The sequence below is a fragment of the Amblyomma mixtum genome, chromosome 3, assembly GCF_055824585.1.
Source record: "Amblyomma mixtum isolate Tamu chromosome 3, ASM5582458v1, whole genome shotgun sequence".
In the NCBI taxonomy this organism is placed as follows: Eukaryota; Metazoa; Arthropoda; class Arachnida; order Ixodida; family Ixodidae; genus Amblyomma; species Amblyomma mixtum.
The window spans coordinates 135,331,925-135,395,523 of record NC_143014.1 but is presented as its reverse complement, the minus strand read 5'-3'; the positions used below and the strand labels follow the sequence as shown (position 1 = coordinate 135,395,523).

At 44.5% G+C, this 63,599-nt stretch overlaps 2 protein-coding genes across 3 annotated transcripts; one reads left to right on the top strand and one right to left on the bottom strand.

The window, feature by feature from the left end:
* Positions 1-3,057: 3,057 nt before the first annotated feature.
* On the bottom strand, positions 3,058-42,769 carry p115 (General vesicular transport factor p115). Of its 2 annotated transcripts, XM_089581252.1 has the most exons (20): positions 42,624-42,769; positions 42,024-42,110; positions 41,798-41,936; positions 41,299-41,402; positions 39,607-39,765; positions 34,954-35,074; positions 33,832-34,193; positions 27,073-27,161; positions 25,738-25,892; positions 23,846-24,051; positions 22,796-22,906; positions 21,200-21,321; positions 14,930-15,111; positions 13,521-13,639; positions 10,681-10,819; positions 10,456-10,568; positions 7,689-7,877; positions 6,754-6,885; positions 5,802-5,816; positions 3,058-3,420 (listed from the first exon to the last, which is right to left on the bottom strand). In XM_089581252.1, exons 1-20 carry the CDS (start codon positions 42,699-42,701, stop codon positions 3,325-3,327), a joined length of 2,718 nt encoding a protein of 905 aa, XP_089437378.1. In that variant the 5' UTR covers positions 42,702-42,769; the 3' UTR covers positions 3,058-3,324. The 2 variants fall into 2 exon arrangements, with proteins under 2 accessions (XP_089437378.1, XP_089437379.1); XM_089581253.1 differs by lacking the exon at positions 5,802-5,816 and having other exon boundaries at positions 42,624-42,750.
* A 190-nt stretch (positions 42,770-42,959) lies between these two features.
* LOC149352028 (palmitoyl-protein thioesterase 1-like) lies at positions 42,960-44,315 on the top strand. The gene has a single exon (XM_089581254.1). The coding sequence runs from the start codon at positions 43,120-43,122 to the stop codon at positions 44,068-44,070; it is 951 nt and encodes a 316-aa protein (XP_089437380.1). The 5' UTR covers positions 42,960-43,119; the 3' UTR covers positions 44,071-44,315.
* The last annotated feature ends 19,284 nt before the right edge of the window (positions 44,316-63,599 follow it).

The window sequence follows — 63,599 nt, the reverse complement described above, 5'->3', positions numbered from 1 at the left end:
TTTGCTGATTTTTTGCTGGCAACTGTACTGCACGTGTTTTAAGTGGTTGAAAGTTCATTAAAAAAATAATGTGGGAAGGGGATGGCAAAGGGTGCCAGAGAGAAAAATTATGGGGGTGTCTAATTATCATTATGAGATGACCATGTGTTGGCATTGGGTCTCCTTGCTTTGAATGCTTTTCTTCATATTTTCTTATGTACTCTGCCATGTATTTCTTTGCTCATTAAAGGAACTTTGCTGAGTCATTCGTGGTCATTATTAATCTGTCAATTTGTCTTTTTTTTTGTTCTTCCTGTGGCAGCCAGCTTCCAGCCTCTCTCTTACAAGTTGAGCAGGGGAATTCCCTCTCCACTTTGCCACCTGTCAACTGTGGCAGGTAGCAAGTGTACGCAACACTACGATGGCGAACACTTTTTTTCTTTGCTAATGCATTAAAATAAAAGGGAGGTGGCAGCATCGTGGTTGTAGCGAAGAAGCCTAAGGAGGGAGGTTGACCATTGAGGTCATGATTTAGCAGTCAGTTTCTCGTCTCTCTGCCTGCAAAAGCTGGCTAGCGTAGAAGGTGTTACATTTTTGTTCATTAAATCAAGAAATGCTAAATGAGGCTACAGCTCGTACTGTTTCCCATGGCAGCCCTGCTCCCACCATTTTGAGCTGCAGGTGCAAATCGGCCCTCTCCCCAAAAGCTGGCTGCACCGTTGCATCACAGAAGAGCAGCTGTTAGGAAGTATTATTTTTACTTGTTTGATCTTTGATGTCAACATCATCTTAGGAGCCGGCTACTCCTCCTAGCACCAAAAAAAGAAAAGTATTGCATGACGATTGTTCCGAACGAAACAAATAAGTCAGTCCAGTTTAGTCCCATGGAGTCTTTCTGCGGAAATGAATTCTCCACATATTAAATCTTCTAACAAAAAAAAAACTGAATTCAAGACAAATTTGAAATGCTTCAAACTGTCTTATAATTTTTGTCACAGACAGTAGCCATTTTATTGTCCTAGGTGTTCAGCGCATCAGTGAGCGTGGGTATGCCCATCTCGAGACTCTGCAGGAACATGTCGCAGCGTCGGCTCGGCATATTGCTAAAAAGCTCCGTATGAAAGTGGTGCCAAACGTAGTCTGTGCATAACTTCACAGAACAGCTGGCATTGATAACTGAAATTAAGCATTAGGGCCCATGCAATGCAATGTTGATTTTCACACAAGGCTTCTTCGTCGATCGTGGTAGACATCTTGCGCATTGTGTTGTGCAAGCAGCACTGTGCAAGAGGAATGACACGTTTTATTTCCCTGATGGCCTGCATATGCCAGAGCATTACTGGAGTTTTTCCTGGGATGCTGCAAATCTGGATACATTTAAAAATAAATTTTCCGGATTTATTACTTCTTTTTGCTTTTGTGTATTGCTTTCTGTACCCCTTGTACCAGTGAACTGTTTCTCATGTTCGAGGCTTTTCATTTTTCATTCTCTGCAGAAATGCCTGTGAACTGCTTAAAACTGCTCATCTCAAAAGGCAAAAGGACTCTCAAAAGGACTTTCCTTAAAAAACTTGTGACACACAAGCAACGTAATCAAACATTCTTGCAGGAGTACTATAAATCACCCCTCCCAACTACTGCTACCCTTCCTCCCAAGGTTAATGAATAAAGAACAGCACAATGTCACTATAAGGAATTATGCCACGTCACCCACCCCTAATGGAGGGGTGGAGGAAGTGCAAGTTACATTCAATGGTCAGATGCTTATTGTATGCAGAGGCCATTATGATTTTGGAGCAATTCTTTGACATTTCCGACTGTGCGCAAAGCATAGCACTTGATGAAACAGCAGAAAACCTTCGTTGTCGCTTGGTATTCATCACAAATGCTGTGATGCAAACGGCTTTGGGCAATTTTTCGGGGGCCATTTGATAATTCATTTTTCTTGTCCCTTCAAAGCAGAGTTGAGATTTTTTACTGTACTGTATTTTAACACAGCTTAATCTCAATGTTACAAACCATGATCGATCCAAATTATAGTAAGTGAATACTAGAAAAGTCACACATTGTTCATCCCAGTGTTCGTTTTGCTGTGGTATATTGGCTGCTGTGGGCATGTCGGGGCATTCATATACAGAATAAACATATGGTTAAGGGATTGTGAAATTGCCTGCAATGCACAGTCGGCAGCAAAAGTCAAACGGGATATTTACAAACTGCTACATCTCACCTTACTTCCTTTATCGCTACCACCCTACCCTGACCCTCCCACTCTGCTCAACAAGTCGGGCAGCCAAGGCCACCCTTGTACATTACTCATGGGAATGCCCCCAACCCAAGGCAGGTCCCCCCTTACCGAACCCATCCCTCTCCTCATGGGAGGCCACTATGTGAGCTGCTCAACCAGCTGGCCAAACATGGCTGGTGGAGAGTGTGCTCGTGAGGCCCAAGCCCACGGACTTTTGGAGAAGTAGGAGCCCACCCTTGAGGACCTATTTCTTCTTAAAATGCTTGTTCCTCCTGCTCATCCTAGTGTTCGCTTTGTTGTGGTATTCTGGCTGGAGTGAGCATGACAGGGCATTCATACAGGTAGTAATGTATGCATAAGGGATTGTGGAATTATGTGCAATGCACAGTCGGCAGCAAAAGTCGAAGGTATATGCGTATGCTTGGGGTCAAAATATTTATAACACTGCCTCGCAGCCTGTTCACTTGGTATTATCAGATGGAACATGCAAGTGCCCTCATACCTGGAGTTCTTTCAGCCAACTGACTTTGCTTGCGTGACATCAGTGGAATGTTTTTCCGCACACCCACATCCTGCAACGTTGTGTTGACTGCGCTTTTTTAGATGTGAACATCTAGTGTGCTCAGCGTACACTGGTATGACATGGGATGTTCACAACTCAAACTGAAGCCCCTTTTCAAGGGCTCTAGAGGTAAGAGATCACTGTTGCAACGAATTCATTAAAATCATCATGCTAACTTGGCTGAAATGCATAGGTACAATACTAACAGAAGACAGTAAAATCTGGCTTTTTAAGCAAGCAGAACTATGGCAAGATCAGAGACCACACCAACATGTACAAATATTGCTTTATTAATCAAGGAGACCTTGTTGCTCGCAGCTCAGGGCCACCACCGCAAGCTTTCAACACAGCAAGTCAGTCTCATGCAATGTGAAAAAGCTGGATATAATGTGCATCTCATTCATTGCAGCCGCCCAACCTTTCACCATACCTCGCTGAACAAGAAATAAACAACACAGGGTGTAAATAGAGAACTTCTGTACAAGCAGCAGCTGTCTACAGTCTATACGACGCCCAGAGCCCCTTGATGCAGTAATCACACTTCCTCATTTGGCTCGCCAACCACGACAAGGTCTTCTGTCTCGCCAAGGTCACTGCCCAAATCGTCGTCACTTTCACCAAGATCAGGAACCTGCAGAGGTTGCACGTAAAACAGTGCAAGTGCAAAAGTGCTCCTAAGAGTGCTGCTCTACGCTCAGGCCCAGGAAGTTCCAATACACCTTGCCAAGACACCTCCCTTATCACCATGGTGCTTGGATGATAACAGGTAGGATTGAAAGGATCATGCAGAAATAATGTTGGCACATCAAGAAGGCAAGTGGCACCAGCATAACATTAAATTTTAGGTGGCCATGGTACATGCGACAAACACCATAAGTGCACTTGATACTGCGAATGTAGCTCACTAATAGTGCCATTACCACTTTTTGCTCAAAATGCACTCCTCAGGTGCTACAACCTGGATTCAATATAAGAACATGAACACCTGTTTCACTTCACTCCAACACTTATGCCGATAACCACAGCACATAATTTACATTACCACATTAAGTCTTTTCTACTACATAATGCCTACATTTAGTTCCCTCAGTACACAGGACTGTGGCAAAAAAAAAAAAAAAAAGAAGTGCTGCAGCACCATATATCCTACACTAAGAGTGAAATGATGATGAGTTGCTCATCTAATATGTGCACTGCAACTTGGGAAAGTTCACGACAGCTTGCAATATGCCTGCTTAGCTATCAGAAAGTGCTGTAATGGAAAGGGGACAACTAATATTAAGTATTAAGAGAAATGCTGGCTCAGTGATGCAACAATCAGAAAATGCCAACGCAAATCTTGTACCTGCTGCAGCAACCCCATGCACGTGATGTCAATAACAATAATAATAAAAAAAACATTAAACCATCTCTCAGCCATTAAAGCAGTGAGACTGGCAGCAAACAAAATGAAGCAGTTTTGTCATCAGGTTCCGCTTCAGGAATAAAAATTAAATGACCTGCATCGAATCGAATCAATGTAAATAAACACCTAGAGCAGCAAAGCAGGTCTGCTTCAAGCTCAATGCATTTCTTACACCTCAGTGGCCTGTGCGTATTCTTTAGCATATTGCAAAACACAGTTTCACAAAACACAAATTTCACAGTTTGAACAATATGCAACTGTAGAGAGCCAGTTTCTGGAATGCCACACCACTGCTCTTATTTGCGCTTTGTCTACAAGGGCAAAAAGATCTGCAAATCCAGTGTGGAAGGCAGTAAAGATTGTTCCATCAACTCCCTCCCTCTGTTATAAGTTCTCTCGAGCATGGCAGTACACTGGGATGCACATCATTTACCATACCATCACCACGAGTGCTGCCTTTCCCTCGAAGTAGCTTTTAACCAGCAACAGTGATAGCCAGCAGGCACAACCAACTTGTGAAAGTGCACATGAAGATTAAAAACCTTTCAATGTAGCTAGCTGTAAATTGAAAGACTACTATTCTTTCGACACATGCACAAAGATTAATAAGAAACCACTGTTCAACTGCCACAAAGAAGCGGCACCAACAATTAACTTAAAAGATTATACAGTATTGTGAACCTTAATCGTGAAGGTTTTTAAAAATTCTCCCGCCTCAACAGTTGGCTTATTTGCAGTGGAACTACATAACGCTTGGGTATTATGGCAACTTTTGTCCTTTACTAAGTTTGACAACGGTACTTACCTGGTTCAGCTGTGCATGATGCAAACCATTAATCGTCTGCGCGGCTACTGACGAACTAAAAGCTGCCGGCATCAGTTTGCCACCAAAGGGCGGCAGTGGTGCCATCAAAGAATCCGCGCACCTTGCAACGCTCGCTTTGACGCTGTTCATGTCATGGCGCTTTCCTTTGCAGACAACAGTGTGTGCCACGTACCAACGCCCTTTAGCATAAAGTAAGCGCTGGCGGCTTTCAGTTTGTTGATTTCTGTGCAGACGATTATGGGTTTGCACCATGTGCAGCTGAACCAGGCAATTACCACTGTCAAACTTGCTATGAGACAAAAGCTATCGCAATACCCAAGCTCTGTGCGCAGTTTCACTGCAAACGAGCCAGCGGTTGAGGTGGGAAAAATTTTCAAATTCTTCACGATAGAGATGTACAATACTGTAAAATAAGTGAAAAACCTCACATTGCAGCTCTCTGATGAAAACGGAGGGGCAGGCACACCACCTAAACTCTACGTCGTGACACATAATACAAATAAAAATGCAAAAAAAACATTCTCAGCATATGCACGAATATTAACGCTGCTTTGCTGACTAACCTGAACCATCAGATAACTGTGCCAGTGCTGGCACAAAGTGTTGTTCCAGACACAAGAGGCTAATTAAGCTGCACCAGACCATTTATATTGTTTGAACGTGAAGATGTGCTCTCGCTGCCTAAGAAAGGAAAAACAACAAGCTTGCTGTACCGCATGCCTTTTGTCATCATGCCTTCCCTTCACCACTGTGATCCCCATGTTAAAGGCACAACACTCACCACATCTGGCTCTGCCTGAAAGTTTCAAGAGGCAGAAGACATTTAGTCATTCAAAACTGAGACAGGAAACATTATACAGAAGAACACAGTGGGAAATTTCCTGGTTCGGTAGCAAAAAAGAATGAATGCACGAGAGAAAAGAGATTAAAAAAAGCATTCCATGCTGATTAAAAAAGCATTCTTTACATTCCATGCTGTTAGCGCTACTATAGAATAAGCCCTAAGAACCAATATATTCTACAAAATGACACCAGAAAATCGACTAAAAAAAAAACTAGAGAGATGACTCTATACTAGGGCCTTCTACCAGTAGCAAAAATGTCAACAATTCCCTAAATAAAAAAGAAATACTTTAATGAGGATTCTTACACTCTCTACTACTGGACTACTAGCTAACTCTACTGGACTATTTAAGCAATCCAGGCAAGTCGATGTCAAACTGCTTCTCAAAGAGCACTGACCATAATATGCCACTTTATGCAGAATGGTTGCACCCTAATAGGCCAGTTATTCATGCAGAGGAATTTTTTTAAGTCTGGCTGCCAAATATGCAAGTCTCTGCAGGCCCAATAATCCTGTGTCTACTAAGAAACTTAAACCTTTCAGCACACCATGCAAAAAAAATCCCCATAACCTGCAGGTCTTGTAACCAAGAAACGGTAATTATGCCAAGTGGAATAACCCCTAAGCTAATTCTTCTCAAAGCCCCACAACAGTCAGCGACGTCCTGTGTCCCTCTCTGTCTGCGTTCTTCAGCTGGTTTTTTTCTTTAGAGCCAGGGTAAACATCAATCAGAACAGAAAGGTATCCAAACAGGCAGAAGCGCAAGCAGGTGTTAAGTCTTATATAAAATGAAGGCAAAAGCACATGCAAAGCAGAGATTTTGGAATGAAGTTTATGAGTCAATTTCCATGGCACTATGCAAAGCCTATATTGGAAGAGTATGGTGTACCTCCACACCAAGTTCCTTGAACTTGGCCTTAAGCTTGGAGATTCTTGTGTCTTGCTCTGTAAGCATTACCAGAAGATCCTCTTGCTCTTTACGCAGTGTCTGCAGCTCTTCCTCGGATGCCTCCTTCTCTTTCTAGAAAGGCACAAATGCATACACTCATCAGTCGCTGCTGAATGCCCAGAATACTTGGGTGGAAGTTTGCCAGCGTCAGCCTACCTCTCGTGAAAAATTCCCGAAATAACCACTACGTCACTACATCTGATGTTGGCAACATACTGGATTACCACAAGCTTTTAAAAGTCTGCACTGTAAGATGAAAACTAAGGCAAGATAGGGGACACATTTGCTGTCTTCCAATACCCTCAACCCACTATGATTGCACTTGATATAAGCAAGTGTGTTCTTTTGACTAAGGTGCTTGTACCGCTTGAACACTGTTGTGGTCTACAGTGCACTAGTACCAATGAAACAAAAGAAATAAGAACTACCTACAAAAAAAAAAAAAAAAGCTTCTATGCCAAGAAAAAAAAAAGTAACTTATACAGGCCAATACACTCCCCATAAAACTGCACAAAGGTGGGACATTGTACCCTTCGCTGTCAGGAGTTGTTTTTACGGATAGAGCAGAATTTGTACAATTTGTTTGCAGTCGCCCGTGAGTCAAAGAACGACAGTATGCCACACAGCTGAGCTGTGCTGCAGTGTTCTGTGTCAGCGCACCAAAGAGGGATGGTGCCAAATGAAGCACGCACTGAGTAGTGCAGCAAGCATGGCAGCTACCAGCTCCGATCAGCAGACCCCAAAGCAATGCCAGGAAAAACAACCAAACAGTATTCAAAAAGCTATTCTTTGCCTGGCTGTTATGATGTCTCTGTATCACAATGTGCAAGCAACTAGTGGTCTGGTTGACTAAGCCAAGGTGTCAAATAGCTCACCTTAAGAGCGGCGTTAACCTGGCTTAATGAAGACACCTCTGCTTCAAGGGCCGAGATCCTTTCCTTCGCAGAGTCAAGCTCAGCTTTCAGCGCCGGGTCAACCGCAGGGGCAGCAACCACTTCGGCAGATGGCGCACTGGCAGCCTCTGCAGCGAACGCCTGGCTTATCTTCTCAGCCTTCAGAGTTTCCTGTATTGGGAGAAAGTAGGCACACTGAGAGAACACCCAAGAAACAGAGCCTTCCTGGTTGTGCAGTGTTGGAAATAATCTGGAAAGCTATGAATATCAGCACATTTGTGGTGAATGCCAGGAACAATAGAAAAATGATACTAGAAAGAAAATATGAACACAAGTCAGATATGTGTCCACTTCGTCATGTGACACTGACTGAAAAATTACCAGCAATTCTGTTCAAGGGCTGTTACCGAGTAATTTTGAGGCTGCAATCAAACAGAATGAAATGCCAGCATATGAAGACAGTGATACACAGTAGAACTTCATAAAGTGATTAGTGAGAACAAACTGAAGTTGGCCTACATCAACAGATTATGGCATTCTAATAACAAGGATGACACTTTCACTGAAAACAGCGATTTTATAAGCAAAAAAAGGCCACAAAATGAAATATGATGTCTCCATCACTGGCAGGTCCCAGGGGCTAGGATACAAAAATGAATTTTTTCCAAGTTTAGAAATCGGACGGAGTTGTCCTCAGAGTCCCTTAAAGATTTAAAGTGCAGAGACCACACCTCTATAGCAGTGCACAAAAGATCTGCAGTCAACAAAAATGGCACAGAAGAAGGAATGAAAGAGATGAGACAAAGGACACTGCACAGCTGCAGTTTCAAAAGGTGCCCAATGACACATACAAATCACGTATGACCAACACACCAGAAAACAATGTCACCCATCAATTATATCAATGGAAAACATGGCATATCCCTCCAACAAGACCTCGGAATGATCAACATCTTAAGCACTTCACTGTGCTCATTGCACATGACCTATTTTTCCTTCTTTTCTTAATGTTGATTTTGTTATTTGGTCCCTTTCTGATTATCATAAATGTTTACACTTTATTTAATCCTCGTGTCTAACCATGCACAACTGTGTACGTACGCATACATGTAATGCATTTACTCATGTAATTTGCATATCCCCTTTTGAAGCCTTAATGTAAAAAAATGAAGAGTGTGCAAATTACACTAACAAATATGGTATGTGTGCGTGCACACATGTGTGATAATCATTTTACTGTTACCTATAGCCAGCAGCGGCAAAATGTTAACATGACTTACAGCACTTCTTTACTCATAAAAACACCATTCTAACATTTTGCCACCACTGGACACGGCAAAGATTAAATAATTATTTTAATGCTTTACAATTTGCATCTGGAATGATTACTTGTGTAAAAAATGAGCTGACGCTGAGGCAGCGATCGAATATCAAGCGTTGACACACCTAACATAGGTCACCAGTTCGAATCCCTGCCGCGAGCTAGACTCTAACTTAAGTTTATGCTGCACGAAACGCTGAATTGTATGACACTATCCAGAACATTCTGTGGCAAACGGTTGGCCCACAAATTTTACACGAACGTTGGGACTAAGTGGCCCGACTTTGATGCCTGCCAGAAAGAAATATATATACCGGATTGACATAGTTTAGTTTCAAGTTGGGGTGTTGGGCATCACGCTGCCGCCTGTTATTATTTTATTCCATTATGTAACCACCTCTGTTACCATGGCAACCCCTGGGGTACAATGTAATTGCTATGGAAGGCCGCCATCCTAGATTCTATCCATGGAACCAGCATAACGAAGGCTCGAAGCGCGACCAATAGAGCTAACGCTCTAAAAAGAAAATAATGACTGTCACAAATTAAAACAGAGGGAGGCAACGTGGAGGGATGGTGAGATCCAGCATGCACCACTGTTATGCACAGTTGGCTTCCTAGTCATTATCTTCAGGGTCATCACTTTTGCTTAAACTTAAAGAAAAAAAAAAATGCTTCCCAATTAATGAACAAAATGTCTTTGTCACTCTCTACAAGGGGCTTTCTTCTGCAGGTAGATATGCGCATGCTGCCAACGTTCAACACCACTCTGCAAGATGCTGGCGCCATAAAACATGGCCCTCAAGTATGGGTGCGCGAATATCAAACATTTTTAGTAAAAAGTTTTGCAGCAAAACTTCTGTTTGAAATTTTTTACATGCCTGTAAAACAATTTCTGTTCGTGTTTTCCATTGCAAATTAGACTAGCTAACTGTTTTTCTTCAGGCCAGCATAAACTATTTAGAAGGAGAAATAAAATTTCCAAACAAAAAAGGCGAGTGGCACCCAAAAGGGTAAAGCAAGGCCTAGCATCAACATGTGCATGCTTTCTGTGAAGGAAAGAACTAGTGAATGCAACCTGAAAACATGACACTGGCCGCAAGTTGAGATGAGCAGAGAATTTTATAATTCCTGAAAGTTTAAAAAGCTTAAATATTTCAAACAGTAGAAGTGTGCTGCGAATCAAGCAAGAAATAACATTTACAAACCATTATAAACTTTTAACATTTGCACGCCCTTATGCTCAAGTTCAACACTGGCTAGCAGACTAAGCCTTTGTTCCCACCCCTTGTTCAATTTTTGTGCTGCTGTGAATGTTACACAAGGCTTAATGTGTCCATTAAATAACTGCGTTAGATGAGCTAGGCTTGTCCAAAGTGCTTAAGGAGATATGGTTACAGGAACAATGAGAAGAAAGAGAAGATGTACCATTTCCTGCAGCACTTGTTCATGCTGCTTCCTGAGGTCTTCAAGTTCCCTCTTGGTCTGGTCCAGCTCGGGGCTGGGGCTCTTGCTGTCTCCTTGCCCACCACCGGCTGCCACTACGCACAGCATTACAAGAAGAAGCTTAGTTGCTTGGGATAGCTGCGTCTCCGCACCACTTCAACTTCACATTCAACTTGAAGTGGCATGGCCCCTTTAGTCCATCCTTACCCCTCTGTGCCTTGAAAAGGGCATTCTGATCCTTGAGCTGCTGCATAGTTTCCATCATCTCCTTGAGCTCACGAGTGCTCTCCTGATGCTCTCGCCGCAGCGTCTCTAGCTCAGAGGTCATAGACTTAATCCTCTCATCCTGCAGACAATGAGAAGCGCACATAATACAATGCATATGGTGCTTTTCCACTCACAGAAGGCACAATCACTACCAAATAAAGATGTTACAACATTACTGCCAACAACTTTGAATGCAATTATACAAGACGAAACCAGGTCATGAAAAACCCAAGAGCAAGTGACTTGAGGCAGGCCCAACTAAGCTATGGCAGCAAAAGAAAAGTAGGCTGCAGACACATCATGGCAGTGCCAAGATATGCCTAGCACGCTGAAACTGCACATCTGAACTACCTTGCAAACAGAAAACGCAGGCTATTTTGCACAAAAAATAACAGTCAGACACAGTCCTGCCTCCAGCATGTTTTGAACTGATTGATCAAAAATACAAATGGAGTGCGCTGTAAAAAATGGGATGATGACCACAAAGGAAGGACAGGCGCTCTACTTTCCTTTTCCTTCGTCTTCCATCACAATGCACTTTCCAATATGAACCAGAAACCCACCCAACTTTTAGTAGTATTGGCTACTTCACAAGGTCAAAGAGATTAGCAGAGCTTCCAAAATGGCACTAATACGATTGTGCACAAATACCCACAAACATCTGGCCAGCACATAGTGCAGCTGTTTCTTTCCAATATGTAGGTATGTATATAGAACAGGTGTTTCAGGGAAGCCCGCCACTTATTTCTAAATATAGGTTTTTTGAAGCTAGAAGATGGTTTGTGCGGCATCGCAATACCAGTGAAGGCAACATCACGAAACAGGTGGAACTAAATTTAGTAAAAATGATTACCCCTGGCACTGTAGCTCAACACATTTTGGCCATTTCTCACAAATATGGAAATCATGCGCCACCGGCGCAAGCGCGCAGCAACACCTACTAGTGAATGCCTCATGGTACACGTGCCACGTGACCTCTGCCTTGCCTTGGGTGGAGCAGAGCAGTGGTGAGCCTCGCAGTACAAGCGGGACAGAGGTGGTCACGTGTCATGTGCACCATGAAGTGCTGCATTTTGATAGGCATTACTTTGCGGGCATTGCCAGAACACAATTTTCAAATTCGCAAGAAATGCTGAAAATCTATTCAGGCACGGCACTGAGGGTGACTGCGTTTTCGTAAGCCTAAAAACTGATATGGTTATCACTAATGGCTAGTTACAAATCTCTAATTGCAACCACACACATCTCTGTAACGGTTAAAAGTTCTATACATATTAAAATCTAGTAAGATAGGCAAATAGTTATGATTTACCCATTGTCTGAAGTCTGCCAACGCTGGTATTCCTATGCCACAGCAGCCATTTTTTCGGCTCAAAAACCTATTTTTAAAAACTAGTGGCAGGCTTCCGATAAACCCCTGGTACTATTTCATTCAAGGCCAGTGCCTATATTTATGTTCATGATGAAATTTGTAGGCACAAGCTTCACAAGCACAGAGAAAACGAGGAAACAGGACATACCTCCAACTAGCCCAGCTTTCTATCCTGTTGAACTATATTTACGTATTTACTAGCAAGCATTAGTGAAGGCACTGCAGGAAGACAAATGACAAATGATAGCAAAGCTATGGCTGGAACAGAAAAACTAAGTACTAGAGTGGTTTGGTTTATGGTTTGGTTTATGGGGTTTAACGTCCCAAAGCAACTAAGGCTACGAGAGACGCCGTAGTGGAGGGCTCCGGAAATTTCGACCACCTGGGGTTCTTTAATGTGCACTGACATCGCACAGTACACAGGCCTCTAGAATTTCTCCTCCAAAGAAATTCAACCGCCGCGGCCGGGATCGAACCCGCGTCTTTCGGGTCAGCAGCCGAGCACCATAACCGCTGAGCCACCGCGGCGGCCTAAGTACTAGAGTGCACAGCCTCAAGAGTAGAGGCTGTGAATAAGTAGGCATACAAAATAACCTGAAAAAAAAAAAAAAAGGAAGGATGTTAAAACACAGAACAGGAAACAGAAGAACCAGAGGAGACGGGATGTTCAAGTACTGGAACATTACATCAGGTGCCTCGCTCACACCTATAACTCCCTCTGGCAGAGAACAAACACAAGCATACAGGAAAACAGATACTACAGTGGAAGCAATTGAAGGTCTGCTTTCCCTTTCTATGCAGAGCTACACCTAAATGCCTAATGCCGCTTGCCATTTTGCCCCATTTTTAGGCAGCAAGGCCGAATTACCTAACACAGTTGCTCGGGCTGCCATCCTGGCTGTTAATGTGTGCTGAAACCTGTTCTGCTCGCGACACTTTCCCTCAGAAGCTGCCCAGCAATCTTTCAGTGGCATTCGCTCACTCCCGAGCAAGAACCCCTCCTTTCCCAGACAACTCACAAAATCAGTGCACACCTTTGCTTGTGTCACATCACTCTGCCCCCTTCAACAATTTAAGATGTCCACACCCGAGTGTCATGTTTAGCTAGGCAAAGCAAGTCCTAGTCTAACAACCCTGCTGAAGGTTTGTGACTAGTGTTGTTGTGAAAGCCTCCACCCTCAGACTGTGGCAAATACAGAGTTGCACAGAGATTACGTATCAAGACTTGGTGAAAAAAATTTTGTTTAACCGACCCTACACCTGATTTGTCTTGTAAATGAGTAGATATTATCACTCCAACTGAGCTTCACATTGCAGAGTGAGCACAAACTATGCATCTCTTAGGACCTTGAACAGACTGTGGGCTTCCCACAAATGAAACCTGGTACATAACGATGCCCTGGCTTACCTGGTCCCTTATAACACCCTTGTACTGTAACAGCAATGAATGCTGTTCTGCTGTCATGTTGGACTCGGGCCCATTCTGCAAATCTTTTGGCCGCGGTTGCACTGCCTTTATTATTGTGCCTGAAACAGAAAGCCGGAGGGTTCTTTGAAGTTTCACTAGACAAACTGGCATGCCACGTGAGTCCCGTGGAGATTCAGGTTTAAGCTTGTAATAATGCAGCCACAGCTATTCAGCTGCGCTCGAGGCATAGCTGGACTACTGTTATCATGACATCACAGCACATGATGCTAGATGCCAAGTACCCTCATTAGATGGCTCCCTGTACCTGCGTCTATTTGCCTAGGTTATGAGACGCTAAACTGCAATATATTTCTCAAACCTGACTGCATGCTAAAATGTGTGCACTGAAGTCAGTCGCTCAAAGTTCGACACATCACAACATGCAAAATCAGAATGTGCCAACGATCATACAAAATCTTCAATCTGACCAACTAGAACTTGTAGACATTCACTAAGAAAGCACTGCACATGTGAACCTTTCTGCACTATTCCCACAGGGCTCACTAAAGTATAATGACAGCATAATTATGCCATCAAATTAATACGTGAGGAGTCAATGCATAAAAAGATTTGAAATCAGTAATGCCAGCACATCATGATATTAGGTGCTATGAGCCTTTGAACATTATCATTCTACGTAGTAATGAAATCCTTTAAAAGATCTTAATGTGCACACACAGGAATAAATGTACCGCGCTTTCCAAAATAGCCAGACTGCATGGTTTGCTTGACAGCTGTGTAGTGGAGCACTTATGACACGCCTCAAGCTCTATATCTCTAAGGTAAGAAGAACTTTTGTTCTCACCTTTCAAGATCTTTTGGTCTTTAAGGGTGTCATAAGGGCTTGCTCCAATGTATGGCTAAGATGCAAACCATATGGCCGGGTTACTTTTGGAAAATTTGGTGCCATATGGCAAAATGGCATAATCACCAAACATTCTACAATGCCATCTGCTTCTTCAGGAAAGCAAACTGCACTACCTTGCACCAAAATCCCCTCGCATACATTATTAAAGGATTTTTTTGTGTGCATTTGAGGTATGCCACACAATTACAAACAAATTACAAGTCTGAATGCAAAGTGCACCAATAGACGGCAATCAACTGGAATGTTAAAGTCTGCTTTGATGTTTCACTGTACGTTACTGGAAAGTGTCATGCAGATAGCAATGGAGTGGTAGCTTTAACAACAGAAGAAATGTTACTGCCCATATGTATATTTTACATGACTGTGAAAAGAGAAACTTTCATATAAGCCAGGCAAAATTTGAAATGACAAAAAGTATTATGATGCAGCTTTTCCTCGCGCAGAGATTTGACTCATCCAATCACTCAGCCAGGATTATTACCTTCAAGGGACTTGAACAGGCGGCAGAATTCGTAGTCAAAAAACACTTCTGAGGGGTGCTTGTACTTTAGCTGTGGCTTTTGCGCTGCTTGACTATAGCACTCCTGCTTGGGGATTGTGACCAGCTTGTCCACAAATGTGTCCAGGCCCACACGCTTCATCAGCAGCTGGCAGAGGGACTCTCTGTGGGTCAGAAAAAAAATGGAAAGAAGCCAGCCTTGGTAAGCTCCCCTCAGTGATCGCTGGGCAGCTAGGATCATGCCAACATTGGCATAATCAACGGCTGTGCCAAGAACCCACCCCCAACTAGAATCGCCACTTTTGCATTCTACCTCGCTTGAAATTCAGCAACCATGGCTATGTTCTTTTGCTATTGCTAGACCACCAGCAAAATAGGACACTTTTAATATATTATAAAACTAGGTTGAATTCCAATGCGTTTCAAGCATATGTGCCACATTTCGCAAAAATAATCATGATACCACAAGTATGCATACATTATGCACGACATTTAACGTAAGTGCAATATGATTATAAATGAAGGGTTGGAGAAAGCGGAACAAGATACACAAGACAGTAAGCCACCAATATTTGAACAGAACAAAAGTTATTGCTCTTGAACTGCCGCCTTGCTTTCTTGACCCAAGGTTCATACTTTGCCTTTCTGCTCTTTCTGGTCATAACTATTTCATGAATTTTTGACATCATGAAGAAACCCATAGCCATGTACAAATGCTGAGTGAGTTATTTGCGCCACACCCCTGCATTTACTGCTCCTTTAACAATTTTTACTCTGTATTGAGGCACTCGAAGCATTCGTCTGGGCACTCTGGACAGTTTTCAACATATTCTGCAGTAAAACATCACCTCTCTTCTTCCATGTTTAAACTGACTAACACTTTACATAAATTTCCTCTTCCCGTGACGGAGAAACATCACTGTCCTTCTTACCAGCATCATATCTGATGATGATTCTGCATATTTATGGTGCAAGGGCAGCTTTGGCGAAAGAGCACTATAGCGCAAGGTGTTTTTTTTCGCACAGGGTGGGGCCAAAGACCCATTTTCCCAAGCCTTTCACTCAGATAAGCCGAGCACCAGGCCAGGGAAAAGCTTGTACCCACTGTATCACCGGTGGGTACCCGACAGCACTGGGAATCGAACCCTGCAGCTCCCACATGTGAGGCAGACATAACCACTAGCCACCGCTGCAGTACAAACACCATATTTACTGCGTCTGAATGTGCGTAAGCCAATACCATAAAATGCAAAAGTCACAAACAGCCCCATGGTTGGCTGTGGCACTGAAGTTTAAAAGCAGACTTAATGTTTCTCTCCAGGAGAAAAAAAAAACTGCAAAAAAAAAAATCTGTGCTGGAAGAGCCCTCTAGAGCTAGTGCTACATCTCCAGCACAATTACCTTGCCATCAATCTTCAGCCCCAGTTATCATGAAATAACCACATTAATCTTACTCTAGCCTCTGCTAATCGAACCTTTGGACTTCGTAAACATAATTTAAAACAGGCTCCAATACATGTAAAAAAAACTAGCATATAGACCTTTACACGACCCTTGGGAAAACTGGTTTTCTGGGCTGTGTGGAAAATGTAGGGGAGTTTAATCCTCAACTCTTTCCTGTACTATGAGCACAGCCCACTGCCCAATAAGGTGGTGCCCATGGACTTCTTGTTGAAAAGGTCTATACAACGGTAACCGACCCAAACTAGAATACACATCTGCCATTTGGGATCCCGAACAAGCTACCAACAGTAACATTGAAGTCGTGCAAATAAGTTCTGTGCGTTTCATTTTTTCAGATTATTCACGTTACACCAGCGTCAACTCATTAAAGAAAACCTTGGGGGGGAGGGGGGGGGGTGCAGGAGGGGGAGACACTTCAGCTTTGTCTTGAAGGATAGGATGCAATAGTGTTAATTGGTCCCTCATGTGCTTAGGATCCTCACAGTACTCACACAAAAATTTGCTTCTCATCACACAACACTTTTTTATGCCACACAATCATCTGCTTCGGCAGTAGAGATCCCTCCTGCTCAAGTGCTGCTCTGTCGCCTAGATTCTGCCTACTCTTCCCAAGTAAACTCTTGGGACAAATCATTAATTTCACAGTGGCATTTTTGCTCACAACGCTGCCGCCGAAGCTGACACTGATGCCACTAGATTTTCTGCACAGCGGGAGCCTTAACACTGTCGCGTTAATAAAGCTGAGTCAGACAACTTAGCACTTTGCCGAAAAATTTCCCACTTATCACTTTTCCATAAACTTTATCACAATCCTTCCCTACATGATGAATTCTTTTCAAATGGCGTCTGCCATCTTTCCACACCGTGATCATCCATACAAAGTTAAATGCATAAACTGCCAGCCACCCCATTAAGCATGTTCCTTCTTACTGCACACAGCAACTGCATGGAACGCCTTGCCACAGAATCTGACCCAACCAAGTTTTATGAACTTATTTGCACACGTCATCAATTAATATTTTTTTTTTTTCCTAGTTGTACTTTTGAGCACTTTTTCCAGCGTTGTCTTTTGCTCTTTGCTTTTTATTGTGCCAAAATGCTGACTTTTTTTAGACTTACTTTGTTGATTACCTATATTTCACGAAAAGCCATAAGATCAGAAGAATTGGCGGGCACTGTCCGACATTTCACCAAAAGGGGTGTTTGACGATGTTAGGTGGGGCACAACTAAAAACCCCAGCAGAACGAATCTGACAGTCACAGTGTAAACCACCATATCTATTTACTTAATTCATACCTAAAATGCCTGGAAGGAATTATTATGAGGAAGCAACATAGGTTACACCAGCTATCCAGTAAGTACTCAAAGAAGATCCCAAGCATCCAACATCCGTAACCACAACAAGCATTATTTAAGAAACAAGAGCTCACTCCTAGATAACCACTGCCATCACTCGGGTGAAGTCTACAAAAGGACAAAAAGATTCTTCCAGTGATCTCCCATTACTCGAATTTCCACCCTAATTTTTATGATCTCGTCACTGGACACAATTCTCAGCAGCGCTCCTCCTTGTAAATAACTTTTTAAATTTGCATTTTCAAAGTGTTTTCTGCTAGCAATGTAAATTAATCATGAATTTTACAATTCTAAATTCTTTTAAACAGTACTGACTAATGATCCATTTATTTTTAAAAGTTAAATTAACGTTAAAAATTCCCAGCAGTACAAACCCAGTTAAAACAACAGTGAAATTGGAAGAGTCACATCACTAGTGTGTCCAAAACAAAAAACTATCAACGATGGATTTTTTTGTCAATTTTAGTACATCTGGGATACAAGCAGATGCTAATATGGAAGGTGCACGAGTAATTACAGAGCACGTGCTTCTTCCACACGTACCAAAACCTCAGTATATACGCATGTTGGCATTCCAGCTGACTGAAAATACACTTGATGTAGCTGGGTATCTAACCCACAACCTCGTGCTTAGCAGCAGGATGCCATAACAACTGAGTCACTACGACAAGTGCACCCTAATGCAAAGGTAAGCATGCTGAGTACGTAGCTATTCTGTGCCCTCGCTAGTGCCACTTATTTCTAAGAGCTTCTATGTGGTCTGATTGATGTGCAGGAGTAAGGTTAACATATACGGAACAGGAAGACGTGCACATTAAAATAATGCAAACATGCCAAACACAAGAGTTGTATGCGGGTAACGAATAACCATGTATCAGCTTTCTTAAGGTTTGGTTTGGTTTATGGGGTTTAACGTCCCAAAGCGACTAAGGCTATGAGAGACGCCGTAGTGGAGGGCTCCGGAAATTTCGACCACCTGGGGTTCTTTAACGTGCACTGACATCGCACAGTACACGGGCCTCTAGAATTTCTCCTCCAAAGAAATTCTAGCCGCCGCGGCCGGGATCGAACCCGCGTCTTTCGGGTCAGCAGCCGAGCACCATAACCGCTGAGCCACCGCGGCGGCCTTTCTTAAGATTTGCAGCAAAACATTTAAAGGTCCACATTAAAAGACAGCCCAAAGAATTTATCACTTGTATCGTAGCATATTTTTGAATGCCCTTCTACATTCCAACTAAGCAGACGAGAACAACTGAAGTCACTTGCAGTAATACACATTAACCCTTTCCGGTCATCTGTCACGTGTTGCCCGACAGCGTAAAAGTACCCGTCCGGTCAGTTGTCGGGCATGGCCTGACACAAAGTTTTGCGTACTATTTCTGTAGGTAAATTCGCGCGCCATCTGGTTGGATTTGTTGTAGCCTGCAAATTGGCTATTTGGCTTTTCTCTCAAGGGATAACAGCACCATGGCACTGGAAACATATTTTTGATCACATGGTTTTGAGGCCCTGAATTGGCGCTAAAAACTCGCAGCATTCCGGCAGGCATTTTACAGAAAGTTGTCTAATGACTTGAAGGCAGACTTGAAGGCCGCAGCAGCAAGGATTACGCTGTCTTCAGTGACAGAACGACAAACGAGGGCAGAAAGCAAACTATATTCTTTTGCAAGACATGTGAGAGGAAGCCTGGCCTCCACCCAGGAGAGTGCTTCGAGAGGTTCCACACTTCAAAGAAGTTCCGCTGAACCTCTAGTGCAACTGAAGCAAAATGCTTTCAATAAATTTTTATAACCAAATCATGTCGTGGCACTCCCTTTCTTTGGGAGGGGCTAGAAGGCCCAAAAGAATGCTGACCAGTGCAGTAGTCTGTGGGGAAACTACACCTGACCGGAAACTGTTAATTACCAGGCCACGTCCAGTTCAGCCCTACCAGGACAAACAAGCAAAAACAGGTGAATGATGTCACCAAAAAATGACTGCAGTATTAAACTTGTAACATCCCAAGTGAACAAAGTACATCTGTAGTGAAAATTTTGGCAGTGCCAGTTGCAATGGGTGTCGCAATTATGGAGGGCAGTCACATGCCATTGTCAGCAAATCAAGAAGGCTGGGTAAGCTGATGCAGATTCATTCCAATGTTTCTCTTTTGCATATTTATTTTCATTTATTTATCCTCAGGCAGGTAGTGACCGCTGATCCGGATCATGAGAGGGAAATAACTAGAAGAATAAGAATGGGGTGGAGCACATATGGCAGGTTCTCTCAGATCATGAATGGTAGCTTACCAATATCCCTGAAGAGAAAAGTATACAACAGCTGTATCCTACCGGTACTCACCTATGGGGCAGAAACGTGGAGGCTAACAAAGAGGGTTCAGCTTAAGTTAAGAACAACGCAGCGAGCTATGGAAAGGAAAATGATAGGTGTAACGTTAAGAGATCGGAAGAGGGCGGAGTGGATGAGGGAACAAACGCGGGTTAATGACATCTTAGTTGAAATCAAGAGGAAGAAATGGGCTTGGGCAGGGCATGTAATGCGAAGGCAGGATAACCGCTGGTCCTTAAGGGTAGCGGAGTGGATTCCAAGAGAAAGCAAACGTAGCAGGGGACGGCAGAAAGTTAGGTGGGTGGATGAGATTAAGAAGTTTGCAGGGATACAGTGGCAGCAACTGACAAAGGACAGGGTTAATTGGAGAGACATGGGAGAGGCCTTTGCCCTGCAGTGGGTGTAGTCAGGCTGGTGATGATGATGATGATGATTTATCCTCATTTGCTTACCATGTAGAACTCTTACTGTATACAGTAGACTCTTGGTAGTACGCTGATGGTTGAAATTTCCTGGCTGGAGTGCATTGTGTACAATGTGCAGAATTTCAGATGTACTATGTGCTCTCGCATGCCATTCGAGATGACATGAAAGCAGTCGCTGCTACCTCACCCATGAGCACTAAGCACTTCTCTCACATCACTAACGCCGCAATCACCACTCACACAGCACGCATCACAAGCATCACTCATTTTTGGACGATACAAGCTTCAGATGGTAGGAACATTTTTTGTGCCCCATTAGATTTGTCTAATTGAGATTCTACTCTATATGTCTTTCCTGACGTGCAATAAAAACTTCAGCTGAGAGTCAATGCTTGTCTGTGTGTGTCCCCTTCAGTGTCCAGTTTTCTTTTCTTTGCACTGCTGTTTATAACGAATAAGTACCCAATTATTTGTTACCAAGTTAGCTCTGACATTCTGCCACCAGTGAGCCATCATTTAAGTTTCCTAGTATAGCTATCATTTATCTTTGCACGGCTCATAAACATGGGACCAAGTTCCCCTCGCACCACCACAATGATGAGACCTGCAATTAACAGTTTAACTGTTAATGCTAGCCCTGTGGTAATGAATGAACAATTAAACTGTTAATAAAATGCTCACCTAGTGAAGCTAGGAACAGAATCATCGTTGAACTCTATGCAGATTCCTAGAAGAAATGCACACAGGCCTTGAACTAAATCTTCATGCTCATCACCTTCTGCAAGGCCAACTTGGGAAGTAAGCTGTAAACAAGGTAAGGACAACAAACAACCTAGTTCCCCCTCCCTTATGCTTGGTTTCTTTTTTTCAATCACTCTACTTTTATGCTCCGTGTGCAGCTTATCGCTGCTGAAACATTTTCATATGTTAAATTTACCAGTAATTTGCACACTCAATTTAACTATGCTTATACATTTTATGTATAGGGCCCTTCATTTTCGCGTTTTATTTTTTCTAAAATTCAAGGGGGGGGGGGGGGGGGGGGTAAAAATCGAGCAATATTTTTAAAGCTCAAATTCGGGTGAAAATTTCCGTGGTTTGGGTTTTTTGGGTCATTTTATGCAGCACAAAACAGTTTACTATAACAGTTCAGTTTTCTACTAGACATAAAATGCCCATATTTTTGCTCATTATTACATAAACAACATGGAGATCACGAACTCTGCAAAAATTTTTTTTTATCAATTAAGATTTTTGTCTCTAATCTACAAATATTTCATCCGAACGTTACCAGTCTCCTACAACGCACTCTCGTGTCTGAGCAAGACCACAACCTGCCTTTATTTGTACAGAATCATTCAACATCAATCATAGTGATGATTTTAAATGTGGAAGGTCCTTGGATCAGGGTTTTGCTAGCGTGGGTAGCATTTCATACAGTGACTTCAATAAGATTCCTTGTCAGAAGCCATATTTTGGCCTTTTCGAACTTTTCCTCAAATTCAGCCGCCACATGAAAATGAGCGCTAAAAGAGGTTTAAGATCCCTAGCTGACCAAAGACACCCCACTATATTAAGCACTAGACATCAACAAATTTTTCTTGTGACGTCTTCAAATTTGTGAACTCATTTTTGGGGACAAATTGGTTTAAATCCGATTTTCTAAGATGTATGTTCGGGGTGCAAGAATCCAGTAAAATTGGGTTTTACCCGAAAACAAAGGGCCCTAGTTAAACAGAGGCAGATGTGGGCCTCAAATCAAGTGCAGTGGCGCTCCAGGTCATTTCAGCACTAACTGAGAACATGCACATTTCCTCTAATGCTAATGCAGTAATTTTACACTGACCAGCTCAATCATGTTACGTTCAAATGTCTGTCAGATATAATCTGCGTGTATAAAGGCAAGAATGTTAGCAACTTAACGCACACCTAACGGCTCCTCTAAGCCCTCACCGTTAAGTATGCCTCAGAAAATCAGCTAGAAGCATTTTTCAAGAAGGTCACGAGCTACAGGAACCGGCCAACAAGCAGGGAGAGGTTAAAAAGCTCCCTTGTTCTCTTACTAACAAAAATTCACCATACACAAAAGTTTTGCATTCTTAACAATGCCTTCTTTTTACTTTCATAAAGCTTTCAAAAAGCCTTTTTGGCAAGTAAGGGCTTTGTGGTGCCACTACGCCCTATACAGAGTCAATTTAGTGAGCATATGATGGATCTTGTGACAACTGTATATTCTGTACCTACTACAGACAAAAAAAAAAAAAAAGAAAAGGATACATAAGGGATGTTTGTTGGGATGTTGAGGAAGCTTGTCACAGCCAGGGTACAGTTTGCCAGCCAAGTGCTCATAAGCATGAGCAGGCCTAACCGGGTTTGCAGTTTCCCACCCTGCACATGCCACAGAAAGAAAGAAGCATTAACGGAGGAAGCCTAAAACACTGCCATTCCAGTTTACTTCATTCCAAAAAAAAACATAATTTTACTACTGCAGCAGCTGTGCAGGTAGCTTTTCCTACCTTTCTGAGCATCTGGGAAAGACAGAAAGAAACAAAACTTAGGTCAGGAGAAAAGTGTGGTTAGGCTAGCTTTTACTACAGCACACACCAAAAGAGATTTCCCGGCCCAAAAATGTTTGCCCCCTCAAAAAGCAAATCATGAAACCAACACAAATGCCATTGATATCAAACTAATAGCAACAGAACTGAAACTGTGCAAAAAAAAAAATATTGCTTTACATACAACGGCTTCTGGAAAGCATCTGTAAATGCATTACTAAATGCAGCAGTTGAAAGAAATCGTGTGTCACGATACAAGTAATTAATGGACATTACAAAGTGGATTTTGCTGATATCATAACTTTTTCTTGTTGGTATCCTCAAAAAAAGTGCAATAATCAGATAATAATCCTTCTCACAAAAATAATTCTCTTTTAAGTATTCATTTTTTACCAAGAACAGTTACCGCCTGGGACAAACTTGCAAATAATGAAGTATTTCAGCCATCCCATCTCATTCGTAAATTTTTAAGGTGGGTGGCAGTTTGGTTTTTCTTTGCGTTCACTGTGCCCATTTAATACTTCTAAGCAGTCTTGCCTAGTATTTTTCTGCACTTGTGTCATGTCACCTCTTATTGTGCTTGTTGCTTTTTACCCTGATTGCATGTTGCTGCAACTTTAGTCTTCATTTTCTCCCCCTTTCTGCATTATATTTTTTGGTTGCATTCTCACCAAACTAAAATCCCTTCATGGGATTGCACTATAAATTAAAAAAAAAAATCCCCTGGATAATTTCTTTTCTTTTTCCCCCTCTGCTCAGGCCCACTTCTTACCTGCTGCAGGATGCCAGTACACTGCCGCATGAGGGAGACAGGTGGATTGCCCACACTTGTGGCAAGCTGCACACGCAGCAGCTGCTCCTTCTGTGTTGGGTTGTCAACGAGTGCGTGTGACAGGGCCACGGCCGCAAACCAATTGCTGAGTGGGTCAGTGCTGAACAGACCCCCACACAACAGCTGGCCAGCTGTCACACTTGTCACTGGCAAAGGAGAGGAAGCAGAGGCATGCAGCAGGGCGCCATTAGAGAGCACCAGGGATCTCCCCAAGGTGGGCGGCAGTGGTTTTGCCACCCACGAGTCTGCCTGGCCGCTCATGTATACTGTCACTGCCCATCACCTGCCCACCACTGGATTAGATCATGGCTGGACAAGATAAGGAAGAGCCAAACTTGGCAATGCACAATGCACAGTATTGTCTAGCTCAGAACACTCCCCCCCCTCCCCTTGCTGGCAGAAATTGCTATGACATAAACATGGGGCATACAAGAGAGCATTTAAGTGGGACTTCGTTACCACTCGCACTGATGACACGCCTCTGCCTGCGGTGTGGGCAGGAGAAAACTTTTTCTTTGCATCGTTCTTCTTTTGAGCTGGCATTTAGGTGCGATTTCCCTCGTGACAATGAGAAAGCAGCAGACACCGACCCAGCTGCTTGCATTTCCTAAGCGCTCTCCACAAAATCGAGACTATACACTGCAAGAGACAGCGAGCGGGAACCGCTGCACGAGCTGCTATGGCGTGAGTTGGCTCTGAGGCTTTCATTTCTTTCATCCACTCTTCTCTAGTCCCCAGCAGATTAAGGTGTATTCCAATCCACAACACGGAGGAGCTCCCCGAATCCACAAAGGAGCTAGATGTTTAGGGAGTGTGGGAGCCATAACGTTGCGGTACAGTAAAAAATCCAAGTTCTGAATCCAAATCGTCCATTGAAACACGTGGTTTGGTTTCAAGCAGCAAGAAAACTTGCTCCAGATCACCGACTGAATTAAGATAAGTTTCCCAATTCTGACAGACGAGAACCGCGTTGGATTAAAGCAGTCGCCACTAACAGCCCAGGATCACACATTTTTCATAGCTCTGCTCCCTCTCTGCCACTGCCACATTAATTTTCACATCAGTAAGGCACCTAGAGCTCATGACCAAGCTTACACAAAGCACTGGAGAGCACACTAGCTGAGACTTACACATATCTACTGCCAAACAGCCAAAGCAGCAGGCAGACTAGGGTGGAATTAAGAGTTAAGCATAAAAAGAACTTTTACTGCCAAAGATCACATGACCGTTTTTAATGCAAACACTGGAATGCCCTGAAAACGGAGCACTTTCTTTCAAGCTACACACACACACACACACACACACACACATACTCCAACACTGTTTGCATATTTTAAATGCTCTTGACATAAAGGATAATGCAAGAAAGGTCAACTGTTTTCTAATAACAGCACTCAAACACTATAATTAATATGCAGAGAAAGAGCTCCTGACATCTGTAAATAAGCTGTGCTCTCAGTCACAACAGAGCACAATTTTTATAAAACAACCAATTAAATACTATACCAGTAAAAAGATAATTGACTCAAACAAGAACTTCAGCCCTAAATCTAATTTTTTCCAACTTACTAATTCATGACTACAATATCTGGTAAAAACTGTGTACCTATTTACCACTGATCTTAAAGATACCTCAGCCTTTTCTACACAAGGTTACACTATTATTTACAAACAGATGCTTGATAAGCTTGCAACAGCCCTAAAAATGCTTGTGGACGACTACTGCTAAGATGCCCTTCAACTTCAGCATTTAAGCCTGCTCAATGGAAATATATACTAACCAGATCATAAAGTGAAACTCTGAGCTTCTATATGTGAGGCCATCAACTTACTGTCTGCGCATGTTGGTAGAAGAGTTTGAATGATCTGTGCTTGGCCGAGCTCGTTCTTGTAAAGAAAACACTGGAAACAGTAGAGGACGGCACATCGCAGGACAAACGGCTGCTTTTCATTCACCATAGACATTAGCAGGACGACAATGGCAGGCCTGTGTTAAAAAACAAAAGATACAAATGCTGGATGAAAGGCTTGAGGAGTAAGCTTAGCACATATACTTGTGAGCACACTCATAAAGACATTTACAAAGCTGACAAACCTCTCCTAATGCAGAGAATTTAGAAGCAAACTGTCACTTCGAGTCAACACATCTCATGAGTTGCCTCTAAAACTGCTGCTCTGTTAGCATGAGCATCAAACAGAGAGCTTCTGCTTTAATCCTTACAAGCACCTCCTGACAAATATGCAATCGGTTCTGCATATTCTGTTACTTCGTCTTTGATCCCAGCCACGGCAGTTGCATTTTGATGGAGGCAAAATTATTATCCGAAGCCCTCCACTACGGCATCCCTCACAGCCCGAGTCGCTCTGGCATGTTAAACCTCATAAACCAACCATCTGTTACTTATGCATGTCAGTTACAGTCGCCAGTCCTCATGAAAGAGATAAGATGAGCAACTGCTAGCAACTGGTGCAACTGACACCTTAGAGCAGCTAAAGCCACAAAAAATTCAGTTGCTGAACATTTTTGACAACAATGACAAAAGTGAGTACATAGAAGCATTTTAGTCATCATAACCAATATCCTCAGAAAAAAAAAAAAATGAATTAGGGTTGCCTAAACCTCAGTTCCTCAACATGAGCGAACACACATCTTCACAACTTCCTGTTTTTCTAGCTTTCTTCCATTTAACCTAACCTTGAAATTCTGGAAAAACCACATAAGACAACTGAAGTGACTGGCGCAAATCAAAGAAGGGCCAACAGTGATATGGCCCTTCAATCCTCTGAACACACTGGGATAAATTAAAATAGAAACATGTAAGCCTTCACCAAGTGCAGCACAGTGGTAAAAAGCATGCCCGTTAGTCTAACAGGGCTTGGAAACAGGCAACCACATGTGATGAACAATAGTAAGCAGACTTGCCAAACAAAATTGTGTAATAGCAATCCACAAGCTTAAAACTGTTAGAACTTCCACTGTTCAACTACAAATAAATAAGTAGTAATAAGTAGTAATAAAACTATTACTCCTCTTCCCAATGTTCATTACATCAAAAACAACCAGCCAAAAACCTTCCCTTTTGCTGCTAACAAACCTTCATCTGACATTTATGCAGCACAGCACGTATCAATTTCTAAATTAAATTTGAAAAGTAAAAATGACATACCGAGGAGGGTTGGAAGGTGCATTCACAGAAGCAAAATACTCCTGGTTACTGTGATGGCCTCTTATGACCTCTGCCACTGTGTTTATTGTCTGAAAAACAAAATTTTTCCACCATAAATATTAGTCTAAAGAGAAGTAAGAAATAAAATTCTTTGCAGAAAGGAAGCCCTCAGCCTTTAACAGAACACAGAAAATTAACGGAAATGAACATTAACAAATATATATACTTTGGTCTGAGAATAGCATTCCTAGTTGGAAAAAAAAACTACAAAATTACATGTACACTGGGTGTCCCACAAAAAAACTTAGTACCTACAGAATAGTTTCTTGCACTAGTTAGTATCTATATGAGAGGAGTCCAGACCTCATAATAACTGAAGAATTCACCCAACTGAGCAACTTCGCAAAACCCCTATCTCGTGACGTCATACATTTTTTTTGTTGCTTCTGTCTTTGCCTAGAAGCTTCTAAGCAGCCATATAAATTAATGAAAAATATTCATATCAGAACAGCAAAACAAAGAAAAAAAACTAGAAAACAAATGAATGCTTTTAGGGAACTTACTTCTACCAAATCACCTCACTAGACTCTTCATAAAGTCAATTCTTCTAGTATTCCATTAAGTCAGGAGGCCTCAATCTTTTTTAATTTTAGGGCACCCAGCAGCTTTCAAAAGGTGCTAGGAAACCTCTGTGTTTTTGCTTACGCCCCTTCCTACCCAAAATGCACATGAAGAAAGTACAGACACACAGCTCCTCAAAAAAAGGCCCAGTCTAATTAAAGACTGGCTGTATGTGAAACAGACCGCTGTAAGCAATTAAAATATGATTAGTCCCAAAATAAGTGGGTAAAAGAAAAATGGGGTTTGAAGCATGCATGAAATAACCTGTTTTGGCCCAGCGATTCCAAATGGAATCACGAACTTCAAAGAAGAGCAGACTTTACACAACTCAAACTGCTTTTACGGCAAATCCAGCATTTAGCTATCTATCTACATATATTAGCAACCTTTTGGCTCACAGGCAAATGCTGCTGCATAGGAAGGGAGTGTAAGAACTGCTTACGCTCTGCTGCTGTTACCGATGAATACCGCTACCTTCCTTAGCCATGTTCAAGAAAAGAAACTGTGTTTGTTTCTCCCTGATCATATGGAGGTGGATTAGTAGGCCTCACATTATTCATTCAAAATAAATTCTTTCATAAAAACTCATTTACGAGGACTAGAAGGGTTCGCAAACATCAATTATTCCAAATGGAATCACTGGGAGGTGGAGGCCCTGAAGTGGAGGCCCTGAAGTGGAATGTACCCCGCGGCCATGTTTGAGTAACTGTGACCACTTGTGCTGCCTAAACATCGCCTTTTCTGATATACAAAGAAACGCTCGTTCCTCCAAAGAAGGTGACCTACATTCAGAACACGCGACTTTTAGGGCGTAAAGGAAAAAGTAGAAAGAAAGAAGTGATCATCGCAAGAACCCTACAAAAGTAAGTAAACCAAGAAAGCGGTGAACCCGCAAGCGATTTCGGCCATCACATAAATCTGAGAACTCCAAGACAAGGAAAAAATTGGCTGTGGCTTAGCTAAGGTTAAGCCTGAACCTTGAAGCCTGAAGCCTGAGCTTAACCTTAGCTAAGCCAGGATATCTCGAAGCGAAAAGCTGCGGCAAGGCGGAGGACGAGCCGCGTGTGTAGTGAATACGGTGCTGTCTTACAAGGTGGCTTTAGAGACATGTACTGTGGCGTGCATTCCTCTCTGGTGTAGACCAAGATATGAGAGACAGGCATTTGCTTTCCTTGAAAGCAATTTTCATTTCATTTCATTTTCCTTAAGGCCCTTACGGCACGGTACGGGTATCCATTGATATGAGAGAGGCAGGAGTCGTTTCCTTTCCTTAAAACAAATTCTCTTTTCATTTTCCTTTCCTTATGGCGCGGTTCGGGTGTCCACCGAGATATGAGAGGTTCCTCACGCACTGCTTGTCTTTTCTTTATTTTTTTATTTGTGCGGCGTGTGACGTCACTCCTTTCGGGTGTACACCAAGATATGAGAGACAGGCATTTCCTTTCCTTAAAACCAACTTTCATTTCATTTCATTTTCCTTAAGGCCCTTACGGCGCGGTTCAAGGTATCCACCGAGATATGAGAGAGGCAGTAGTCGTTTCCGTTCCTTAAAACCAATTTTCTTTTCATTTTCCTTCCCTTACGGCACGGTTCAGGTGTCCACCGTGACGTCACGCAGTTCGTGCATGCGCACTTGTGGCTTTTTCTGACGATGGGGCCCACGCTAGCCTCGGTGCTGACTAGCCTAGTGAAGCTTTTCGCTTCAAAACCGAGTAGTTGTGCATTGACACGGCCAGCTGAAAGCCTCCAACAAACCCACCAGAAAAAAAAAAAAAAACTTCACTACACAGCATGGTAACTAAATAAATAAAAAAAAAGAACACAGAACAACGTGAATCCCCACAACAAGAAGCATCACCTTTGCCACAATAATACTTTAAAAATTCTACAGAAAACAAAAAAATATGTGGTCGCCCCTGCCTCATACACACCGTCTGCCAGCACAACCAGTGCTTGGACAAGACCATGCACTGGCACCATGCACCACCGTGCACCATGACAAAAAGCAGAGGTGCAGGATGTGTATCGTGTCATACTTGCATCATCGACGTGAGAAGTGCAGCATATATATCTTTACATGTGCTAGCACTGGCACTGTTTCAACTGAACTCGTTCGATTACGCAGTTCACACCCACCAAGTCCCAATGATTCCATTTGGAATCACAGAAAAAAATGAATAAAGAACAGACTGTGCCCGGATTTTCTTATTTTTGTGAGCTTTCCTCTTCCTAAACAAGCAAATTATTGTGTGTCAATTTTTTTATTGCAAAGGGTCTCAATTTTGGCCTGAAATCGACAACTTTTTCACTATCACGTTTTGAATCTGCCGCCAAAAATTCAAGTCAGCACTCCTGGACAAGCTGCGCCACCTAGTTTGCTTTTATAACACTAACTCTTTGGTTTCAGTTTTCTTTTTTTCTAATGTGAAGTAATGTGAAAAACAAAACTTTGACTGGATGTAGTGCGTCGGTCGGCAATCATGGGATCCGTTGTGCCACGCACTCCTCAAAGACAAAAGGCTACACTGAACACTTTTGTAGGGTCTTATGCTGTCTTTTTTTTCTTTTTTCTTCGCCACTGGTGGTGAGTTAGACAACCATGCAAAAAAGTCGAATTTCAGTTTCAATTAAAAGGCCATCTCAGAGGCTTGGGCCATCAGTGCATGCTCGCACCTGTTTCGCTTTACTGTTCACACTGTATTTAATGCAGTGTACTTGATTTGTAAATGATGAAGTGGTTTTATTTGGTGTTAGAGGGTCTTCACAATACAGTGCCAAGATATTTTGCCAAATGCACCAGCACAGTTTTGATTATGATGAAGTCAAGGAACGCCACGCCCCCTTTTCACTCATAGAACCCATCCGCTACCCACAGAAAAAAAAAAAAATGGAGAAAAGAAGGAACTGCAAGCTCTGCTATAAAAAAACAAGAACAGAACTTTGAACAAGTGTAATGTGCAGCACATTCCAGATCCGTCTCCACTTCATGTCCTCAAGCAACTGGTCTCCCTAGTGGCACAGCTGTCATTATCAAAAAGTGTGGTGCATTATGTATGCAGCTGAAAATCACAAGAATGGTAGCTACGAACAAGTGCAAAGTTTTGTATATTTCAATTCTCTTGTAAAGAACTACTGGCTCAGTGCAGCGGCTTATTTATATTTTGCTTGTATTCTTTTTTTTTTGTTGCCAGCATATTTCACCAATAAATTCTGGAAAAGTTTTGCACACAACTTTGGCGGTTTTTTTTCGTTCAAAAGTGCAACCAGTAAGCTACAGTGTAATGTATTACAATGCGCAGTGCATTTAGCACTTCCTGAAGAAATACTTTTTATGTTAAAACACTCAAAATTGCTCATTTTTTCGCGGTAGCGAGAGTGTTCAAGTGCTTTGGGAACCAAAAAAGCTTTCCAAGGATACAAAAGGGTTCCGCAGAATCCAGTTTGAGAACCAACGACTTATGTAATGACAATTTATGTAACCAATGCGACTCCTTCATACAGTGGTGCAGATCACATACCATTCTTTTCAAAAGTATTCAGGCCACTAGGTTTGCAGCTGGGCTATGTAGCAGAAGTATAGTTGCATTCCTGGCACTTCAACACTCTGAAGGGCTAAGGAGAAATGCTTGCCTCACCCTACAGATATATATGAAGCCCTGGAGATGCTACATGAGCTGCACTAAAGGTCACAGATGTAAACCCCATGTCCTTGGAACTTGTGAAAAGGCCAGCACATACATACAGACCAACACCGATATGTGAAGCAAGCTAGATGCGGTGGTGCTACTGTCGCCGGCTGGGACGACTGAGATAAAACTGGGGGTGAAAAGTAGGCATAGCACCCATAAAAATACATGGAAGCAAAAGTTTTCAAAACGGTTTTCTGATTTCACAGTGCACCTACGATGTTGTCCCTTCATGAAAAAATACCAAGTTCATCCTAGAACAAATTCTGAAAGTATGAAGCGTCATTTCAAAGGAGATATATTTTTTAAAACAGCATCAAGTGTGCATGGGGGTGATTCCCAGCTGAGGGGAACAGAACGGGAGCAAAGAACATGTAAACACATGTAAGGAAAGCTTTCAGAAATATTTTTTTCGTTTCACCCATGCAGGTGACTGTTTCTTATGCTTTGAAGAAGAACGTGACAGAGTATGCTAAGTCATTTTGAAGCTATCTCTTTAAACCACCATGACATATGTGTGTTGTGAAGCCATACATAGCCCCAAAAGGCACTCTATCCACTGAGTGTTCCCCGAATTGCGCAAACTTTTCGTGTAGTCCAACATGCTTCCGCGTGCATTACATTTATTCACTAATACAGACATTCAAACTAGACAGCCTAGTCAGCATTATGTGAAAAAGCAGTTCTCAAACGCCATGAAAAGCGTACGAGATAGAACCATGCACTGTTGCAGATTGCGCTGCAGACGATACCCCTGGCCGCTTCTGACTCGGGCGTCCGCCAGCGCCACTTATGTGTGCAATCACGGTGTAATTCGTCTGCTACAGTGTGCAGTTCGTTTATCGCGCTGTTTGGGAGAGTCTTCAATGTAAACCCTGCTATCGTATGAACGCCAGTATTTGTGAGGGAATGTAGCGTGTGCGGCAGAAATGTCAGACTACACGACAAGCTTGCAGGATTTCGGGAAACACTCAGTGGATAGAGCGCTTTTTGGTGGTGTGTCCAGCTTCTCAACGCACATTGATCACAGCATTTTAAAAAATGATAGAGTTTTAATGCCATTAAGCCAAGTATGAAGTTCAAAAGCACTTGGTTTCGAATTCGCTTGACTCTTGCCAAGAAAATGCCTTACAGTGTCCTACAAGGCAATTTCTTTTAAACTTTTGTATCGCGTGACCTTCCCCTAGCCACACCTTATCCAAGTCATTTGATCTCAAAGGTCAAGGGTCAAAGGCCACAGCTCAAAGGTCGAGACTTCAGAGACCCATCAGCTTTTTCAGGATTGCTAGTGAAGTAGTTTGTTTGTTTGTTTATTGCCGTTTAACGTCCCAAAGCGAGTGAGGCTATGAGAGACGCCGTAGTGAAGGGCTCCGGAAATTTCGACCACCTGGGGTTCTTTAACGTGCACTGACATCGCACAGCACACGGGCCTCTAGAATTTCGCCTTCAAGAAATTCAGCCGCCGCAGCCGGGATCGAACCCGCGTCTTTCGGGTCAGCAGCCGAGCGCTGTAACCACTGAGCCACCGCGGCGAGGTGCTAGTGAAGTAGTGCTTTCGCACTAAGAGATTGATCCGAAATGACGAAGCGTACTTTGTCACATTATTCTTCAAAGCACTTGCCAACTTTTAACGAATGACCGCCTCCATGGGTACTCCGTCAAATGGAAATATAATTTGGTAAGTTTTGCTTACATGTGTTTCAATGGGTCGGGCAACCACCTCAAGCGACTCCCATATGCGCACATTTTGCGGCGTTTTAAAAATACATTGCCTTCGAAATGACGTTTCATACTTTCAGAATTCGTTCTAGGATGAACTTTGTTCTTCTCATTAAGGGATGACATCATAGGTGCACTGTGAAATCAGAAAACTGCTTTTAAAACTTTTACTTCAATGTATTCATATGGGCTCTAAGCCTACTTTTCACCCCCCAGATGAGCCCGCTGCTGCGAACACCCCCTTTGTTTGTAAACACGGTGTTGGTCTATAGAGAAACAACAGCACACAGGACAAGAAATTGATTGCGCACAGTACCGCGGTAACAAACCGTGGTCATCAGCCTCTCGTCACACTTCTTGCACTGTTATTTCCATTTGCAAGATGTGCCAACTTACCCAAGTCTCTGCCTAGAATCCAATACATATGCACAGCTCCAGGGACATGTTTACGTACGCACAACCCACAGATACAAGTACAACAAGCTAAAACAGAATCATGAAAACCATGGTTCACGTGACATGCCTGCATGATTTCAGTGTCCCAGGATATTTTGTGCCAGCAAAGTAACACCTTTGAAAGTAATGTCTCGGCGAATTCAAATGTTTTCAGCTTTAAATACCCAGATGCATGGCACACACACAACCACAATATGTGTCTGTACACAGACACAATGCTTCCAGTGAAAGACACCAGGGCTAAAAGTGCAGGAAGGAGAGAGATGCATGCGCTGACCTCTGTGAGAATATCAGCAGGGACACCAACGGCCATAAGGATGTTGCAGAGTTGCTCAAGCAGGCCGGACTGGTTCATGGCTTTCTGGCAGGATGAGGTGACATTGAGTGGGGCAGTGGGTGACACAAGCGAGCGCACGACCTGAAGCATGTGGAAGATGTTGGACACCTTCTGGGCCGACCAGCCACCCCCACTCTGCTGGGCATCTGAGGAGCCCTCCTGCTGCTGCTGCTGGGTGTGGTGGTAGTTGAAAAAGGGGCTCAGCCGTTGGATGTAGCTGCCCTCCTTGAAGAAGTTCTGGTTTGAGTTGTTGTTCTTGAGCAGGTGCAGAAGAACCACAAGGCAGTCCTCCACTACCACACCTGAGCAGTCACCACAGCACCCAATAGTATCAATACCTTCCAATGCCAGATTAAAAAATGTGGGTTGCACTGGCAAGCATCTAGTAACACCTAACTTCTTCTGGCAAACAACATAAAGCATATGTAAGGTTGAGTGAAATATAAATCTGCATGTCAGCACCACCCAGCTAAAATAATGGGCCTTCCTCTCAAAGCTCCCAGTTTCAAGAGTTTGCTGTAGCCAAATTTGTTTTTCAAATTTAATGTCCTTCTTTCTGCATTTAAGAGACCAGGAACTCAACAAAAGAAGACCACCAAGGCTAAGACTAACGCTGCTACCTGCTGAAATATGATCCACCCGCAAATAAACAGTGTATGTTTCCCCTTAGCCACCCACTCCTCCCTCACTTCTCTCAAAAAGGACACATGTCGACTCTCTTCCGCAAATAAAAGTACCGACTATGCCACCAAGAGGAATTATTCCACTTCCTAAAAATGCAGCAGAAGAAACAATTGTTTACTGTCCGTGTAGGTATTACTGCTATGAAAAACGTACACTCAGAGTGGAACAAAATGCCAAGCTTGCTGATGCCTCGAAGTGCAGTCTAAAGGACACAGCCCTCTTAGCATGTGACTGCTTATATTTCCTCTAGTGCTTGTATGTATTAAGGTTGGTTACTCTCAAATCACAGCAAAAACTGTTAATTTGTTATGTTAGTAGCCAGCCCATTTTGCATATAGCAAATATCAGATGCTCACAAAGTAAATCTGGTTATCTCACCTCCATCACTGCAGCCTTCATCAATGATAATGTCTAGGAGACGATCAAAGGCATTCTCAAATGCAACAATCTTCTGAATATTGGCATTAGCTTTTGTCAGATGAGAAAGCAAAAGCAGAGCCTGGAAGAGAGAAAAAAAAATAGGTAGTAGTATTGGAAAGCATTCACAGCTCCCAAAACAATTTATCTGCTGCATGTAAATTTTAGCAGAAGATATTGGAACAACACAAGTTTCGGTAAAATTTATTCCCCATTTGGACACATGTGAATGAAGAAAATTATTTTGCCATGTATTATGTTTTTAAAGGAGTTAGAAACTGATTGTGATTTTGTTGCAAAAGAAAACTCAGGATTCATTCTTCAGGCCAAATAGTGTACCAACCTTCGTAATTCAAAGTTTTTGAAAAGGTAGTGCCATGATTTGCAGACAAAATGTCCCATATGTAGAAACAAAGCAACTTTTTTTCCCCCAAGAAAATGTACCTGCTTCATCACGCTTAGAGAGTTGAGCACGTTTTTATCAGGAATAGCATGACACATAAGCACTCACCACCCTTCACACAAATCCTACCTCGCTCCATGCAACTTTATTTTATTTGCCCACATAAAAAATGACCTCTAAGAGCTAGATTTTTCTGATGCGGGCAAGGTAACACAAAACAAAAATGGCAATAAGTGCAATCTCAATGACACAAACACAGTTAAAACTAATTTCTGGAGGATATGAATTCACAAAATTTCTCAGCCAAAGGACATTCTGTAGAATGTGCAGAATTTCAGATCTTCTGAACACTCTCCCACGCCACTACGCCAGTACAGATGATACAAACGCATGAGCCGCGACCGCACCCTCGAGCACTAAGTGTGTTGCCCACACACTGCTTTCGCCATGATCGCTAGTCATGTGTTATGGACCGCGAGCAGTGGGCAACGACACGCTGCCAGCACATCGCCGACTCCGCGATCACTAGTTGTGTATGCGCAGGGAGCAGTGAGCGGCAGTGTGTGGCCGCACATCACTGACATCGTGTGTAAGCGTGGGTGTGTGGCTCGCACATTGCTCACATCACGAGTGAGCATGGGCGAGCGGCCCGCACACTGCTTACATCGTGAGTAAGCGTGGACACGCGAATAGTGAGCAGTGGCTGCATGGTCATAAATAAATCCCGTCAATGGTAAACAGACCTTCGTGAATCTATTTCCTATGCTTCTGCATACAAATTTTGTTCGGTTTGGATGATACGAAATTTCGGATTACACAAATTTTTTTCCCAACCCTGTGAGATTCAGTTTATGGTTTGTGGGGGTTTAATGTCCCAAAGTGACTCAGGCTATGAGAGACTCCGTAGTGAAGGGCTCCGGAAATTTCGACCACCTGGGGTTCTTTAACGCGGACTGACATCGCACAGTACACGGGTCTCTAGAATTTTGCCTCCATTGAAATTCGACTGCCGCAGCCAGGGTCGAACGTATCACTGAGAGTCACACTATAGAAGTGTCTTCAAAATGAGCATATTTGAAATATTCTTTCAGTGCAGAAAAAAAACAATATCAATAAGTACTGCCTCAAATGGAGAGCATTTACAAGGTGGTTAATGGTAAGCTTGAACATGTAAAAATAAATGCAGGCTGACCCAAAAGTCATAGAAAAAGTTTGCGGCTTATGGTTTATGGAGCTTGATGGTCCAAAGCAACTCGGCTATAAGTGACACTATAGTGGAGGGCTCCAGATAATTTCATTCACCTGGGGTTTTAACATGCACCGACACTGCATAGTACATGAGCCTCCAGCATTTCACCTCCTTCGAAACGCTACCACCGCAGCCAGGATCAAATCGGTGTCTGTCAGGTCAGCAGTTGAGAACCATAAACCAACGAGCCACCGCGACAAATCATCAAAGAAATAGTAAAAATCGAATATTTCGAAAAGTATGCACTAGTATAATGAGGTTTTTCCAGAAATGCATATAACAACGCGGGAACTTTATAAAACAAAGCTACATATTTTTGGGTCCCCCTCGAACCTCCCGGATTTAAACTACATTCTATTCAGTTTTAAGGAACCAGTGACCCTTGATACCAAATCCTTTTCAGCTCAAAAACAACACCACACCAAGCATAATGTGCAGATGTTTACAGAATGCCCTGCTAGCCAACAACCTCAGATGACTGAGTGGCATTTGCATTCTGCACATCAATAAAATAGGCTTCACCTGCAGGTGAAGCCGCCAATTCGAACTTTCTGGTCAAATTTGCATTACAAATTATGGGACCGTAGAAATTATTCTAATTATCCGGAATTTCGAGTCAACAGAGTTCAAATTATCAAAGTTCTACAGTTTTATGTGATGTACACCCCCCGTCAAAAGCATACAGCCCAAGGGGTTTGCTTCGAAGCTGCTTAGCGTGGCTCCCTGGCGCATCAAGCAGTCCAAACCTTGGGAGCATTGAGGACGCAGTGTCATTCCTCTTTCCATACATTATGGTCACTGAGGATGCATAACGAGGCATGCTGCAGGCCTCACAGGCAAACCGCTTGGGCTGTATACTTTTGATGGGGGGTGTACAACCAATGTGCTCTAAAGGGACATTGAGGACGACTCCCTCTAACTTTTATTTTTAGTAAAAAATGCATTATCTGGCTCTTTCTAGAAATGCTGACGTTTGTCGTCTGGCAGCAAAAGATGCATTTATTTCCAGGAAAATTGGATTTAAAAATTTTCTTTTCGCCACTCGATCGACTCCAATTTCTAACCTTCATATATGAAAGACTCAGTGACCACTGTCTGCAAGTTAATGGCAGTGTTGCCCAGCCCTGTGGATCCGCACGCAAAAAGCTATTTTCATGCACTGCAGTTTGCTTATGAAAACACACGGGGGTGGTGACAACGCTATTTAAGTTTTTCACTTTTCTAAGGAAGGAGACAACTTAAAAAATAACTGTTGGTAACAACTGGCCACGGTGCGCAGCCCCTGTATTACTCAGCTGACAAATAAAAGCAACCAAAATTAGCTTTTTAATGTTTGACTACATCAAACAAGCTATATGCATCAAAATTCTTGAGATTGTAATTTTATCTTGCGATTAGTTTCTTGCTTAAGTAACAAGACAGACTTTCACAATGGACTAGTTTTTTACTACGGAGAAATTCTGTGTGGTGGTACTGAATGTGGGCAGAGCTTCACTGCGGAGTTAACTTGTATCCGCTTTCAGCGAAAGTGCCATCTTTGTCATTAAAATGTAGTAATATATCGATACAGGCCAACTTCAATTTGTCCTCAATGTTCTTTTAATACAACTAAAAGCACTCAGCAGCAAATGCTACGTTACTGAGAACATCTTCAGCTGTGTGTGACCGTCAAATGGCAGTTATGAAATCCGACAGTCATTACAACAAAGAGAAATTGGGCTCTTATCAGTGTAATGGGTAATGACAGTGACAGTTGCAAAACCCAATGCAAGCAAAGAGTTCACATGGGGACATTATCTGAAGTAAGCTAGCCAGTTGGTTAATACCCGTGGCAATTGCACATTAGGAATGAGGCTATATCTCTTAACGTCTGAAGTTTGCTAATGCCATCATTTTACGGGTCTATCCCAAATGCCCAGATTGGACATGATTAAAAGTCATGATGATGATAATGTCTGAAATGTGAAACTCATTCAAAAGTACAAAAAAATGTTTGAAAATATTCATTCCCATTCACTATTACAATTACTTCACGAAAGAAGGCCTGTTTTGCTTAGTTGGTTGAAAAAGCGGTCAGAAATTAACTCCTCGTGCCAATTGCCAATATAAAGTAACTGTAAAAATCATGCCTGCTGTATCAGTAGTTTGCAGAGACTTCTTGCATAACATCAACACATTATTACTTACTTCAAAGCGTTCTGTTCCTGAAAAAATAATACGCTGCTCAACATAATCAATCGGAACAAGACTATACATTTTGCAAGTGAAGTTCTGGCAAATATTTAATTGTAAATGGCATTAAGGCAAAAGCATTATGTTCATCCATGTAGCACCACACAACTGGCATTGAAGCACTAGGCATGAGGCACTTAATGTCATTTCTCGTGCACATGTAGCACAGACATACAAAGATATAAACAAGAAAAAAAAAGAAAAAAATGACAAGTAAAAAAGAGGCAAAAGGGAAAGTGCACTTCCAATAACCCCCTACTTCTTATACATCCCTCCTCCCTGCCCTATCCTCATTTCTTATCTGCTGCTTCAATGAAGTCCTGTAGCACGGCTCGCATCATATGCATTTTTACAATTATCCAAGGCCAAAATCTGACCCTCTTCCATGAAGGTCAAGTTCTGCCACTTACAAGCAAAAAACAAAAAGTACACCAAGCAAGCAGAACACAAACATTAGATAAATATTACAGTTTTTAACAGCTAGCAGTGTTTTAACTGTGTTCCAACAATTGCAAGTAATGTCTGTTAAAGCTACAGTACACGATACAGCATTAACTACACCGTCCATGATCAGCTATGAGCTAGCGTGAAGCAATTTAAATTTCGCAACCTCTGTACCACAGCCTCACCCCAGCAACTGCTGAAGCTAGTTCTTAAAAACTAGAACTAATTAATAACTAAGTACTAATGCTGATATGTCATCAGCTATGCGACACTACAGACAACTCACATCATTGCGAATAACCTCTCGGCTGTCCGAAAGCAAGTCCATAAGCCTGGATACACCCATAGGACTGGTAAGAACACACTCCTGAACCTCTTTGGCACGATGAACCAGAAGACCAGTCAATAGCCGCACAGCTGGCCATCTTACTCTGAAGTCAAACTCCTGCGATCCAAAAAGAAGAATACGATTGGGGCCAACCTCCACTATTTGAATGCTAAAACAGAAGCTTGCACAAAACAAATAATGGAAGAAGACAAGCATGGTACACCCTCAAAATAGCTCACACCAGTTGATGACCTAAAAAATTTGATGCAATACCTTTGCAGTAAAAAGGCTACATAAAAGTAGCCCTCATTAACGCAATCAGTTTGAAGCCCTGACCCACATGCTTCAGCCCAACTAGTGGGTCACCTGCCATTTCCTTCAGATGTGTGCCAGACCCATCAGTCACTACCTACACCTGTTTTGTGGAGTCACCAAGAGATGCCACAAGAGGTCGTAGGAACAGATCAGATTCACTACACACTGCTAACTAGATAAATGTTGATAAAGGCATTCAAGTCCTTGTTGAGAACTTCAACTGTTTTAGATTTTTTTTACTTGGTACAGCAAAACATCCAAGCAGACAATGTTCAAAAGGTACAGTATGTATCATACTTATCGCGAACACAAGAAATAGTTTAACTGGCCCTTAACATGGAGAAAAGTAGGTTTCATGGTGTGACAGGAGCGCGGCTTCAGTCACCTCCTCTCGAGCTCTCTGTGTTTTGTTTTTTTTTTTGCTTGGCAGTGAAACCTACTTCTCTGTAGTAAAAAAACCAGTTTAACCACCTGTCGTGTTCCCCTTAAGTATGACACATACTGTGCATAAGCAGGTTTCATAAGGCAAATGCAACACACCTTTATAACATCACAGTGAAAAAGAAACAAAAAGGTTACAGTAAATTGCTTGATTTGAGAGTGAATTTTCACTGTAAAGTGACCAAGGCAATTAACAAAGGAAACTGCACATTTTGCTATCTGCAATATCAATAATTACTCATGGGCTTCCAGTTGTGGCCAGCACTGAAGCATGCCAGACACTTGAATGACTTTCACAGTCACCGCTACAAAAGCAAAAATCTTCACCATCACTCCACCCTCCCCAACTGCGCATAATTTTTTAATTTTCTGTGCAGATTAACAAGCCTCCAGCATAAGAGCACACTTTTTCTGCATGGAGCACCCGTGACCAATGTAGTGCTACTTAAAGTCTGCTTTCTCATTATGCACATTATTGCCATCAGTGGGTCAAAGTTATTGCATCCCAGCCATCATTAAGGTGATCAGATACAAAAATAGTTTCCATCTGCATTATTAACTTTTCTCAAAAAGATACGATTTCCACACTACACGAAACAGCTGACTTTTCAATGAAACACACCTGGAGTGGCATGATTGACTTGTATGCCACAATACAACAGATGTGAAGCCATTAACTTCCCAAGATTGCTCCAATAAATGAGCATTTGAGGGACAGTGGACGTAACTGTCACATGCAAGGTCGGCAAGCCAGTCACACATGCACACTAAAACTGTACCAAAGCCTGAACAATGCAGGAGGGAAAATATGCTTGGTTTCTTCGGTGATTTTTTTTTCTTTTGATCAAAACAAAGCATTTCTGCCAGTATCTTACAAGACTCTGCCCGCCTTACCTCCATGAGGTCCAAAAGAAGGGTGACATTCTCAGGTTTTTTAATATATATTTCTGTGAACTGTTCTCCTAGTTCTCGGCCTGAATTTTCATCTTGAGAATCCTCTGCAGAAGAAAAAGAAATTAAAGGCAATGATAATGCCGACACATTATTACAAGCGGCTCATCACAGAGCTGAGGAACACAATACAATTTTACTCTTCACTTGAGGTAGAGAAAAAATAAACGAACAAGCTGGGACGCTTCCAAACATTGCTCTGGACACAGTTTTCAGAGCTTTACCACGAGTAAGCATGTGACAAGACTTACGCCCGGGGATTTGCATTAGCCATTCCACAGTAATTGACAATTCAGTTCCATAACAAGCTCTTCCTGAATTTCTTTTGACTGCTAAAAATTTTTGTGAGGCTGACGAGGGCTCGTATTCTCATATGCTACTATGGTGACAACAGCAATGCACACGTTTACAAAGGAAACGGCTGCATTTACAAGCACATTACCTTCGTTTTCCTCAGCACCCGATATGACGAGAGAAAGTGCGTCTAGGGCGTAGCCAATTATCTCGCCGTCCCCTCTGTCAGTTTCCAGAATGTGGATCAGGGCATCCATGCCCTGAGCGCCGACTTCCACTCTGAATTTCTGAAATAAGTACACACAACGTTCACTGGAAAATCCAGTTTCTGTTTCCCACATGACGCCACTAAAACGAGCACGAAGATTGGTTACCTTCGCCAAAGCCTTGAGAGCGCGACAGGCATCTCTTCGGTCTTCTAAAAGTGTCGATGTTTGAACTCTGTTGACTAGACGCTCAACCTATGGGAAGAAAGATTGCATTAGCTGTCTATAGGTTTCGGTTCACGGTGTGATGGTTCGTTAGCCAACAAACGGCTTTCTAGACAGCACGATGAAGCGGCTAAAGGCGCTTATTCTTCATGGTCCTTAAAAGCGTTTCGTGAGTAACTTCACGAAAACAAAATTTCTGCCAGCAGCGAAAGCACATGAACGTCATCTAAGAAGGAATACATCTTCACCGAAACCTGTGCTCAGCGTTTATAACTCTTGGTACAGAAGAACCAATAAATTTGTAATGCTGAAATATTCTTAGCAGAACAGCAAAGCAGAACAGCAAAGACCAACAGCACACAGCGGTATTATTAGCCCGAAAATAGCGAAAATATCGTCAATATTGACATGAGCAAAACATGCAAGCACGCAAACCAGCGAAGCCGGACTAGTCAGTACGACAGGTCAGCACGATCCTGCTCAACACACCGAGTTGGCATGCTACAGCCGAAGTGCGGAATACGTTAAACTCGATTTTCTCACCGTTTCGGCTCCAGTGGGAGCGTGAGCGCCAGGCTGTCCACCAAGCACGGTTTTCAAGCCCGACTTGAACAGCTCCATTTTGCACCTATGGCGTGGCGCAGACAACTTCCGGCGTGCGATGCGCCCTCTGTGAAATTAAAAGTACATTTCCTTTTTGATTTCTCACTTTCGGTTTTTGTTTTCAGTTTTGGCTTCGTTAGTTTTGTTTGTACTGGGTCTTTTCAAACTTATATGTGACATATCGGACGTCAAATGGTTGTAGAAAAGCAAGCACAATTACTTTAGCCAAATGCGCAAGTTGTCTGTTTTATATATGTATTTTTTTTTCTAGATAGCATTGGGCTCACTTTGGTTGCCTTGGTTACTCCGCTTCTGCGGCTTCTGTCTCTCTAATCGCGCGAGATACGGGCTGAAAAACTTAGCGCTAGTGGTGTTGCGGCGCTGTTCGGCACCAGTCACATTCATCCTGTCCTGACGAGAGTGCCGCGAAGTCACAATGGGATTTTGCGCGTTCTCTTCGGTCGTGTTAAGCCTGTGCCTCAGCGTTGCGCTTTCCAGTGCAGACTTCAGTGACGGGATCGTATATCCGAGTGCTCATGACGGGCGCAGGTCGCAGGCCTTTCCCATCGTCATCTGGCACGGGCTCGGCGATTCTTGCTGCAATCCGCTGAGCTTGGGTGGATTTAAAAAGTTCCTCGAAGAGTCTATCCCTGGCGTCTACGTCCACTCCCTGCAGATCGGCAGCAGCATGATCGATGAAATTGGCAACAGCTACTTCATGAACACCAATGCGCAAGTTGCGGAGGCCTGCGAGATCATTGCTAACGACCCGAAGCTGTCCGGCGGCTACAACGCAATCGGGTTTTCTCAAGGCGGTCAGTTCATGAGGGCAGTGGCGCAGAGGTGCCCGGAGCCGCCGCTGAGGAATCTCATCTCCCTGGGCGGGCAGCACCAGGGCGTTTTTGGGCTGCCCAGATGCCCGGGCGAAAACTCAACGCTTTGCGAGTACGCGCGGAAGCTGCTGAACATCGGCGCCTACTGGGACGTCGTGCAGGATCACTTAGTTCCCGCCCAGTACTGGCACGACCCTTTCCACCACGAGACGTACACCGCCAAGAGCCTCTTCCTCGCTGACATCAACAACGAGCGTGTCAAGAATGAGACCTACAAAGCCAATTTGCTAAAATTGATGAACCTCGTGCTTGTAAAGTTCCAGAACGACACAGTGGTCGACCCCAAGGCATCCAGCTGGTTCGACTACTATCGTGAAAATGATGACAAGACTATAGTGCCTTTGCGCGACCAGGACATCTACACTGAAGACTGGCTTGGTCTCAAGCAGCTCGACCAGAGCGGCAGGCTCCACTTTTTGTCTACGCTAGGAGACCACCTCCAATTTACGAAGGAGTGGTTTACTGAGAACATACTCGAACCGTACCTCTTGTGAGCAGATTACGTTTTTCATTGTCGTCTAGCGAGAAAACTCAGGCAGCATGTTGTTTGCCCCTCCGGCTGACAGCGATAAGTGATATGCGTTATCAGCACTATACTAGAGTCCTTGAGAAGCTATTGAAGAACTCCGACTATACTTTCTGTTCTTTTTGGGTGAACTTCTGCCACGCTTTACGTCGGCTTAATCCCCATTGTCTTGGTGGATGTCGTTGAAAAAAAAAATAAAATTTTACTCGAGAATATGCTTGTTTAAACTTTTCTCATCACAAAGGCCTCATATTACACTCATATTTATGCGTCGCTTCTTCGATGACAAATTTACAACTATTGAATTTAAAAGACCCATCGCCGGCAAATGACAGCCCGCAGGTAGGTGAGGTGGCGCGGTGAATTTTGTTAGTCACTTGGATGCATCCATACAGTCGTCCTGTCCGGCGACAAGCCTAGTGTAACGCAAGGGAGGTGCAGAGGCGGCCGAAGTGATGGTGATGTGGGTGATGTGAACCATTTCCTTTTAGCGTGTCCGCGTTTTTGTGCCAAGCGTGATGCACTCCTGGAAAACCTGAGGAGATTGAATGTGCCTTTGTACGACGTACACCTCTCGCATTATGTACCCTGAGGGCCTCCGAACTGAGTGACGATTAGCGTCAAAATCACACTTGAAGTTTTTGGATGACACTGGCCTTATATGGAACAGCGGTAGAGATACAATCATTCAAATCAGTGACCCGGGCGGAGCAATAGCCGACAGGCCACTGTAAGGCAAATCCCGCCTGTACATACACACCTCCACCACTACCGTAACAGTTCACAAACATGTGGCTGTCTGGACTCGGAGTATATGCTACGGATCGTGCCTGCAAGCGCGCTGCGCGAAAACTTCCTCAGATCTGTGCCCATGCATTTAACAGATGAAAAATGGCAATGTGTAAGCCATGCCACGTAATGTGGGAAACGCGGCATCGCCTGTCCGCGCTGGTTGCGCTTCACATTTGCTTCATAGCACAACTCGAAGCACGAGCGGCGTCGCTCTGCTGAAGCCAAAGGGAATAAAAGTGTGTCGGGTTGTAAATGCAGTCGAGCCAACTTATAGCAGCCGCAGTTATAATAAACATTTGCTTATTACGAACAAGGACGGTGGCACTGCGTTAAGATGTAATGAACAACTGAGGCTGCGCCATTAGGTTAGAACGAACGAGGAGCCGCTGTGAACCCCCTCCCAAGTTCGAAAAACTCACGCTTCCCGCAAGCACGGAGACCGAAGAACGTCTCACAGACACTGTAACACCGCTCCCGCCCCCTCCCCCCCAGAAAAAAAAAAAAATTGACGACCCAAAAAGGAATAAAAAGAGGGCACTGAAACTGTAGAGTACCGCCAAAGGGGTAAAAAGGGGCAAAAGGCCTCAATCAAAGGCAAGGTCAATCAGTGCGTGTGTATGTTCTGGCTGGACAAAGCGCATAAAGTGGAACCAGAAGCATGGTGGTCGTTAAGCAGGGTCGGTGTTGAAAGCAGAACTACTGCACACGGTCGGTGATCAACCAACGGCAGCGATTTGATTGGTTTGCCATCCACGCGGTATGTCTTGCGGGGCCAAAGTCATCTGCCCAAGCACCTCCCCACCTTCTGCGCTGCGATCACGTGCAAGACGCGCACTGCTAGCTTTGTTGCAGCATGAGTTCCTGCAGAACGACAGACTGGCGCTATCGGAGACTCACGGCATCAAACGTATGTGGATTTGTGTTTTTGTGACAATGCATCGCTGAAGCATAGCTGGCCGGACGTGATGTTGCCTGGGAAGACTGCACTGGTGTGGACTATGGTACGGACACCTCAGAGCCACGACCTGACGAAGCCATTGTACGCAAAGTTCGAGCACCCCCCCCCCCCCCCCCCACCTTCGACTGCAGGAAGCTGATGAAGACGATGAGGAGAAGGCCGATCGACCTATCACAAGCTGTCGTGAATGCTTCAACGGCGGTCAGTTACATCGCGCGTCCCTAAAAGCAAATTGTTCAGAGCAATGGTCTTGCAAGGACCACATGGCTGCACTGGAGAGCCTCGAAAACGTCTGCTTTTAAGAAGCAGCTACACGCGCATAACGAGGTTTCTCGCGAAATAAGCGCCACTTTTGTCTGAATTCATACTTTTGGCTCTAATAAGAGAAGTCCACATGCTACGAACCTCAGGTACAACGAACACAATTCGCTCGACTGTCAGGTTCGTCGTAGGTGGGCTCGACTGTATCACTGTATTTGTGAGGAAAGGCGCGGTAGCAGTCTTACAGTGGGTCCACTACGGCACCGTGGCCTGCATCATTCCGTGAAGGAAGAATTAAAGGGCAACACCGAGGTTTTTTCGGACATTTTCAGTTAACGATCTTATCACATTCCTTGGAGTCCCTTATTGTCCCCGGCACAAGAAACCGTGTTTGAAAATACCAAATGAACTGTTTTAAACCGTAACTCGGTTCGTGGCGACGCGCCATTCTCCGGTTGACACAGCGATGACGCAACAGAAGTAACTGGAAAAACACTCGTACGCGCGTTGAATGGGTAAGACCGTCATCATCATCACCCTGACTGCGCCCCCGGCAGGACAAAGGCCTTTCCTATACCTCTCCAATTCACCCTGTCCTGCCTGTCCTGTGCCAGCTGCGGCCACCCTATCCCCGCAAACTTCTTAATCTCATCCGCCCACCTAACTTTCTGCCGCCGCCTGCTATGCTTGCCTTCTCTTGGAATCCAAACAGTTATCCTTAAATCCGATAATTCGGCATTTCGTGGCTTTGTAGTCGCTTGTCCGGCGGCGAGATGCATTTATTGCTAAGAGATTTTGATTCGAAGTTGAAAACCTTTTCCCCGTCGCTCTGATTAAACTCGGAACTCTTTGATGACGAAATAGCCGAAATGTAAAGTAAACGGACGTAAGTAGGCAGCAGCTGAAATTAAAACGACCGCCGGCCAAACTTCGAAGACACCATAAGCCGTCGTCGCTTCGTTTACGCGTTTGCACCAGCGTTACGGTGGACGCCGTTCCCGATTCCGACAACGAAGTTCTCGCAAAGAACTGCGGCCTGCACTTCAGCGACCTCGACCCCACACAGCGTGCGATGCTTTTGAGCGCTGAGGCGGCGGGCCTGACAGGATAGTTCGAGCGCCGAGTAGTCGCAGCGTCGACAGCAAGCAGGCTATACTGGTGCTGCAGCTGCAGTCACCGAGCACCCACCGTCACGACTGATTAGTAGAGACGGGCACGTACGGACATATTAAAGTTCTGTAATTATAGTCCTCGTAGTGCTGGTCATGCTGCCCAGCGTCTGGTTCGTTGACGAAGCGAACACGCCGAGCGGTGCGTCTGCTATCCGCAGGCGTTTTCCTTGAAGCAGCTAGGTGCGTGCCGCTGCATGAATTTCGTCCGAAGAGCACTTAGAGGGGTACCTGGAGGTCCACTGCTGCTCCGCACTTGTAAACCGAGACACGTTAAAAACGGAACCACGCAGGCACGCAAAGCACATAGCCGCGAAGCACCAAAACGACCAAATCATAGCGAAACTCGGCTGGCCGCCTGTTGCAATGCGAAGTATAGATTTTTTCTGGCCTCCAACGTTCAGGCTGTCTTTTTCCCATTTTCCTTGTGTGATAACAGTGCACTAGCGGTTTCAAAACAAAATTCGTATACTTCAATATCGATCAAACGCATAACCTTCATGTACGTTTGTCAGCCTCAGATATCTGTGTTTTTTTTTTTGTGTGTGTGTGTGGGGGGGGGGGGGGGAGGGGGGAGGGCGAGCATCGAGGTGACGATCGATAGTTATCTTGTTTGAGGGGGCAAATGATCAGCTCGAGACTAACCACACGGAGCTCGAGGTCGCAGAAGTGTTCTTCAATAGAGGACGGAGGTGGAGAAGCGGAGGAGACGAGAGACTGTGGAGACAACTTTGCGATCGTAACGAGGTGTGAAATCGGACAGGCCGGAGATTGACGAGGTGGTGAAAATTGAACTCTGTGTTGAGGACGGGAAGGTGTCTGTGCTACTGCCGCATACGAGCCGGGAGGATACCGTGTCCGGAGCGAGTGGATAGGCGCACAGCAGAGGGTACTGCGGAAGAGGCGGCTGAGTGGCCTGGCGCAACGTGACGCGCTGTTGGTAGGCTTTCTTTTCACACTCCGTGTTTTTCTGCGCATAATAGGGACAAGTAAGGGCGAAAGTAGCGTGCTCGTTTGTCTGACAGTACCGACACCAGGCTGCGTGCGCTCGTGGACAGGGGAGGTGAGGGGGGGGGGGGGGGGGGATGGATGGAAGACGTACGCTTTGCGCACTTAGCTGTGGCACTACAGCCCTGATGTGCGCTATGTCCTATTTGGAGATAGCGAGTGCGTGCGGGAACGCGTTGTCTCTTATATAGCGCGGTTACATTCACATACGAAACAAGATGACATCTGTGTTTTAATAGCCTTAGTACAGCATGACATTACCTAACTTCATCAATGAGCTTCAGGTACTGCGCTGTGACACACCAGCAGTGGACATTGAGTGCATGCAGCTGTGTGCTGCCGTCCCCAGCCTCGCAGGGATCGCAGTTCTCTAGTAGATAGCACCTAGCCCTCTTTACGTCCGTTGACACCCAGCTCGGATTTTCCCCGATAGCGACACAAGGTGTACCCGCAACAATGTCGTGCCGCACAGTTCATCTAATGCGGCCGCCAAGCGATGTTCGGCAGGCGTTGCCGGCCCTCCGTCAAGGTTCGTCACGAGACGCGCTGCGTTGTTGAGAAGGCCATAGTTGTGCACCTCAGCATCATCCACGGCTGCACATAGCCTGCACCACGTCTTTCCAGGCAGATCATCTGACACCTGTCCTTGATGGGAAGACATTCGTGGTCATCATCTTGTGAAGCACACCCAGGATCGCGTCGGATATGTTACCAATGCTCACGATCTGCAGTTCCACTAGGCTCCTCTTGCACGGGGCAAACAGGACAGACAGCGACTGAACAGTCTTGAAGGTCGATCGAGAGGTCACCAGCGAAAGCTTCCACAGGCATGGGTTGAGTGTAAGCGCTTGAGTACCGCATCCGGAGGCGGGGCCCTTCATCTCAGCCCCCCCGGGATACGTGCCTGAGCTCATATGATCCAAAGTGCCGTTCGCAGATAGTGCCTCGGCAATATCTGTCGCCTCTCTGATGTAAAAACTGCAGTTTTGCTGTTATGGGAATTTTGAATTATGGGAGCTAGATTGATTTCTTGAAAGCATGCATCGCTTGTAAAATGGCGCTAATCATGGATAATGCGCTAAAATTATAAATTAAAAGTGAAAAGTTTCCCTGGGAGCATTTGCAATAAATAATTAGTGACAGCAAAATGTATTGCGGCCAAGGACCGTCTAAATACTTGTAAGAGTGTTAGTGTCCGGCACATGGGCGCACACTTTTGCTACAAGCGCGTTTAAAATTGCAAAATAATTTACTTGAATAATGTTGGAGCTCTAAAATAGAAAATATATGGTGTCGGCATAAAACAACGGCATGCAAATTTTGACATATGTCGCCTGAAACAGCTTTAAATGCAAAAAATGCAAACACGTAGATTTTTCTACATTTCTTAAACCAAATGATGTAATATGTTTTACCAGTTTTCGATTTACCATTGCTTGACGAGCATTATGCAAAAATTGGCCAGCATTGGGGATGAATGTTAAATTTATTCCTAATTCATGATCAGAGATTAACGAGCACGATGCTTTCAAATTGTGGGCAAATAAATTATTTTCTGCGAAGAATATAATGTTCAAGAATAACAGAATGACGGTACTGGTGGGCACTGCTGTGCACTTCCAGAGCCACGCGGTTGTCGAATGACACGCGATGCCCAAAATTTGTTAAACAGTCACTGCCCAGGGTCCGGACAATTTTGAAAAACAAGCCCACTGCATAGATGAGGCATCGAAGATAACCTCTGCAAAATACTAGAGCCATGCGCGCCCCGAAAAGCTGCGAAAATTCAAATCAAAGCCCGCTCGTTCTTTCCTTCAACAAAAACGGCCCGCCCCACTACTCTGAACCCCGTTGACGTCATGGGGGGTTACTTTCGCTAAAGGCACTCCATTGGTGCATTGTTCTGACTGACGGGAGAAGGTTGGGCGTAGCCTTGGCGTCGCGTCGTCTGCACAACGCTTTCCGCAGCGCCTTCTGTTCTGGCTCATGCCTACAAACCCGCATGAAGGAACAAAAAAAAAAAAAACTGCGGAGGGAGCGTGCGGCGACAGCCTTGAACCCTAGCCATAAAAAGTAAAAAAATAGTAAAACTGAGGGAATTGGGCCCTTTAAGGCACGGCGTTGAGGGTGCTGATGCTTTCGAAACTCTAAAAAATGATAGACACCTGTTATTAACAGCCAACTACACATATCTAATTGCAACCAGGCGTCTAACATTAATAGTTATTACGTTCGCTACTACAATTTAGTATAACCAGCTTACTAGTTAACATCATTCACCTGTTTTCTGACGCTCGCCAACATTTGGTATTTCTTTGCCGAAAAAGCCATTTTTACACCTCGAAAAGCCTATGTTTCGCTGAAATATCCGGTATACTTCGCGCTTCCAAATTTAAGTGCAGCGCGTCATTTTTATAGTTTATTGCTGCCTTTCATGCTCTACATGTACACATTTGTAAGCATGTGATCCGTTGCGTTCCTCTTTTCTTTGGGGCCAAAACGGGCTGCATTATAATGAAATAAATTAATTTCTTGGTCCCACAAATCCGCATATTTAATTTCCTCACCACGTGCTAAACGGACCCTATATCACACATACAGGTTCTGGCGCTTACGGAAAGCCCATTTCTAGCAATGTTCGCGTTTTTGCTTCCACCAACACGAACACCCGAGTGCGGAGCAATGGGAGAGTCGGCTCACCAGCGGCGAGCTCGCGACCCAAAGGGCCTTAGTGCAGCACGCGACTGATGCAGCACGACTCAGTGGAGCCTTGGAATAGGGGCCCACCCTTGCTGACGAGAAGCCTCAAGTCGCCAGCGCCAGAGAAGACGACGGAGACTTCACAGACGCGAAACTCTTGAAAGATCCAATAAAGTTTTCCCTCACTCACTCACTCCTATAATATATTTATTTAAATAAAAAGGGGTAAAAGCATATAACAACGCTTGAGGAGCAAAATTTGAACTGCTGCCGGGACTAAATTGATACACCGTGGAACCTACTAACTTCGAAATTTTAGAATTGTTTTCACGTAGCTTCCCCTTGAGGTTCTGCCGCGTGGCCTTGAGGGTGTGACGACGTGCGCTGTGCCGATATGTATGTGTGTTTCAAGAGTGCACATCTGCACACTACAGCGCCGATTTACATAATGCCAAGGTCACAGCGCAGCGCACGGTCAAATGTAGTCATTTTTTAAAATGACTTGATTATACAAAAGTGCTACTATGGGCCGCGGTCCTCATCTTTTGCACCTTGGCGGTGAAGCGAGGGTGATAACAGAAGCGCTCGAGTTGAGCCTCTCGGGTGAAGTCCGGTAGGGTATGGGCCCTTATGGGGATCTTCGCGTATGGGTATGCCCATCCCCGTAGAAAGTGCGGTCTCTGTTCCTTCGGCAGGTAACTGAGAACTCATCCCTATAGCGAACATTCTAATACAAGCACATGTTGGCCTGATACAGTCCTGCATTTGCGACACAGATCCCCTATTAGTCTGATATGGGTTTGGATAGCCTGAGTCGCTTTGGGACGTTAAAACCCAACAAACCAAACCAATATCGAAAAAGTGGTTACCCATCGCCGCTGTGGCTCAACTAGCGCCATTCGAAAACCGTTTCTAGCGCCATTTCTAGCGCCATTCGAAAACCGCGCGCCTTCTGAAGGGTGCAAAGCGATGTCAATAAAATCGCGTCACTCCTTGACGCACGCACCACGTACAGTGGTACTCCTCGCCACTTCGCTGCTCTAGCGCGGGCGGGGCACATGTCGCGAGACGCATGCGTCACGGAACGACGCGATTAGATTGACATCGCTTTGCACCCTTCCAAAGGCGCGCGGTTTTCGAATGGCGCTAGAAATGGCCCAAATTAGTTGAGCCACAGCGGCGATGGGTAATCACGTTTTCGATATTCTAAAAACTGATATGGCTATTACTAACGGCCGCCCACAAGCCGCTAATTTCAATCGGGCACCTGTTCTTAATAGTTCAAAAGCCAACTATTAGAATTTAGTTAATCACTTCACTAGTTAACATCGTTCGCCTGTTTTTTTTTAACCTCAAAAACCCTGTTTTAAAAATCTAGTGCAGGGTGCCTCTGAAACACCTGGTATAGTTATATTTATTTAGATAGCTTTCCTGATAAACAACTCACCAACAGTACATATGGCTACACTGCTGAGAGAGGCTACATGAACCCAGTGAAGCTGGCTATTTAAGTATGGGAAGTGTCAAGGCTCTATGCTCGGAATCGCTCTGCATGTAAGTCGCTATGTTCCTCAAGGGCGTTAGTGCACACGAGCTCTCTCAAAACTGAGACATCTGTCATGGGGTTCGCCCTTCTCAGTGTCACGGAATCTAATAGCATATTAGACTTCCCTTCTGGGACACTTTTTATTAAACTAATTTTCTATGACTTGTCGATAAGCAAATAGGGTATTAGCTCTGCCCAGGGGTGGATTAAAGGCTCGGTTGTGGAGGGGGCGATTGCAGTTCTGCGAAATCCGTAGACAATCTTACGCATCCGAAGGTACGCCCTTTTGTGAGCAGTTAAAACAGTTGTGATGAGTTTTGGGAGAGTTAAAAACAAACATTCAGACGAAGAAGTCGCACTCGTGGATTTACAGGGCACTGCAATTTTACTGTTCAAGGCGCCCCGAAATTCAGCCGTACCACAAGGTTAGTATACGGAGGTCATATGCTGCCATCCAGTGGTCGTATATACTCCCGTTCACGAGAAAAGAGTGCACGCATTTCAGTAATTTGTTTTCTTCTTCGACTACGTAGAACACGACACATCGGATGTATGGTAATTTCAGACCAAGGTACTGCTTTTGGAAAGCGATCTACCAAAAATTAACTCAGTGACCCGTCACCTACTATATTTACATAGATTGGGAAGAATGTCAAACCGGTCGTAGTGTTTGGGTGCAACAAGAAATTAATAAAAAAAGGGGCCTTCATCAAGTTCAAGCGTGGAGCCCGTTATATGCCTCCTTGCCGCTGCCAGCAGCGTGCATTACAGTGAAGAACGTCTAGCTGGGCAAGTTGGTAACTGTTCATCTTTGGTTACAGGCGCGAAAAAAGACAGAACACAAAGCAGAAAGACGGGGCGTCTTTCTGCTTAGTGTTCTGTCTTTTTTCGCGCCTGTAACCAAAGAAGAATAACAGTGAAGAGCGAGCACGGAGCAGCGCCCGGGTACGGAACAGATGCTCAACTCTAAAAATTATTTTCTCACTTAAACAAAATCATATTCTGATTAAACTTCATAAAATGATGTTTGGTTTATGGGGTTTAACGTCCCGAAGCGACTCAGGCTATGAGGGACGCCATAGTGGAGGGCTCCGGATAATTTCGACCACCCGGGGTTCTTTAAAGGGACTATGAAATAAATTTATCGAGATTACGTAAAGATAGGCAATCCATCACTCGTCACCCCAGCGCAAGAATTTTTGAGCTAGCATCAATAACAACGAAGTTATAGACGATTAAAAATCACGCTCCTCCTCTCCCCCCTCAACTCGTACGCGCGGGGCACCATAAAAAAATAAAGAAAACAGCTCCGGGACTGGGCACCGCCCATGAATACGTCATTCGCTGACGTTCGGTTTACGACTTCCGGTTGTCCCACTCCCGAGGAGCAGCATGCGTCGGCACCGTCTCTCCGGTCTCTGCGCTTTCTTGGCTCCGGAACTCGCGACAGAAAGAGGCGGCAGAGGTAAATTGAAAACATATGCGCGAAGGCAATGCCCTGGCTCGCGCTTGCCCGAGGGGGGAGCAGCGCGGCTCGAGCAGACGATTTTCACCGCTACCGGAAGTGTGCCCGTGACGTCGAAGCTGCCGCGGCTCGAGCGAATGACAGCGTGTGGTGGCCTGCCGACGTCATGGGACTAGTGACGTCTGTTTTCCCGATTTTGGTTCCAAAATGGCTCCCTACGAAGACACCAAACGGCCCGCGAATTTTAAAAAACACGATTTTTAAAAATTCATAATAAATTGCCGGCTCAGTTCCGAAGACTCATACTTGTTGTGAATGCTTCTGAGCATCACTTCTAACATTTACAAGCGGCTTTTAATTCTTTGCATGGTCCCTTTAACGTGCACTGACATCGCACAGTATACGGGCCTCTAGCATTTAGCCTCCATTGAAATGCAGCCGAGCACCATAGCCCCTGAGCCACCGCGTTCTTAAAATGAATCCCACTGAATAGTCCTATGCCTTTCACATTTTTACTAGGACCATCTCACTATGCAATTTACGACTACATATGCGGCAAAAAGCAATTTCACCCAAAGTTAAGAATTGTAATCCTGGTACGATTTACGTCCGTGCGGTCCCGATGCATATTTATTAGTTTCTTAACCTTCTCGAAAATGTAGGCAAATAGGCTGAAGAAGAACGGCTAATTGGGCAAGTTGCTTCATAATTTTTCAAACAGCGCTTTCTTTTACTGCAGGTCCCACCTTAATTAGTTTGTTAGGAAGGAAGGAAGGAAGGAAGGAAGGAAGGAAGGAAGGCTGGCTGGCTGGCTGGCTGGCTGGGGGGGGGGGGGGGGGGGGGAGGGGGGGCGACGCCGTGGAGATAGTGTTCCTACAGGAACACTACGCGGAGATGGCGATGAGCGCCCCCTGGTCTTCCAGGATGGCGCTGGTCAGCCACACCTCACACTGCTCCAAGGCTGCCTTGGGCGGCTTTAGGTGGTGTGGTCAATGGATGCATATCCATGTGAAAGGAGAAAAGAAGGTTCACTCCGTACCTAACTCCCACACTCTGTAACTGGTGCGACAGGACTTGCATCACCGCCACATTTTTTCTCCTTTTTTTTTTCCTTGTTCAACAGCTTGCAGTTCCGAGCGCCGCTCTGGCGATTTACACGCACGGAAAACTTCATCCGCACTTGACACAACAAACCGAGTCCGGGTATCCTGCTTCCCTGCACCTGTGCACCTGAGCTTGGAAAGTGCTGTTCATCAGTAGAAGATTTTTTTTCACCGCCGTACTTAAGCAACCCGTAACAATCCTGTTTTCACAAGTTTAGAATGAAAATACTTACTGTTTAGGAGGGGTTTCTCGTTCCTAGGGGAATACTGACAACAAACATGGTTCGGCTCCCAAGTCAGTTTCAAGTCAAGGAAATGAAGACACTTTGCCGATAGCCTTCATGCGTGAACTTCAGTCTCAAGTGTCTTGCAGTTCCTTGACTTTAAACTGACTTTTGAGCGATCCAACCAATGCGGGACTGGTCGCGTTCGAATCTGCGTGTGATTTAGCACAGAATCGCTCATCGCAACTTGAATTCGCCATTTGTCGGAAGTCGAACGCCAACACATGCATGGGCGTCTACTGGAGCCGGCCGACCCTGAGAGTCAGTGTCCTTTTCGCTGGAATAAGAGCGTACAACGGGGCTCTGCGCTATCGCACTGGCACAAGTGATCAGTGGTAAATAAAAGGGGCTACTGCGCACAAAAAGACACGGACAAGAAGGTAACACAACAAGCGCAGACTCGCTACGAACTTTATTTGAAAAACAACACTCCTTTTATACCTTCAAACTGCCACGTCACACACATGCGCCAACCAAAAACCTGTCTTCATTCTGATAAGGTTTGATCGAAGGGTCACTTACACAATCTTTACCCTTTCGTTTGATGCAAAACGCCTCAGCCAACTCACGCGCCACCTGGTCACGGCTCCTCCTCAAAACTTTGCTATCTGCCAGTAAAGGCAGGCATGGCCTACCGCGCGTAGCATCCGGGCACGCGCCACAATACAGGGGTAAATTCGACCCTGTTGCTGATTTCATCGAAAGCTGGTGTTCCTTTAAGCGATTATTCAAACGTATTGCTTGCAGGGCGCCTTGTCTAAGCCTTGCGCTCACCTGGTGCACGAGAGCCTCAATAATCAGGTCATTAGGATGACGAAGGCTGGTTTTCCTGCTTCGATCATTGTTGCAGTGGCACAGAAGCTTCTGCGCAAACTGAAAGATAGGACGTGCTGGGATAGTGGCCGTTCTAAGGAAATGAGGCTGGCGGTTCTACCGTATGTTCACAGGATTTCCCACAACCTGAATGTGGCGAAACGCTACGCCGGTGGTTTTTACCGCCCCGTGCAAGTTGGCCTCACTGTGCCCTACAGTCATGCCCGGAGGGAAGAGGAAGGCGGACTGCGTGAAGCGTCATGCCACTCGTTTCGTCAGTTGCCAGACGGGTGTCGTATACCAGATTCCCCTCACCTGTGGCAGGGTATACATCGGTCAGACAGGCCGATGTCTGAATGATCGCTTAAGGGAACGCCAGCTTTCGATGAAATCAGCAACAGGGTCGAATTTACCCCTGCATTGTGGCGCGTGCCCGGATGCTGCGCGCAATAAGCCATGCCTGCCTTTGCTGGCAGATACCAAAGTTTTGAGGAGGAGCCGTGATCAGGTGGCGCGTGAGTTGGCTGATGCGTTTTGTATCAAACGAAAGGGTAAAGATTGTGTAAGTGACCCTTCGATCAAACTTTATCAGAATGAAGACAGGTTTTTGGTTGGCGCATGTGTGTGACGTGACAGTTTGAAGGTCTAAAAGGAGTGTTGTTTTTCAAATAAAGTTAGTCACGAGTATGCGCTTGTTGTGTTACCTTCTTGTCCGTGTCTTTTTGTGCGCAGTAGCCTCTTTTAACTACCATGATTGACCGACTAGCCCAACAACGTACGCTCTTAAAGTGATCAGTGATTAAGTGTTTTCATAATTTTGTTTCGCCTTTTGAAGTCCATAATTTAAAAACACTCTGCGGTAATTCGATGTCACGAACATGACCTACGACCGCAGAACCGTATATTTATTATAATTTCACAAAAAAAAAACTTCAGCTCCGCCTTAATGGTATGACGCAATAGCTAATGGGTTATTGCCCGTATATGCAGAATTGGTCATTCTCTACTTAACATTCGCAGATCCCTGGGAGTCCTCATACCACTCCGATGGCAGGTGCTGCCACCGGTGGGACTTGTGCGACTCAAGTTGTTCTTCCCATCAACCTCTCGTGGCCAATCTTTAATTGCCACCAGTCACAGTGAGCAGTTTGCTCACAATCCGGTGGGCAGGTTCTGATGACGCGACAAGGTCACGTGACCTAGGTGGCCACCTACCTCCTAGGTTGCTTCGCTGGGGATTTTTTTCTGGATTTTTCGCCTACGGTCAACGACGCCGGATAAATGGAAAACAGAAGACAAAGGAAAAAAAGATGGCGGAATAAATTAGAGTGGTCGCAACTCCACAACTCCGAGCAAACCCGACTCTCCAACACCGACCCTTCCTCTTTGGCCAAGCTGTCTTGGCGCCATTGAGCCCAAATCACCATCATCATCAGACCACTCGCACACGCCACAGGAGTCGCCACGTTCTCAGTTGTCGGGCAATTCTGTGAGGCGTTGCTAACAGATGAATTAAGATGTTTTATTGTTGTAATTCTCTTATTTGCCTGTAGCCAGTCGATCCCTGCGACGCCACAAGCGCTGCATATATACAGGGTGTCCCAGGTAACTTGGACCAAGGTTTTAAAAAAATCTAAGCGTTCTTCAGAACTGACATCACGTGGATATTGCTAGGGTTTGTCTAAAGTTACAGTACCATTTCTTTCGCTCGTCCTAAGTGAATAATTAGTCGAAGTAAATAAATTAACTTTCTAAATAAAGCTTGAAACGTTCAGGCGTCAATAGGAAAGTTTTGGAGCTCCACAAATATTGTCCAACCCAGGCACTTCCAACTAGATAGTCTTAGCGTGGCCGTTTTTATTCGGGAAAAACGAAAGCCTGCGGAGTTTTAAAAGTACCACGTGACAGCGCGCTCCTTACGCCCGGATGCGCTGCGATTACAGCGCTCTCATCCGTGCTTTGTAAAAAACATCAGTTCTGAAGAACACTTCGGTTTTTTTTTTTTTAATCTTGGTCCAAGCTAGCTGGGACACCCTGTATAGCGCGCTTCGTTTCTTTTTTCCCGGATCCGGAGGGGGGGGGGGAGAGGGGGGTGAAAATTGGGCAATATTTTTTTTAGTTTCAATTCGGGTACAAATCGGGTTATTCAGCGAAAATTCAGTACTTCGTGTTTTTCCGGTCGTTTTCTCTTTTTTTTTTTGCTGCCAAGCCAGTTTACCGTAAGCGCTCATTGTTGCGCGGGACACAAAATGCCCCGTTTTTGCTCACTATTTCATAAACAACATAGAAATGATTTTCCAACTACTAGCAGCACTTTGCGTGCATGTGAGACCTGCCTTCCTTGTATACACTGCAAAAACAGCCATTATGCATCGCAGTAGGTATCTTAAATGGGTAAGAGCCCCGCAGCAGGACGTTGTTAACGTTGATATCGCTTCATGCAATGATGCAGAATAAATGCTTCGTGAGTACTTTTGTTTTGGCCTCTCGCTTCTAACAATTACTTTTCGAACTCATCTTCAAATTAAGCCAGGTCATGAATAACAAGCATTCAAAGAGGTTTAAGGTCACCAATTGAACGAACACTCCTCTAGAATAATTACGGAATATATATACATGGTCTGTTCTGAAAGTAGTAGGACTCATTTTTTTAAACAAAATTTATTCAAGAGAATAGTACAAACGATTACAATTTTTCAAGGTAGCACCCTTCCGCACCTACACGCTGCTGCCAATGAGTTTTACAGTTTTCGTACGCCTGCAGGAACGCCTGGACCGGAATGCTGTTTAGCTCCCTCGTCACGGCCTATTCAACCACCTCTACCGATCCGTGATGTTTCCCCTCGAGCGTCGATTTTATTCTCGGGAATAGAAAAAAGTCTGGCGGGACCAAGTCGAGGCTGTAGGGGGCCTGAGGCACCGTTGCCGCCTTGTGCTGGGCAAAAAATCGGGGTCCTCATTCAGATGATGAAAAGATCCTACCGGTTGGCCTTTTTCTCCTCTGACAACACTCCCGGCACCAACTTCGCGCACGCTTTCCTCATGGATAAGTTTTCTGTCACGATCTCAAAAACTTGGGTTTGAGGAATGCTCAAGTCATCGGCAATCATTCTGATACTCATTCTACGATCACTGTTAAGTAAATGTTTCCCTCGCTACACATTTTCGTTGGTCTTGCTGGTCGAAGGGCGTCTGAAGCGGTCGTCTTCCTCCACTCATTCCTTACCTTCTCGGAAAAGCTTGTGCCACTCAAAAAACACCTAATCTACCCATGGAAGCGTCACCGTAGGCCTCCTTAATCATATTGTGAGTCTCTTTGCCTGTTTTACCAAGATTTACTCAAAATTTGATCGCGTATCGCTGATCCAGTAAACGCTCGACGATTCTGCGTGACGAGACGTTTCGACAGGGGTTCACAGTACAAGCGACCTCCTCTCTTCAAATAGGGAAGCGCACCTGAAGTTTGCTCCCACTGCACCAGCGCCACTTCTCCCCTGCCGGTCATTTTGGCGTTTCCGTCCGGGCACGTCGCGCGCGGACCGCATTGAGCCAGCAGCCTGTCGACTGGTAGGCGCGTGCTGCTCGCGCAGCTGGCACTCTCTCTTTCATTGTGAGCACGTGCCGTCCTGCTCGCGGGCGCACGAAAGTGTTGTTGCCGCTCACTGTGAATTCCGCGACGTTCTAAGAGTGGAGAAACTTGTGTCTGGGGCTGTCACAATAGTTCTCTGAACATCGACGGCCAAGGACTGCCCGTAGAATTCTTCCTGGAGATGTCCTACATTCTTGGGGAAAAAAAAAAATTAATATTGGAAAACTGTAACGTACAGTAACGGAAATATTGAAGGTAATGGTCCACCCTTTCTGTATGCAGCAAAATCTTAAATATTTTTCATCGCTGGTATCGAGCAGTTGACGATAGGAAAAACGTTAATACGAAAAAAAAATGTAAGCCTATCGATGGGAGATTGCTATAGTGAAATCTTCCAGTATATGAAAAAAAAATGCGTTCATACACTTTTTCCTATTAAAAAATGTTTTTGTCCGGAATTGTTGGGTATGAAATGGATGAGAACGAGAAACGGCAGGCCTCGATAACTGCTATGGGCAGGGTGAAGTAAGCTTTTTCCTGTTGCTAAACACGTTCGGCATGTTGCACGTGTAATATTATTTCTGAGCAGTTTTTGCTGTAATTCACTAAGCATGCAGTGTTTAGTAAAGCTCGCGCTAACGAAACTCATTTCTTTTGCCATTTTTTATTTTGGAGACTGACAACAGCTAGCGGCATTATGCAGACGCGTGTGAGGCAAGGTCAGTGATCGCCTCAATGTTCCGACTTGTGACGCCTGGCTCAATTTTCGAAGTCGCTTTACATGTAAAAATTTTCTAAAAACAAAAATAATCAAAATGTTTGCTTGCACATGAATGAGCGTTTGCATATGAGCGATGGCTCTGCAAATAAATTGTTTTGGGGATGCGCGTGCGCTGTAATCGGCAATAAAATAAATATACCAACCGCTTATCTCTGTTGTAGCGATTGACCAAACTAGAGCATTTTTTCTCTTTGCCGTATATAGAAAGAAGCTGGTAGGCGCATTTCGTGAGTGTTTTCGTTTTTCTCCTCAGCTTCGCGTGTCGCCTTAAGGCCACTTTATTTTAAGTTAAAATAAAAAATATTTCCATTATTTTTCAGCGAAACACGTAACAAAATCGTTATTATTTGGCCAACAAACCTGCATGCACCTAACTGCTCAGCCACCCAACGAAATTAGCATCTTGCGAAGAAGCTTAAAAAAAAATGGTATTTACCTCGAATTCCACGTCTTAAATGACCTCGTCATTTACTTGCGATACACATTTCGCCGTTACGGTACCGACTTTTTCGTCAACAATCTGCTTCACGTAGTGGGCCTGATCCACTAGCAGTTCATTTTTCAAGTTTGCGCAGCGAAAAAAAATTCACTGTCCACTATTTCTTTTAACCTACATCTCAGAGCGTACTGCAGCGACAGAAAGAAATGCGAACAGCGCAGTGCCTAGGCGCTCCGCTGTTGGAATTTATTTTCGTCACGCTTATACTTGGCTCGCAACACAAATACGCTAGAGACATCCGTGATACAATAATGTACCAGTTGGATTCCCTCTTGATCTCGTAGAGGGAAATTTAGTTAATGATGATGGTTGAAGGATTCTTGACGTCTTGCAGATTCGTTTTGCTCAATCACATTGCAAGAGGACACTTTAGGAGAGGTTAACTTTTATAACAATTAAAAGCACAAAGGAGGATACAAGCAAGGAGAAAACATATTTACACTTGACTGGCTCGCAGTTCTAGGTGACGAAACCAGCCCTCGGTCCTGCCGAAGCAGCTGGTTTTAAAACCAATGTCCCCGCCCTCGGTGGGAGAATAACCAATCAAGTACTATACAAACATCCACCCAATAACTTATTGGGGAAAGGAAAATACCACAAATCAGCAGTTGGGGAAAGAATAACACAACCAATGAATGATTGGGGAAAGAAGGTAACTCATCGCGACACTGTACACATATGCACACTTTCCACCATCACGATTTCGGATAATTATGCTTTCCCGCTGCGAGCTTCGCGAACACTCGCTTTCCCAAGGTCCGGTTGCCGCCAAGTTCGAGGAACGCCATTTCAACTCATCTGTTTCTCGTCGTCGCTCCTCATGCCTGCAGCTAGCGTGACAATAGGTCAAAGCATGCCGCTGCAGACATGGTACAAAGAGCCACGCACTGTGACGCGGGTCAGCCTCGCCGTACACACGTGCACACAGGATGCCGCCTAACGACTCCGTCCATAAGGGGAGTTTGAAGTCTCCTGTAATCCCCCGCCATTCGGCGCCTTCGTTCTCCCGCTGGGTTCACTGACCCCTTTCTGTGCGGTTGTGCGGAGGATCCAAGAAAAGAACGTAATGGGCATTCCCATAAAGCGACCGGATGCAGCAAACAACATACGGCACCGCGAACTTCACTCCTCCCAACCAAGAATGTCACAGGGACACTTGTTGTCAGTGGGGCATTGAAGTTCAGCCATGGTGTCCAACAACAAAGGTACATACGCACGCACGCACACATACGTCGGCTGTCCGGTGAGTCCACACACACGCACACGTGCGCCGGCTGTCCAGTCAGTACACCAGCACGCACACATGCCCGCACACAGCGGTCATTTCAACCCGCACACACAAGGCTGGAAACCAATCTGCACATTCCAGAATCCACCATGTCAGATCTGGGCCCCAAAATTGGCCAGTTGGCTCCCAACCTCCTGCACCCCGAAATGGCTGTCGCAGGGTTTAGTGATCAGAGTATCACCTCCAAACAAGTGCATACAAATAATCAAGGAATTATCTTCTGCATACACTAACCACTATCGGGTACTCTGTGCTGCGGTCGCTAGGAGAGCAACAAAACGATTGCTCATGTCTGGCAATTAGAGCTCTTCCTCGCACTCTAGGCGAGAGAGTGCATCGGCACATTTGTTTAGGGAACCCTTGATGTGCACAATCTCCAAGTCGTACTTTTGCAAAGCTAGTGACCAGCGCATCAACCGCGCACTAGTGGACGCTGAGCGGATGAGATAGGTGAGTGGGTTGTGGTCTGTTGCTATCATTACTTTCACCCCGAATAGCCACGTATCTAGTTTTCCCAGTGCCCACACGACTGCAAAAGCTTCTCTTTCAATTGCGGACCATTTGGCTTGAGCGGCCGTCAACTTCTTACTCAGAAATGCAATTGGCCTCTGCTCACCGCTAACTGATTGTGACAGGCACGCACCTATCGCAATTTCTGATGCGTCCGTTGTGAGAAGGAATTCTCGGTTGTGATTAGGTGCAACCAGTTCGGGCAATGACGCCAGCACCGTCTTCACCTTACAGAACGCCTCCTCCGCCTGCTCTTTCCAGGGTATTATGTTAGGGACTCGTTTATTGGTAAGATCAGTTAGTGGGCGGACCACCTTCGAGTACTCCGGCACATACTCTCGGTAATAATTGAAGAGGCCGAGTACGCTGCGCAGTTCTTTCTTTGTCTTCGGTGCATTGAGTCTCGTGATTGCACTTACTCTGTCTGGATCAGGGGAATGAGACCCGGACCCAACAATATGACCTAAGTATTTGACTTTCGCCTGCGCAAATTTGCATTTGGCTGCATTTGCTGTTAATCCTACCCCTTTCAGCGTCTGGAGCACAGCCCTAAGATGCCTCATGTGGTCCTCCCACGTTGCCGAGAAAATTGCGACGTCATCAATATACGCCATTGCATATGAAGTGTGTTGCTTCAAAACCTCATTCATAGTCCTCTGAAAGGTTGCTGCCGAGTTTCGCAGCCCGTACGGCATCACCTTCCAAGCGTATAGGCCCTGAGGGGTGGCAAA

Coding starts and splice junctions, on each gene's coding strand:
- p115 (XM_089581252.1), bottom strand. CDS start 42,701: ATGGAGCTGTTCAAGTCGGGCTTGAAAACCGTGCTTGGTGGACAGCCT. Junction 35,075..39,606: donor GAGAGGTTATTCGCAATGAT/GTGAGTTGTCTG, acceptor TCTCTCTTCCAG/GCTCTGCTTTTGCTTTCTCA. Junction 34,194..34,953: donor TGAAGGCTGCAGTGATGGAG/GTGAGATAACCA, acceptor GTGACTGCTCAG/GTGTGGTAGTGGAGGACTGC.
- LOC149352028 (XM_089581254.1), top strand. CDS start 43,120: ATGGGATTTTGCGCGTTCTCTTCGGTCGTGTTAAGCCTGTGCCTCAGC.